General features: G+C 39.9%; 1 long non-coding RNA gene across 1 annotated transcript; it reads left to right on the top strand.

Moving 5' to 3' along the window:
• Nucleotides 1-24,953: 24,953 nt before the first annotated feature.
• Nucleotides 24,954-45,474, top strand: LOC125920798 (uncharacterized). Its single transcript, XR_007457200.1, has 3 exons — nucleotides 24,954-26,199; nucleotides 39,795-39,831; nucleotides 44,183-45,474. It is a non-coding gene; the product is annotated as an uncharacterized LOC125920798 (long non-coding RNA).
• The last annotated feature ends 26,615 nt before the right edge of the window (nucleotides 45,475-72,089 follow it).

The raw sequence follows: 72,089 nt of genomic DNA, 5'->3' as shown, positions 1-72,089 counted from the left end.
AGTCATATAAAATTCTTTCCTACGACCTACCTAACCTCTATTTTTGTCTACACAGAGATTCAGACAAACATATGCATGTGTGTGCCCACACACACACACACACACACACACGCACACACACACTGTCCTAGTCTCTCCTTTTTGGGATGTTCCTTCATCTACAAAGGCAGTGGAAATGCAAACTGGCGCAGCCACTCTGGAAAACAGTATGGAGGTTCCTCAAAAAGTTAAAAATAGAACTACCCTACGACCCAGCAATTGCACTACTAGGTATTTATCCAAGGGATACAGGTGTGCTGTTTCAAAGGGGCACATGCACCCCCATGTTTATAGCAGCACTATCAACAATAGCCAATAGTATGGAAAGAGCCCAAAGGTCCATCAATGGATGAATGGATAAAGAAGATGTGATGTGTGTGTGTGTGTGTGTGTGTGTGTGTGTGTATATATATGTATATATATATATATATACATATATACACACACATACAATGGAGTATTACTAGGCAATCAAAAAGAATGAAATCTTGCCATTTGCAGCTCCGTGGATGGAACTAGAGGGTATTATGCTAAGCGAAATTAGTCAGAGAAAGACAACTATCATACGACTTCACTCATATAAGGACTGTAAGATAAAACAGATGAACATAAGGGAAGGGAAGCAAAAATAATATAAAAACGGGAAGGGCACAAAACATAAGAGATTTTTTTTTAATTTTTTCCTTAACGTTTATTTATTATTGAGAGACAGAGAGAGACAGAGCACGAGCATGGGAGGGGCAGAGAGAGGAGGAGACACAGAATCCGAAGCAGGCTCCAGGCTCTGAGCTGTCAGCACAGAGCCTGATGCAGGGCTCAAACTCACAAACCGCAAGATCATGACCTGAGCCGAAGTCGAATGCTCAACCGACTGAGCCACCCAGGCACCCCAAGAGATTCTTAAATATGGAGAACAAACAGAGGGTTAGTGGAGTGGGTGTGGGAGGGGGGGATGGGCTAAATGGGTAAGGGGCATTAAGGAACCTATTCCCGAAATCATTGTTACACTATATGCTAACTAATTTGGATGTAAATTTCAAAAAAAAAAAATAAATTAAACAAAAATAAGTAAATAAAAAGGCAATGGAATTCCAGAAGTTACTAAATATATTCTGATATTTTTATGAAGCACAAAAGTAAAATAGTGCTTTTTTATATATAAAAGATAATATTTTTCAGAAAGAAGAGAGTAGGCCTTTTGGATTCTTATCTGGAATTTTCTAAAATCACTGAATACATGTTTGGAGTAGAGCCCTGTTCATTTTCATTTCTGCGAATCCCACACCAGGGCGTTCTAAAACAGCCCCAGCCCTACGTGCAGCTTCTGTTAGTGCCAACACCAGAGTGGCCCAAGGTCCCCCTCCCACAGGTGAAAATGTAACCTCGTGAATCCACAGCTCCACAGAGTACCTGACCCTTATATGCAGATGTCATTTCCCAGAGAGAAGAAGGGAGTGGAAATGCATTTGGTACCAGCAGCCTGTCAGTTCCTCCAGTAGCAAACAATAAATGCATCTGAGGAAGTTCTGGGGAACCAGTCAAAAGGGGGGCTTCATTTCTGAACTTGGCTGAGCCCACCCCACGCCTTGTAAATGTCAATGTGTGTACGTGTGAGCATCTGACATTGCTCAGCAGCACATACCAAAGGCCAAGAATTTGGCAGAGCTGGGGCTGATCAGAATGCCTAAAAATATCCCATTTTATCAAAATCCATTCTGATGCCTTTTAGCATTTAGGCAAAATGCTAGAGCAGAAGGTATGTAGGAAGCATAAATTCTGAGAGGCTTCCCAAAAATTCAAGAAGACACAACCTCATTGGGTAAGATGCAACCTTCCAACTTAAGTTCTTTGTCTATTTTTATCCCAACAGATTTTTTTTTTTTGTAAACCATGTAAGGCAATGTTCTCTCATTTATAAATGTTTACAAAATATAATCTAATTTAACTCAACAAGTAGTTATTGAGAACCTATTATACACAAGGCACTTTGTTGGGCCCCATGGGGAATATAAGGTCAAATAAGTAAATGTCCTTACTTCGACACTGCCCATAAAGACAGGAAGAGTTGAGAACTTTTCTGGGAATGAGCTGCTCTTGGGCCAAGCAAACCATGATCCGTGCTTTAGAAGAGGCATAAACCAATAGCTAGAGAAGAAGAGACAAGGAAGAGATTAATCTGTCTGGTGAGGATTGGCAAAGGCTTCTTGATGATAGTGCCATATTGATCTGGGTCTTTTGAGTAGATGGAGTTAGCCAACACAGAGACGGGGAAACACTATAGCCAGAAGGAGCAGCATGAATATGCAGAGATAGGAAGTGTAGGGCATTAGCAAAATTAGTGGGAGATCTTCATGTCCCTTCATTATCACAGGTGACAGGGTTTTCCAAAGTGAGAAGCCTAATGGCATCAGAATAAGAGCTCCCACAATCTCTACAATCAAATGTGCTACAATGGAGCAGATTCTAAATGAGAGAGGAACTATCATTTCTGCAAAATGGCCAAAGAGTGATGATTTACAATGAAGGTAAGCAAGGCTTAGCCTTATTTGGTGACAGGTGAAAGAGCTGTCCTTTGACTGTCACATCCATGTACATTTCACTGTAGCCACTTTGCCTCATCTTTCTTTCCTTATCAGCAACCCAACTCCCCTTGGGCCTGACTTTTAATTTAGGTATCTCCCATCCACAATAATAGACTTACAAAAAAAGCTGCAACTCATGGTTTCAAACATGTTTCCATAGAGTCTGGGGGAGTAAATCCAAGAAGCGTAATATCTTGGGTGGTAGGAGATTTTGAAGACTTGCTCAGGAACTACCTTTAATTTGACCCATAGGACTATAAAGAATTATCTAGCATTTATGAAGAGAATGGATTGCCAAGTTCTGATACTACCAGATAGAGCCCATCAGGTGCCTATGACACATTCATTCAAAAAGCAGTTACTCAGTACCCACCGTCTATACACCTAGGAGGTGATGAAAACTGCAGCCGGAACACAGTCAGTAAGACTGAAATAAGAGTATGCTCTTTCTTTATGAAGAAAGAATTGGTTCATCTATTAATGGATTGGATGAGTGGGAGACAAAAGGATAGGAAGAAAATAAAGGATATATTCCAGCACAAAAGGTATATTGAACCAAATATCAGACTAAATGTGTAAGCCCAATTCCCACACTTCTAAGAGGTGAACTGCAGCAACTGAAGTTAAGTGACCTCTGATCACTGGTGCAGTTTTCATGAGTGCAGACGCACGGCAAATTCAGGCATTTGATTCACTATCAATACTTACAGATGTACCTTGTTGTTCTGAGCAATGGATGGATTGTTCAACTGTGCATTCTCTGTGAGCTATGCACCTGACCACACTGAAGCCACGTACTCCCATGACTAAGTTGACCTCAACTAGCAGAACCACATGTTTTGGCTACACCATTACATGGTTTCCCTTCAAATCTCACTCACTGCACCTCCCAATGCAGGCCGATTATGCATATACCATGAGCGCAGGTTATTGTTTTAGTTCGAGGCAGGGGAAGTATAGCAGAGGGTTTTCTTCTCAGCAGTATGGAAGGGTTGGACATACAAACTAAATAACGTCGTCAAAGGATGGGAGGGTGATTAGACAAAAATGAATGAGCTAAGGAATTCAGCTGGCTGGTCACTTATTTCCTTACACTTCAGCAAATCCAAGGACGACAGAAGCCTGAACAGGTCAGGAAAACCACGGAGACAGGGAGGGCAGGAGCCACGATCAAGTATGAGCTGCACTGTGTAATCAGTTCAGAGGGACAGAGGGAGAAAGTTGTTCCTTAGATTCAAGGTCTGGAAATCAAGAGGAGAATCTGATCAGAGCAAAGAATAAAAGGAGAAATGAATGTGGAGAAGATTGATAGGAAGTTGGCAACAACACGTACTCTTCATCGTGGAGAACCAGAGGGACTGGCAAAAGAGCAGGGAAAGGAAGTCCTTGTGGCAGTGAGGGGCTGGGCACTGGCAGGAAAGAGGAACATGGAGGTGGAGGAAGGGAGTCAGGAAGGTGCAGTGAGAAGAGAAAAAGACTAAGAATAGAAATTCCTAATGGTCAGGCAACAAGAACACATCCAATCTGCCCTTGTTAACATGTATGTGTTGCATTGTATTAAATTCTCTGAAACATTTCCTGGGAAACTGAAGCCTCAGGCATGAAAATTACAAGTCCAACCTGACCACCATCGGTCACCTAAAAATAACAGCCAGGTACCGGGGAGAGCTGGTGCAGAGGCTGGAGCCACACGGCTGTGGATCCGAATACGCTCTGCAGATCCAGAAAGTGCGCAATGCAGTAACTCAGGCCAAGTCCGAGAAGCATGCGCTCCTGGTGGGGCCCTCTCCAGAGCTGCCAAAGTGGGCTGCCCTCCCGCTCTCCGGGTCATCAGCAGAGAAGCGTGGCGTAGCCAGTTTTCAACATGCGACTGTCATAATCTATGAAAAGGTGGCCTCTGATGTCTCTCTGAACTCCAAAGTCCGAGGCTCAGGGCCGGCCTCCTGGGCAGGCAGCCTGGGCATTTGCACCGGGCCCTGCACTCAGTTTAACCCTATGGTTGCCATCTTGAAATGCTTCACAGTTTCTTTTTTTGAAACAACGGCCAGCATTTTCATCTACGCTAGGCCTCACGAATTCTTGAGCTGGCCCTACCTGGGGTCTGTGTCTGTCCTTGTCAAACTAGACAAGGACGGATGTGTCATCACTTCTGGGATCACAGTGACAGCTTCTCTTCTGGACCTGGTTCCTCGGAGCACAAAGTATCACAGGGTCCAGATCTCACAATGCAACCACGGTCCAGGGAATCTCACTGCTCCTGTCTCGACCAAGGAGAACATGATGCCACAGCAGCCCCCTACCACCAGGGTGGGAATTTGTGATGGTTCACTGTATGTGTCAGCTTGACAGGGCTCCACAGTGCCAGGATATTTGTATTTGGTTAAACATTACTCAGGGTATGTCTGTAGCGGGGGGCAGGGAATGTTCTCTGGATGAGACTGACATTTGCATTAGTAGACTGAGCAAAACATCACCCTCCCCAGTGGTGGTGGGCCTTGCCCAATCCGGGGAAGGCCTGAAGAGAGCAAAAGGCTGAGTAAGAAAGAATTCTTTCTCTCTGCCTATCTTTGAGTTGGGACATTCAGTCTTCTCTTGCCCTCAGGGGCGCCAGGGTGTCTCAGTCGGTGAAGCTTCCAACTCTTGGTTTTGGCTCAGGTCGTGATCTCAGAGTTTGTGGGTTCAAGCCCTGCATGGAGCTTCACATGGGGCCCTGTAACGGGCCCTGCACTGGCAGTGCAAGGCCTGCTTGGGATTCTCTTTCTCGCTCCTTCTCTCTCCCTGTACCTCCCCCGTTCACTCTCTCATCTCTCTTCCTCTCTCTCTCTCTCAAAATAAATAAACTTAAAAAAAAAAAAAAACACCAAAATGATCTTTTGAAAAAAAGGTCATATCACATGAAGTGTGTTCTTTTGGTTACCTACGTCATATAACCCCAACCAAGTCTGTCAGTTCACTGGCACCTCAGCTTTCCTGTCTGCTCTACAAAGATTTTCTTCCATTTATTATCAGATGTTTAGGAGGAGCATAGAAAGCCTTAGAGGAAAACCATGTAGCCTGTCTTAGAGAGGTTTGCTTAGACAGTCTTCATTCTGTCCCCCTAGTTGCCACATGCACTGATCAGTTTTATAAAACTAAGCAGAGGGAAGGACCAGAGGGGGCTCGCAACAGGTTGAATAAAAGATGAGGAATCAAGACGTCGCAGAGGAGCAAGAACTTGGAAGGACAGATGTAGAACATAAAATGGGGCAGCAAGTTGGAAAGATGAACATGGGAATGAAAAGAGTTTGCGGCCAAACCACAGAGAATTCAACCCAATGAGATCACTCGATTGAGGTAGGAAAAGAAACATCATGACAGACTTCCAAATGTGTTTCCAGTCTCTGCTCATTAGAAATAAAATCTCCGCCATTGTGTATCCCTTACACTGCAGGTAATTTGATACTCACTCCGGGGCAACAGTGAGGATCTTAACTTGCCCTAAGAAAAGATGTTGCCCTCAGATTGCTGACAACCTGCAGGAACTCACGCAAGTAGAGGGGAGCACTGCTGTGTGTGGCTCCCGGAGATGTTATCTCCAGTACATTCTGTTTCACAACCTTTCCCGCTCGTGGCCCTAGTCAGTCACATCAGTAGCTATCGCTGTGACCCTTGTAAGTCTTTGCACAAGAAGACAAAGGACAAGAGCGCCTGGGTGGGTCAGCATCCCACTTCAACTCGGGTCATGATCTCACGGTTCATGGGTTTGAGCCCCACATTGGGCTCTGTGCTAACAGCTCGGAGCCTGGAGCCTGCTTTGGATTCTGTGTCTCCCTCTCTCTCTGACCCTCCCCACTCATGCTGTCTCTCTCTCTCTCTCTCTAAAATAAATAAACATTTAAAGAAGAAGAAGAAGAAGCAGACATAGAGGAAGAAGAAGTCGTCGTCCCTGAATATTTTGAAAAGGTCTACAATATTTTCTGCTTGACATAGAAAAGTTATCCAAATCATGCTCCATGTTAAACATAAATAAAGCTGAGCTTTTCCTTCATAACCAGCCCACTATGAAAGGCAAATCCTGGGGGCACCTGGGTGGCTCAGTCGGTTGAGCATCCAATACTTGATTTCGGCTCGGGTCATGATACCAGGGTCATGGGATTAAGCCCCACATGGGGCTCCGTACTGAGTGTGGAGTCAGCTTGGGATTCTCTCTCTCCCTCTGCCCCTCTCCCCAGCTCATGCTCTCTCTCTCACTCTTTCTCTCTCTGTTTAAAAATAGGTAGATAGATAGATAGATAGATAGATAGATAAACACAAATCCTTACCAAAAAAAGCAAACCCTCTGTCACCTGTCTCACATTGTTAGGGTACAAGGGATCCTCCAAAATTCACTGAATGAGAAAAACAAGCTGTAGAGAGCATACAGGCTTCATCTAAGTTTCTAGAACTAACTGGAATTGGTAACAGGAGAATTGTTAAACCATCTACATAACTATAGAGAGCTAGTGCACTAATTTCAGCTTAGGGGAAACAGGAAGTTCAGAAACAAAAAGCTCAGGGAGAAATCTACTGGAATGTGACCCTTAGGTCAGGTCAATGACTTTGTTGAAGTCAGAGCTTCTGCAAGCAAAGCAGCTTGGGCCCTTTTCCATCCCTGGGACCACCTGCTATGGACAGCCGTGGAAAGGTCTGTCACTAAGCAGCCCTGTGACACTGGGCAATTCACTTGAGCTTCCCAAGCCTCAGCTTCCTCACTAGAAAAATAGGGATAATCTAGTAAATTCAAGCCTACATGACCGTGGAGTGGTGATGTTTGACAGTCAGAGGTATTAAGAGGAGGAATTATGTTCACATAGAAGGAAGTGAGGGGCGCCTAGGTGGCTGAGCTGGTTAAGCGTCTGTCTTCAGCTCAGGTCATGATTTCAGTTTGTGGGTTGGAGCAGCGCATCGGGCTCTCTGCTGCCAGCCCAGACCCCACTTCAGATCCTCTGTCTCCCTCTCTCTGCCCCTCCCCTGCTCACACTTGTGCTCTCTCTCCCTCAAAAATAAACATTAAAAAAAAGAAAGAAATGAGGTAGTATGAGCATGTTCTTTTCAGAAGCCAAACTGAGGGCAGTTAAGCAGTTGTAATAGAATTTCCCCAGCCAATGGGTTTGAACTTCAAACACCAGCCACTCCCTCCCTGAGGGACTCTCTGGACACCACAGCCCATTTGGACCACATGCTGCAGGCCAAAAATGCCAGGGAGTTAATGCACCCCAGAGGGAGTCCCCAGCCAATGACTGAAAAATCCCAGTTCCCTCACTCTTGGGGGTGGGAGCAAGGCCGATAGCTCTGGAAGCAAGTTCTACAGTATCACCCAGCAAAACTAAACCCCTGCCACATGCAGCAGTGACATGCTTGACATCATGCCCTTTAATAGCTTCCTTTCCTTCGCTATCTCACCTCCCCACTCCCTGCTGCTGTTTCCTGGAATCGCCTCCCAAATAAACTACTTGTGTTCAAATCCTTGTCTTAGAATCTGCTGCTGAGGAGATGCAACCCAAGATAGCTAAGCAGGAACACCCAGCACGTAGTCCAAGATGCAAGCCTGGGATTTGCGTCAGAAGGACAAACTGTATTTGCAACATGTGCTATGCGTGTTTACTGTGTAGAAAAGAGCTTAGAGGGAGTTAGCTTTAAATATAAAAAAATTTTAAGTGAGGTCAAAACTGCTGAGAGCAAGAGAGGACTTGAGCAGGAAATACTTTTGCAGAGGCCCAACAGGCAGCAAAAAAATAGATAGATGATAGATAGATAGATAGATAGATAGATAGACAAAGAGATAATAACAGTAGAGCCCCTTGTAATAAATAAGAATATACAGGACATAGAAACTACAATGAAACCTATCTACCTCTAACACACCTGTATTCTATCAGGACATGCACACGTGACACACTAGTCCTTTATAAAATAAAGAAATGTGGGGGCGCCTGGGTGGCGCAGTCGGTTAAGCGTCCGACTTCAGCCAGGTCACGATCTCGCGGTCCGTGAGTTCGAGCCCCGCGTCAGGCTCTGGGCTGATGGCTCGGAGCCTGGAGCCTGTTTCCGATTCTGTGTCTCCCTCTCTCTCTGCCCCTCCCCCATTCATGCTCTGTCTCTCTCTGTCCCAAAAATAAATAAAAAATGTTGAAAAAAAAAATTTTAAAAAAAATAAAGAAAGAAAGAAAGAAAGAAATGTGTCCCTTTGACACTCCACCAATTGAACCCTGCATCCACCTGCCAGGGAAGAATGGAGAAGGCAGATGATTCTCTACTCAGTATCACCCCATCCTAGAAGTACCTGCAGATCCCAGAAGATACATCTCTCGTGCAACTTAAGACTGTAACCATCAGGGAAACAAGGGAGACAGTCACAGAGCTCCATGTTGGCCACTCCTGACTGGCTAGGGATCAGGTGATATGACCATTCTACCTTTTCTCCCATCTGCTTTAGCAAAGCAAGAGTGCGCAAAGATCACTACATTTATTTCTAATTCTGGCTATGAGTATTATTTGTTTTTGGGTGTTGCTAATTGGCAGATGACAGACTCTAAATTGATCCCATTATCTACTTGATAATAATACTATCTTCCTGGTATTCGATGCCCTGTGTGATCTCCTCCTGAGTGTGGATGGGATGTCTGAGTTGCTTCTAACCAACATAACATGACAAAGATTATGGCATATGTGTGATTACATTACATAAGATTATAACATGTATTTTGCAAGGAAACTCTTTTCCTTGCTTCTCCTGAGAAGCATATGGCTCCTGAGAAGCCTATGTTGGGAAGGTCTGTGTAGTAAAGAACTTAAGGGATTCTCTAGACGATGGCCAGAAAGAAACTTGAAGCCCTCAATTCAGTATGTCACAATGAACTGAGTTCTAGTAATAACCACATGCATTTGGAACTGAATTCTTCCCCATCAAGCCTCAGATTCTGCAGCCCAGCTGACATTTTTTAAGTTTATTTATTTTGAGAGGGAGGGGGGGGGCACAAGCAGGGGAGAGGCAAAGAGAGAGGGAGAGAGAGAATCCCAAGCAGGCTCCATACTGCCAGTGCAGAGCCCAACGCAGGGGCTTAAACTCACGAACCACCATGAGATCATGACCTGAGCTGAAATCAAGAGCCAGAAGCTTAATGGACTGAACCACCCAGGCACCCCCCAGCTGACAGTTTTATTGCAGACTTGTAAGCAGAGGATCAGAGGGCCTGGCTAAGCCATGCCACACTCCTGACCTACATAAATTACAAAATAAGTATATATTGTTTTGAGGTATTAATTAAGTTTGTGGTAATATTACTTCACAGCAAGAGATAACTAACGTGCTAACTATAATCTCGTATTGACTTATAATTGGCTCTTAGTATTAAGAACTGTGCTGTTTATCTTAAATAAGTTCTAACCAATAAACCATGTGATTTGCAAATTGCTGATTTTGCCATTGTCTTTCAAAAACCTGTGATAGTGAATATGGGGGCTACCAAACCAGCCAAAAGCATTTCCACCAACACACAACTTCTTCAATGAGTGATAAGAGAAATCCTGACAATGGCCAGATCGGACAGAGAACTGGAGTCCCACTGTTACTGCTGTGGGTTCAGAATCAACCTCTAAACAGAAGGGAATATTTAGTGCTCCAGGCTCCATTTTCCTCACACTTGAGCTTCAGGAAAAATTAGAGAAAGCCAGAAATGTGAATAATGACTAGCTAAAGAGCCATGATTTGAAAGAAAAAAAAAATTAAAAAGGCACATGACTAACAAAGGAGGAGGAGGAGGAGGAGGAGGAGGAGGAGAAGGAGAAGGAAGAGAAAGAGAAGGAGGAGGAGGAGGAGGGGGAGGAAGAGGAGGAGGAAAAGAAGGGGGAGGAGGAGGAAGAAGAATCATGTTCTTGAACAACTGGTGAGATTCCCATACAGTGAACAGAACTCAAGAGAACTCAGGACTTCAGCCTCCATACAAAACCTGTCTGGGTGCATAATTGTGTGGTTAAGGGTAATTGTGAAGGACCTGATAAGACCAACAGTGTAGTGCTAATTGGTATAATGCTTTTCTTAATGAAAGAAAGGAACTACAAAATTCATTATGACTTTATTGTAACCACACACAGAACCTAGAAGAACATATAAAATAGCCCTCTGTTACATATTCAAGTCATATCTTCCAATGCATACATGACTGGGGCACGTGCAGATGGGGGATATTTCAGGGGGCTCAGGAGGCTTCTTTCCTTTCTTGGATTTATCCTTCAGAACTCCTTGACATACATAGTTTCTTTGACATTGGCTCTTGAGATGTCCCCTTGTGGCCACCTGTCTTATGTCAGGACAGTTCTCCTCTCCCAGAACCCCTCAGTCCCTTTAGCTCCTCTCTGCACCCTCCCCAGTGTCATCCCTTCAATTCACCTCAGCCTCCAACATGGTCATCAGCTGTTCTGTTCCATATGCTTCCCTTATGAAGAGTAAACACTCAGGGTATCAGGAAAGTGTGGGAAAAGGAGAGATGAGAACCTCTTTCCTTGTATCTCTGAGATCCAGGCTTTTCATGCCTAGATGCCTATTTGCCTAGAAGTATTTTCATGCCTAGATGCCTATTTGCCTAGATGCCTCCTAGAGCCTATTTGCCATAAGGTATTCCTCTGAGGAAACAGCATGCACTTCTCTTAACCTGGGCTTTACTCTGTTACCCATGTACCAAGCTTCCATGGAAAACTGGGGAGTTTGGAGTCTGGAGGAAGCAAAAGGCCTCCAACCACACTCTTTACCTAAACCAACTTTTTGAGTCTGCTCAAAGGATAAGTGTCTCTTATTCCACACCACAGCCACAGAATACTGAAAAAGGTATGCATAGGCAGGCAGTAGGCAGCATCCAACCACAGGGACAGTGTCCACTCTGTTCACATCCACCTTATTTCATGTGTCAGCCAAAAGGGTAGAAGATTTCTGAGGGTCGCCTATACGGAAATACCACTACTTCTCTACTCAGAGCCCAACCATCCCACACCCAACTTCTTAGCTTAGGGGTACTTGGGACTTGCTCTCTCCTTTTCCAGCTTTCATCCAAGAAGTACCCTTCTCCTCATGTTCAGGCTACCACCCATTCCTAGATGGGGGGGGGGTATGGGAGGAGGTTGAGGAAAGATGCAGCCTCTCTTCGGTCCCATCTGGAGCACAACCAATGTATAGTGGTACATCTCACAGGCACCAAAGCTGGTGGGCCAGTTTCCTTCTCCACTAATTTCTTGATTGCTCTAGGATCCAGGTGCATTCTACACCCTGGCAAGGATCCCAACTGGTTCACTAGCAGATATAAGATGCCTCCAGAAGTCAATTATCTTGGGCCCATCTGGGATCCCCAGGTTCCAAAACAAGACCGAATCTTCTGGCATTGCTCCCTGGGTAATGTGTAAGTATTCAGAAAAAATTAGAAAGTTGCAAAAGATTTATTCTGGACTGTGGGCTAACATAACATTTGGACCTACATTTCAGCTCAGTAACATATTGAAGGTCTCCCAAAAAACGAAGGTCAAGATCTACTAGAACTTTCACAAAGCATAACAAAGCCAGAAGTTTGGCTACTAACAGCACCGTATGCATGCACTAGGACACCCATATTTGGATTCCATTGTCTTTTCTATTCCAGATGGAAATTTCCTAGGATATTATTGAAGTGAGGTTCCCTTGGAGATGATACAAAATAATTATAGATATTTTTTAATCCCTCCTAATTTAAATATTTCCCACTGGAACAGATCCTCATTCTCTCCTACTTGGTCATAATGATTCAAACAGGAGAACAGTGAACTGAAATTTTTCTCCACAAAATCCATGAGGTAAAGGCTTTCTTGTCCTATGTGGAAAAAGCTTTCACATACCAAAATTATTCTGCCCAACTTTTAACTGTCCAGTTCCAAGGATGAAAATTCAGAGCTTCATAACTATAAAGGTTCCCTATTCTGAATCATTTCTAAATCGGTCTCCTTTGTGAGCGATGGTTTTCACCGGATGAACTGCATACAAGCGTGACATTTTGAACTAAACATCCTCTGTTTCTGGGCTAATGGGTTGCATGATAATTAAATCTGGGGGCATCAAAGTCATCAGCCAGCACCCTGGGTACCGTGGGGCAATACTTATAAGGCAAAAGTAACTACTGAGTCCTGAATTTATCTTTAGAGTACGCTGTAAATGAGTGATTTTTACTTGCCAGCCCTGCCGCAAAGCATTCCTTCTTAAAGGCTTGTCCAGCTCACAGAAGATTTCACAAAAAGGTCCAGTTTGGGGTGGCTCCTCCACTCTTGTGCATTCCACAAACCTTCCCCCACCTCCTGACTCCTGGGTCACTAGGCTCAACATTCATAGAATTTTTCCTCTTCCCTATATCCCATGGCCACACCCAGTCTCCTTAAGCTCCTGTTTCCTTCCTGGTGGGCTCTTCTTGAGTTTTCCTCACCTATTCAGTTTTGTCTCCAGGTAAACGGAAGAGAGGCTTTCCAATGATGAGTCAAATGTCTACAAACACCGAGATCCTTCCAAGCACTCTTCCTGGGATACCTCCTGAGTAGTAGTACGTGACATGTCTGTCTCTTCCTCCACCTCAGCTCAGCACCAGTGCACCCCTCTTCTCTTACCCGAGCAGTGAGGTAAGATGGAGAAAGAAGTCTGTGTGCTTGTTTGTTTTAAAAAAAAAGACCCTCACTCTATACTCACGGGAATTTATAGAGCAGTTACCCTATGCCAGACACTGTGATAAGTACTTTAGAAACACAATACCAATTCATCCTCACAAATAATGCTATTATTCCCATTTCATAAATAAGGATATTGAGATAAAACGACCATATAACTAGAAAGTGGCAAACCAAGATTTGAATCCCGATCTGTGGTTGCCACTGTGCCCTGTGAACAGGAAGCACGCCAGGCAAGTGCTGGAATGTACTGGAACACATTGGGAAGTATGCTGGAGTTATGGTTCAGGGAGAGATGAGTTGGAAGTATAAAGTCAGATATTTTCTTGTTGGTCTAGGGTAGATGTTCTCAGTTGGAGGTCATTTGTCCCCCTCCCACCCCCGACTTGGAGACATTTGGTAATGTCCAGAGACACTTTAGGTTGTCAAAACCAGGGGCTGCTACTGGCACCTTGTGGGTAGAGGGCAGGAATGCTGCTAACATCCCTCAGTGCACAAGACAACCCCCCACAGCAAAGAATTACCCAGCCTCGGATGTCAACAGTGCTGAGGACCGCACCAGCACTCAGGGTTCGGTCTAGCTGGCATACTTCCCACACACTACCCCATTCTTTGTTGTGGATTTTTCTTGTTTTGTGTGCATTTTACTGGACTTATGTTAATCTTTTACTGGGAGGCACCGCAAGTCCTTTTAGGAAGCAGGGAGAGGGTGACTAAGGACAAACACACTGACTTTTGAAAACTCTTTTGGGGACATCACCTTGCTTGGAACAAAATGCTCTGAGGGCACTATTTTGGGAATGGTGACCCAGCAGTCTGTCTGTCTGTCATTTCCACACCCTTCACTGTCAGGACTGGTGCTTCCTGGAATCTTGTCCCAGGAAAATGTTTGGGGGTGGGGAGAGTGGTTGCCCTGGAACATGCTGTTGCAATGAAAAATCCTCTAAGAGGGAAGAAAATGTTTAATTAAAAAAAAAAAAAAAAAAAAAAAAAACCTGTAACCTAATGCTAGTCTTAAATACTCTCCACTAACCATAAATCAAGAGAAAGTGAAATAATTTCCATCACACTCAAATGGCATGTTCTCTGACATTTACAGAAATGGAAGAGACAACATGGAGAAAAATGTATTGTTCTGTGGTTCTGAAAGCAAAGCCCAATTAGTCAGAAGATAAATTCAAGAGGCTTCAGTAATAAAACATATGTCCCAACCATTCCTATATTAAGCAAGCCCTAAAAGTCAGGAAACGATAGACAATAAGGCAACATTAGTGGAAAACATCTTTGTTTACATTACAGTACTTAGACGTAAACTTTGAAAGCACGCTATGGACTGAAGAAAATATTTTAATTGGCCTTTGAAATATTCTTATGGGGCAAATTCAACTTGTTTAAAATGTTGCCTGACTGGTCTCTGGTTATGACAGCTCATTAGGCTGTCTTAACACCATAAGAACTATTAATCATTATGTCAGTTTTTTTAAAAGCATTCCAGATTGTATCCAATTCTGGGTAGAGGTTATTTATACCTTAGAATGTACTTAATTGCCTCACAGCAAAGGAAAAATCTGGAATATGTTATAATTATTACCTCATTTAATATCTTTTTAAATTATGATGTTTTGACAAATTTTGTTCATACAATTCTTTGAGCCTGGGGTATCCTTTTCTCTCCTTCCTTGCCACTCCTTATCACTCAAGCCTAAATCGGATACCACTTCCCCCATGGAATTGCCCCTGAATCCCCATCAACATAAAACCAAAGGCTCCTCTTTGCTCCCCAACTACGTTACTTCTGTCTTCATTAAGCATTTTAGGGCGCCTTGGTGGCTCAGTCGGTTAAGCGTCCGACTTCGGCTCAGGTCATGATCTCACGGTCCTCGAGCCCCGAGTTGGGCTCTGTGCTGACAGCTCAGAGCCTGGAGCCTGCTTCAGATTCTGTGTCTCCCTCTGTCTCTGACCCTCCCCCATTCATGCTCTGTCTCTCTCTGTCTCAAAAATAAATAAACATTAAAAAAAAAGCATTTTAATGATCATTTTGCTTTATGTTTCAGTTATTCGTCTGCATCTGTCTTCCTGAGTTAAAATACCTTCAGTGGAAGAGACAGCAAGCATCATACTCATTTTGCATCCCAGGAAACTGATGAGGAGCCTGGAATTAGCAAACACTCAATCATGGCTGATCAAATTACGTAAACAGGTTTGATCAGATCGAAATTCCTTTTTCAGCTTGTTCTCTTGGTTTGTTTGAAGTAGTTTGTTCATTTAAATAGTTATGAGACACGAACCTCAATCAGTTAAGACAAATAGTTTCAGTGCCTTCCCTCCCCTGGACTTAAGTTTGAGTGCCAGTAAGTGCCAGGAGATAAGCAAAACATTTTCTGATACATATGCTGTCTTGGATTGGGACCATACGAGATACCATGCTCCAAGTGGGTGAATAGCACACTGGATATTTGGCCTGATTCTAGGTGCTTGCAGGCAAGCTAGCTAATAAGTAATTAAGGTAAGCTCTTCTATAAATACTTTGTTTCAAGCTACCCCACTTATTCCCTCACTTAACCGCCTCATTTATTATCAACAAATGAGGTTTGAACAGCTAATATGTGGTAGGTATCTTCAGCAACTAGAAATACAGAGCTCAGTAAGGACATAGAGCTGAAACCCTATACAGAAATAAAATAAAATAGTAGGGTCTTTTAATATAAAAAAAAAAACTAAAAGATTATTTTAACAGAAAATATTTACCCACAATGTCCTGGGTGAGCAAGGGAGTTTGTTTTGCAGGAGACAGGAACTATCCTAATGACTGCATTTTAAATATATACAGTGTGCCACTGAAATCGTTTAATAATACAGAGCTAAGTCACTAGCTCCACTTGGCGACAGTCATTGCGAAAATAAATCCAGAGAAAAGGGACTATCTCTGGGGAAAGCCCAGCTCACATGCTGTACTGATCTCTCTCCACTGTCTCCGGGAAGGCTAAAGCCCTGCTAATCTGGTTTGATTTTGTTTTCCTATGACCTGAAACCTGATGTCCCCTAGCAGGAAAACTACTCCCAGGCTACAATTTGTGGCTGGGATTCTGCTTACAAATACCGCGGATGGTACAAATCTTTCACATGCTGTGACATTATTTTTGTAGAGAAAGAAATCAAGCACAATTGAAGAGTAGATTCCCACGGGTGCTTCATCATTTGCATTCTTTAATTTATGACTCTGGTTAGAAACCCAGAGACATGGTCCCGAGTGTCGGCCGGGTTTCGGCAAGTTACATAAGTGAGGGTAAATCACTTAACTTCACAGACCCAGTTTTCTTATCTTCAAAATAAAAGAGGTTGACAGGGTTATCTTCTGACTACATAAGATCTACTTGGTTTTTAAGTTCAGGCGGTCTCAAGTTCCTCCTGGAGCATTCTATCAAGATATCTGTAGATCAAGTTTACCTCCTAAAAATTATTAAGACACACAAACGTTCAGACTTCCTTGAAATTCTGTCAATTATTTATTCCTTCTCTGTAGTGATATGATGATCTCATATGGACATTATCAAGGTCACTAAAAGCAGAAATATTTTCCTACTTCAAGACTATTTTTTACGACCAAGCATTACTTCCTTTGTTCCTAAAATTATGTACTGCTGAGTGACGGAGCAATGATAAGCATCCTCACAATATTTGTTTTACTTCAATAAGAGTATTTCTCCCACTTATCTCAAGTTGCATCTAAATTTGGATCAAGACCCCGGGGCCGTTCAGACCTCAGCATGATTCCCTTTAGAGTCAAAATACAGCTTTTGCAGGAGCATCAGCTGACAGCTCTAGACACAACATCTAGTGAAGACGAGGGGAGATTCTTCCCATGTCTCCATTGTGTTTAGGAAGGAAATTTCCAGAAGCACCCCAGGTGACTTTTCCTCAGGGACTATTGGCTAGATTTAGTCACATACCCTTCCTGAAGTCAATATCTGCAAAGGGAATGAGTCCACCATGATTACCTTAGACTAGCCATAATTCACTCCCTGCATCCATAGAGGTTGTCACCTACTCTGTGCTTATGAGGTGACATGAAGACAAAATCAACCCTCTGCCCTGAAGGAAAAGGAGATGGGATGGCCTAGGATGGGCAAACAATGGTCACAACAGAATTAAAAAGTACATTTGGCAGGAGAAGGTGACTGGTCACAGATGAAGGACCTTTGCTATTAAAGTAGAAACTGGCCTTGACCTCCCAAAGATGAAAGATAGGGTTGCCAAACAGTGCTTGATTTCAAAGAGATTTTCAAAAGCCTCACTAGTGAATTCATTTATTTATTCAGCAAAGTTAATGAAGATTTTTGTATATATGAGATACCATTAAAATTCCAATGTAAATTTCCCAATTCTAAATAACATCTTTGCTTGAAGAAAGACCTCTGAAATCCCTTTAGAACCTTTATTTTAAAAAAATACATTTTGAAGTTTGAAAATGTTCTCAACAGTACAAAAGAATTGTCCTAAATTTCTAGGTTTCACATAATTTTCTTGGATATCAAATTTTCAAGAGGCAGAACAAATTTTTTCTGAAATCCGCATGCAAGATGTGATAAGCATGGTTTTCTCTTTGGACAAGCTTGTCTCAATATCTTTCCATCTTTTGTCTGCTGCTGCCTTTTCCTCCCCCTCAATGCTTTTTCTCATGTCTCTTGCCCATTCTTCTCCCTGTCTCTCCTTTCCCCCACACCTCACCACTTTTCATAATAATTTGGCACCATTTTCTCTCTTCTCTGACTTTCATTTCCCCATCTGCCTTTTCCCCTTTAGCCCTCTCCATTCTTCTTCAATCCCCATTTTCCCTTAACTGCTCCTCTTATGACAAATAATGAAAATGACCTTAAACGTAAAAGTCCTTTACTACCTAAAAAGACCATATATGTATATATATATATATACATATATATATATATGTGTGTGTATACATATATATATATGTATATATGTGTGTGTATATATATATATATATATATATATATATACTACCTAAAAAGACCATTTATATATATATATGATCTCATCTAATGTATCCCTTAAATTGCCTGTGTTATGGCTGGTCACATAGTATTCAATAAAAATTAATTTAATTGAAAAGTCTTCATCTTAACCTATAAATTATGCCTATTATATTTACATGTATAAATTATCAATTGTTGAGGCGCCTGGGTGGCTCAGTCGGTTAAGCGTCCGACTTCAGCTCAGGTCATGGTCTCAAGGTCTGTGAGTTCGAGCCCCACGTTGGGCTCTGTGCTGACAGCTCAGAGCTTGGAGCCTGCTTTGGATTATGTGTCTCCCTCCCTCTCTCTGCCCCACCCCTGCTCACTCTCTGTCTTTCTCAAAATTAAATAAAAATTAAAAGAAAACAAGTTTAAAAAGAAAGAGAAAGAAAAAAGAAGGAAGGAAAGAAAGAAAGAAAGAAAGAAAGAAAGAAAGAAAGAAAGAATCTATTGTTGCATAACCAACCACCCCAAATTTTACTGGCTTAAAATAATACTGATTTATTTCCCATGATTCCACATATTGACTGGGTGGTTCTTCTGCTTCTCTTACTTGGACCCACATGAGGCTTAATTCAGTTGGTGACTGAGCTGAGCTGAAAAGTCCAAGATGGTCTTACTCACATGTCTTCGCTTAAGCAAAGATGGAAGGCTGGAACCACCTTCTCTCCAACTGGTTTCCCAAAATTTAGTCTATCTTGACCCCCTTTCCATGTGACTTGTTACTAAAAGAGCAAAAAGGGAGCTTGCAAGGTCTTCTAAGTCCCTGAACCAGAAATCACACATCATGATTTCTGCCTTTCTATTGGCCATTGCTAGTCACAAGTCTGGACATGAAGCAAAGAGAAGAGAAGAGGAAACATGCTCCAGCTCTTGATGGAAGGAGTAGAAAAAGGGCATGTAAGACAGATCATTGGAGCCATTTTTGGAAATAATTTACCATAGGCGGTGATGTAATAAGTGAAATTTCAAAATATCTATTTATAAATCAGCCATCTTTCAGAAACAGCAAGTTCAAAATCTTCATGTTGTCCAGACATAAGACCAATTAAAATAAAATACAATATCTAGGAAAGGCATAAATATATAGGGAATTTAATTCATGAAAAAGCTGGAATCTCAAATCTACAGGAATAAAAAACTTTCTTAAATGAAATTTTTATTGAGATAATTATAAATTCACATGCAGTTATATAAAATAATACAGAGATTTTCCTTTTTTCACTTTGCCAGCTTTCCCTCAATGACAACATTCTGCAAAATAGAATAGTAAAATATGATCGACATTGACACAATCTACCTACCTTATTCAGATTTCCGCAGTTGTACTTGTACTTGCGCGTGTGTGTGTGTGTGTGTGTGTGTGTGTGTTCAGTATGATTTTATCACCTATGCAGGATTCCCCACTATCACAGTCAAGATACCAAACAGATCCCACAAGGATCTCTCATGTGGTCTTTATATAACCACACTCTCCACCTTCCCCTCCCCCCCAACTCATGTCTCCAGTCCTTGGCAACCACTAGGCTGTCCCCCATTTCTAAAATTTTGTCACTTCAAAATATTATGTAAGTAGAGTCACACAATACGCCATGTTTTTTAGGACTGGCTTTTTTTTCATTCAGCATAATCCCCTGGAGATTTGTCCAAGTTGTTGTGTGTATCAATAGTCTTTTCCTTTTTATTACTGAGTAGTATTCCAGGGTATGTATGCACCACAGTTTACCAATTGCTTGTTGAAGGGCAGACAGACTGATTCTAATTTTACGGTATCACAAATAAAGCTGTTATAAACACTGTGTGTGTTTTCATATGAATATTAGGTTTCATTTTTCTACAATAAATGCCCCAAAGTAGAATTGCTAAGTCATATGAAAATTGCAGTTTTTTTAATTTTTTTAAAGTTTATTTGGAAAGAGAGACAGATGGGGGGGGGGGCAGAGAGAAAGGGGGAGAGAGAGAATCCCAAGCAGGCTCCACACTGTCAGCATAGAGTTGGATGCAGGGCTCAAACTCATAAACCATGAGACCCTGACCTGAGCTGAAATCAAGAGTTGGCCACTTAATCAACTGAGCCACCCAGGTGCCCCTGCAGTTTTCTTTTATAAGAAACTGCCAAACTTCTCCAATACGGCTGTATAATTTCACATTCCCACCAGCAACATACGTGTAGTTCAGTTTCACTATATCCTCACTAGCATTTGCTCTTGTCACTATATACTATCCATTCTGATAGGTATGTAGTGCTATCTTACCATGGTTTTAATTTGCATTTCCTAATAGATAATAATGTCGAATACCTGTTCACATGCCTACTTGCTATCTGTATGCCTTCTTCACTAACATATCTGTTCATATCTTTTGCCATTTTGCACTTGGATTTTTTACATGAATTTGGTTGACTTTTGAAAAAATTTTTTGTATTCTAGATATAAGTTTTTGTGGAATGTAGTTCCCAAATATTTTCTCCCAGTCTATATATTATCTTTTCATCCTTTTCACATGGGTTTTCACAAAGCAAAAATGTTTAACTCTGATTAAATCTGATTTATCAACTTTCATTTTATGCATCATGTTTTGGGGTCAAGTCTAAGAATTCTTTGAAAAATGTTCTTTTTCATTCATGTGTTACCACTTCTCCAGGAATCTCTAGAAAAATATAAAGTCAAATCCATACCTCACACCATAACCAGAAAACCTCCAAATGAATAAAAAATATGTATATAAAAAAATAAAACAAAAATATTCCAGAATAATCTATAAATGAATTTACAGGTATAAATGAATACATAAGTGAATAAAATGGACAAAGGAAATAAGTAATTCACAGAATTAAAAAATTATAAATGGCACTTACACTTATGAAAAGATGCTCAGCCTCTCATAATACAATAAAAACAAGTTAAAACTTAGACTTAAATACCAGTCTCGCATATCAGCTTGTCAATTAAAGTTTAGCCACATATTCTGCTGGCATATGTTCCAGTCAAGGTCATTTAATGAAATACAGGGCACATTTAAATGGGGTGACTATGTACAAAAAGAATACTTACAGAGCTGCAGGTTAAGGGGACCCAGCAGGCAGAGAAATTAACAAAAGCTGAAAGTTACTACCACCTTGAGGCCTGAAGGAGCAAACACAGTAAGCAACTACCAGAACCCAGAGACAACAGAAGTAGGAGACAGAGCTGAGGTCTTTGGTAAAGGGAGTCAGTCAACCCACAGAAACCTATGAAAAGAAATGATAACAAGCTCCATGATCTCTCTCTCTTCCCTCTTTAGCCTCCTCATCTTCCATTCATTAGATGAACCCAACAAGATGCCGTAGGACAAGGTAGTCTCTTTTTAAAAAATTTTTTTTAATGTTTTTTAATTTATTTTTGAAGGAGAGAGACAGAGCATGAGTGGGGGAGGAGCAGAGAAAGAGGGAGACACAGAATTCAAAGCAGGCTCCAGGCTCTATGCCGTCAGCACAGAGCCTGAGACAAGGTAGTTTCTTAATGATGAACATTAAAATTAGCCTCTGATGGCCTAGATCAGTATGGAGAATGCTAAAGCATAGATCAGGAGAAGCTATCCAGCACCGCAAGGCTATGGGGAATCATGCCCTCTTCTCATTATTACTAAAAAAAGTTCAAGGGCACACAGCCCCTATAAGAGGGTAATTACCAAAATGCAACTAACTATAGGACACCTAGCCTTTGTCCCAGCAATCCCACTACTGGGAATTTATCTAACAGTTATACCTGCACTCATGGGAAATGTTGCATGTTCAAGGTTATTTACTGTAGCATGATACTTAATGTAAAAAGACTGAAAACATCTGGAGAAAAGTATGGAGGTTCCTCAAAAAACTAAAGCCTAAAAATAGAACTACTCTACAATTCAGCAATTGCACTATTAGGTATTTACCTAAAGGATACAAAAATACAGATTTGAAGGGGAACATGCACCCAATATTTATAGCAGCATTATCAACAACAGTCAAACTACGGAGAGAGCCCAAATGTCCATCGTCGGACAAATGGATAAAGAAGATGGGGTATACATATACAAAGGAATACTATGTAGCCATAAAAAATATGGCTACATATGGTATACATATACAAAGGAATACTATGTAGCCATAAAAAAGAATGAAATCTTGCCATTTGCAATGATATGGATGGAGCTAGAATGTATTATGCTAAGCAAGATAAGTCAATCAGAGAAATACAAATACCATATGATTTCACTCATATGTGGAATTTAAGAAACAAAACAGATGAACATATGGGAAGGAGTAGGGAAGAGGAGAGAGGGAAACAAACCACAAGAGATTCTTAATGATAGGGAACAAATTATGGGTTGATAGAGGGAGGGAGGTGGGAGATGGGCTAGATGGGTGATGGGTACTAAGGAGGGCACCTGTGATGAGCACTGAGTGTTACATGTAAGTGATGAATCACAGAATTCTACTCCTAAAACCAATATTGCACTATATGTTAACTAAGTATTAAAATTTTTAAAAAGACTGAAAACCCATGTGTCCATTTTTAAAATAAAATAAGCTATAGTGCATTTGCATAATGGTATATTATACAGCAGCCAAAAAGAATGAGGAAGACCTGTAGGCACTGACATGGAAAGATTTCCAAGATACATTAAATTAAAAGTAAGATGCAAAACAGCATAAAGAATGCTAACTTTTTGTTAAACAGAGAGAAAAATAGTCTATATATCTCCATAAAAACAACAGGGGGATATGTAGAAATTTAATAAAAAGCTACCCTCATAGGATGAACAGGAACCAGAATGTGAATGAGACTTCTCAATAAATATATTTTTATTAATTTTTTTACATACCCATTGATTTCTATAAGTTTTGTTGTTTGAATTTTACTGATTTATTTTTACTGATATGTATTATCTATAAAAATGTTTTTAATTATCATGTGCTATCTTTCTTAAAACCCTAAAAAAGAGTTATTAATGGGAAGGAAAATATCAGAGTTCACTTAAAGTCTCTCCTCCTTTCTCACAAATTCTACTATCCAAAAAAATCTATCAACACAAATGTCCATTAGCCTGCCAGCCTTCTGAGATCCTCCTTTTACTTTATTATCCAAATAAAATTGTTTAATACCCCCTCCCAAATGCCACAAAGGCCAGATTTTTTCCTTGAGATGCCTGAGGATTTCTACTCTAGCCCCACTCTCAGCTTGAGTCTTGGTATCCACTTACAATCTGGTGTTCTCTACGTGCTGTTTTCTTTGGTCTTGCTTTACCAACATTCATCCATATTCATCCCACTTTCATTTTTACAAAGCACCATTAAAATGTGGCTGCTATAACAGAGTTTTATGGGGGCACCTGGTGGCTCAGTTGGTTGAGCATCTGACTTCAGCTCAGGTCATGATCTCACCATCAGTGAGTTCAAGCCCCACATCAGGCTTTGTGCTGACAGCTCAGAGCCTGGAGCCTGCTTCCAATTCTGTGTCTCCCTCTCTCTCTGCTCCTCCTCTGCTCGTGCTCTGTCTCTCTGTCTCTCTCTGTCTCTGTGTCTCTCTCAAAAGTAAATAAACATTTAAAAATTGTTTAAAAAAACACAGAGTTTTATCGACAGCTGAAGGTTTCAAGGGGATGTCAGGACAAACTATCAAAGACTTGGAAACAGGGCACAGTAATTGCAAAAGTAATTGCTGGGTGCCCTTTCCCTGCAGTGCTGGCTCTGTCTACCAGAACCTCCAGGGGGTATGCACTGTCTTCCACTGACTAGGCTATCTTACAACTCTGAAGGAGTAAGCTATAGAAACTAAGAATGACATATTTGAATTTTATCTAGGAGAAATACAATTGACTTCCATCCTGTAAAAATGATGTTCTCAAGCCTTACGCTTTATTCCCCTGTAGGATATCACTCAATTTTGCATCTATTTGACATTCCTGCTTACCTAAATGTGTGTGTGTGTGTGTGTGTGCTCTTCAAATTATCCTTTAAACACATGATTTTAAGCTATGAATGAAATGAAATTCTTGTAACAGAATCATGATTTTAGGTTTTTGAAAATTATTCTTTGGTAAGGGACACAACACACCAGGAAGTAAAATAAGAACTTCAAACTGAATTCTCAGACACCCTATTCCTGAAATTCTTAGCCACTCCCCATGTATTTCTCATGGGTCCTATCTCTCCTTGGGCCATGGGCGCCTGCCATGTCTGCCCAGCGCTTCCTCTCCAGACCTTCCCCAACATCCCTCTCCTTCCAGTTCCCAACATCCCAAGCATGAGGGGACAATTTCAAGATGTCTATTTCTTTATAAGGTGGAGGAATTTTACTCCGCACACCTACCTGAGACTTAGCTCCTGGCCTCCTTTGGGTATGCAAGAGAGGCTTACTTAAATATTTTCTTCATAATTAAAAAAATGCATTTATTCCTGAAGTTAACGCTGCTGTTGCCTGAGAATTTCTCCTTTAGTTGGCACATACTTTCTCTTAGACACGTGACATGTGACACGCTCTGCCCACAAAGCATGTGTGACACTCTAAACAAACAAACAAAAGAAAAACCTCTAACTATAACTACCCATAGCAGGAAGAGCCTCAGTATCCAAGAAGAACTGGATTCTCATCAGATGCGCCATCACTCTGGATCAGGTACTGATGTGGCAAATGAGACCCCATCGGCTTCTGCTTGGGTGACTTTGGGAGACTGAGTTAGACAACTTTCAAACTTCCTTCTAACCTTAAGATTCAAAGAGATCACCATAATATTTAGTTAAAACTAAGGTTTTACTCACTACAGTGATCACACTCATTGTCTATGCAGCAAAGAAGTTGTTCAAATCCCTCAAGCCCCAAACCCCTGGAAGAATCCTGGGAGACTCAGGAATTGCTCTAAGTCACCATTACAGTTCTTCTGTGGCTGTGTTTGACATCTTCGTTGCCTGCTGGTCATCTTTACCTGCCTCTGCTTCTCTGACTCTTGAACCTTCCCTGGTATTGTTCCTGAGCTATGACTGTGACATCACCACTCAGTGACATCACTCATGCATCACCAGGGCCTCCAGGCAGGCTACACTTATGTGCAGTCAAGGCTTTTCACTGAGGCAGCAAGAGCTTTCTCATCATGTTTATAGATCTCCAGAGATTCCCAAAGGCATGGTCCTTCCTCTCTCTTGTTCCTAAATAACTTCTACTAAGGTGGCTTTTACTATTTTACTTTTCAGATTTTTTCCAAGGCCTGTCTCAAGGAACATGGGACATACTCACCCAGGAACAGGTCAGCAGATATTAACGAGGCACCTTATAACATCTAATTTAAAGCACACTTCCCTTGCATGACTCCTACCTACAGGTGAATTCCCTATCAACTCAGGGAACTCCCTTAAGATTAGAATGCAGTTTTGTATGCCTCCTGTTATATATGTTTAACTTTAGAGATGTGCAGCCTATTCACCAATCTCTAACATCATCATCAATTAAACAGGGCATGTGACCACCCGTGAACCCATGCTAGAGTTTTCCAGGTATGTTCCTGTGAGGTCTTCAGTGATTCACTGGAAGTACTCACAGATCTCAGAAAACCTGTCATGTTACAATTATAGTTTATTATATAGCAAGAGGATTCAGATTGAAGTCAGCAATGGAAAAAGATACATAGAGCAAACTCCAGCAGAAACCGAGTACATGCTTCTAGTTCTCTTGCAGTTCATGCATGTGACCAGCCTAATTCTCCCTGTTACAATGTGAGACGACACGCAGACAGTGTTGCCAACCAGGAAGGCTCACCTGAGCTTTGGTGTCCAGGCGAACTGCCCACGGGACTGACCTCCCGGTCTCCAGTTCCTCCAGAGGTCAAGCTGATACCACCACCAGGTAACAAAGACACTCTTATCGAGCAGGATATTCCAAGGGCTCAGAGGTTGCCTTCCAGGAGCGAGGCAAAGGTCCATCTTTCTTTGGAATGTGCAAGGTACAGACAAACTGCAAAGTTGATTTTTTACTGTACAGTTCTGTTAGACTATCTTGTTTTGTCTTAATACAAAAACTACTTCCTCCAAAATGAAAATGCTGCTCAAATATCAATGTCAGTGTTTATCACCTCTTAGCCATGTTCCCTTCTGACTTTTCAAAATTGAATAGTCCTAATCTTTGCAGCATGGTCTGCTGAGAGGCTCTTTATTCTTTTGGTCAATTTCTTATTTCAATAATTTTATTTGACATGAAGAACAGAACTGCACCTAATAATCCAGCATGTGCATTATACATAATTTATACATAACTTTAGGAAAATATGTGTTCAAAATATTTTCAAAATATCGTGTGTCCAAAATACTTGCTTTTGATGCTCAACATTTATAAGCATTTAGGCCAAAGAAATGGACCTTATGATGGTTAATTTTATGTGTCAACTTTTCTAGATGAAGGGATATGTAGATAACTCATTAAATATCATTTCAATATTATATGTCTATAAGGGTATTTCCAGAAAATATTACATCTGAATTGGTGAGCTGAGTGAAGCAGATGGCCGTCCCCGATAGGGGTGCACATCATCCAACCTGTTGAAAACCTGAACAGGAAAAAAAAAAAAAAAAAAAAAAGGTGGAGGAAAATTGAATTCTCTCTCTTTCTTGTATCTTGAGCTAGAATACAGATCTTTTTCTGCCCTCAGTAATCCTGGTTCTCAGGCCTTCAGAACCAGACCAGAATCTACACCATTGACTCTCTGGTTCTCAGGGCTTTGAACTACACCCCCAGCTCTTCTGGGTCTCCAGACAGAGATGGCAGATTGTGGGACTTCTCATAACTGGGTGAACCAATGCCTTCTTTTACATGTATAAATATAAATACACACACATATACATGTATACTATTGACTGTTTCTGTGGCGAACCCTGACTAACACAGATTTGTATCTTTGTGAAACAATCAAGACCTAGGTTCCCCTCCTAGTTAAAAGCAACAAATCCAGTTCATTCAATATATACACAAAGTTCAGGAAAGTTATCCATAAATGCATTATCTTGTGTTTTCACCAATCTACATCTAATTATACCTATTCAAACAGAAAATATGGATACTTAAATAAAAAATTAAAACTTCTACATATCACAAAAGGAGAAACAAATAGTTCCTAAAAACAGATAATAATTGTAATGTATGTGATGGAAAAAGTTTAGTATGCTTAATTTATAAACTCATAGAGAGAGAACTTTTGAATTTTTACAATTTATTTTAATTTTTTAATGTTTATTTATTTTTGAGAGAGAGAGACAGACAGAGAGAGACAGAGTACAAGCAGGGGAGGGGCAGAGAGGGAGGCACAGAGTCTGAAGCAGGTTCCAGGCTCTGAGCTGTCAGCACAGAACCTGACACAGGACTCGATCTCACAAACTGCAAGATCATGACCTGAGCCGAAGTCAGATGCTTAACCAACTGAGCTATCCAGGTGTTCCTGAATTTTTACAATTTTTAAATGTCCATGGGGATAAATGAAGAGTGATGGCTAATGAATATGGGATTTCTTTTAAGGGAATAAAAAATGTTCCAAAATTATGGTGATGGTTGCACAACTCTGGGAGTATACTAAAAGCCAATGAATTGTACACTTCAAATGAGTGAATTGGTGGGGCACCTGGGTGGCCCAGTCAGTTCAGCATCTGACTTCTGTTCATGTCATGATCTCACAGTTTGTGGGTTCAAGCCCCATGTTGGGCTCTGTGCTGACAGCTCAGAGCCTGGAGCCTGCTTCAGATTCTGTGCCTCCTTCTCTCTCTTTCTCTCTGCCCCTCCCCTGCTCATGCTTGGTCACTCTCTCTCTCTCAAAAATAAATAAACATTAAAAAATAATAATAAAAGTGGATGAATTATATGGTGTGTGAATTACACCTCAATAAAGCTGCCGTTGCCTTTAAAAAGTCCAACCTCTCTATAAATTAAATAAACTTAATGGTAGGTCAATATATAATATGCTATTTTTTTCATGTGCTGGTGAAAGTATAGAGTAATGGATACTTTCCTACAACCTCGATAATAACGTAAATTGGTACTTTTCAGGAAGACAACCAAACTTAAAAATTATGCAGGTTCTTTTTTTTTTTTATTTTTTTTTTAACGTTTATTTATTTTTGAGACAGAGAGACACAGAGCATGAACGGGGGAGGGGCAGAGAGAGAGAGAGGGAGACACAGAATCGGAAGCAGGCTCCAGGCTCAGAGCCGTCAGCCCAGAGCCCGACGCGGGGCTCGAACTCACGGACCGCGAGATCGTGACCTGAGCCAAAGTCGGACGTTTAACCGACTGAGCCACCCAGGCGCCCCATAAAATTATGCAGGTTCTTTAACACAGCAGTTTTACTTCTAGCATTTACCCCCAATAGATTCAAATGTGCCCCCAATTCTTCACCTCTCCCTACATCCACTGCATTTTCCACTTGAGTATATTCCCACTCTGACTCTTGCCTCAGCCATGTAACTTCTTGGGGCAATGAGATACTGACAATATTACACAACAAGGACAGAAAAAGTGCCTATTTCTGTTAATATTCTCACACTTCTGTCATCACCATGAGTACATGCCCAGGCTAGCCTGCTGTATGTAATAAGAGGCTTGTAGAACAAGTCAAAACATCCCAATTGCCCCAGCCAACAGCCAGCCATTTCCTAGACACGTAAGCAAGCCCAGAGGAGACCAAAAGAACCACCATCCCTAAACCCAGCCTAAATTACTGACCTAAGATTCACAGCCATCTCCCATATATATACCATGTCCCTTTACCCTTTGCATGTTTTAGTCCTTCTGTTTGAAATGTCTGTTCACAGGCACTCCATCAGGCAACACACATTCATGCCTTATTTAATCCAGGAATCCTCTGTAAATGCCGCTAACATGTAAGACATTTGCTTATACTTCTGCACACTTTCTTTGTAGTCATATATGCTTTCCATCCCTTTCTGTCTCTGTATGACGAAGTCCTCCTGATCAAGGACTTAACTCTGTCTTTGGTTCCCAGTGTTTAGTCAGTGATGAAATGCTCATTAGGTGTTTGGTATATAAACTACTGAATTGACACTAGATCAGAGCTCTGGTTCTAGATCCATCACTTGGACAAACCATGCCTCCACATTTCAGACTTCTCACCTGTGAAATGGGTACAATATCTTATCTCTCAACTTCACAACATTGTTAGAATGATCAAATTTAATTTTTTTATTCAAGTATAAACAACATATGGTGTTATATTAGTTTCATGTGTACAATATAATAATTCAACAATTCTATACATTTCTCAGTGCTCATTAAGGTAAGTGTACTATTAATCCCCTTTATCTATTTCATCCATCCATCCCCCCTCCTACCTCCCTTTTAGCAACCATCAGTTTGTTTTCTGTATTTAAGAATCTATTTATTATTTGTCTCTTTTTTCCTTCGTTCATTTGTTTTGTTGCTTAAATTCCACATATGAGTGAAATCATATGGTATTTGTCCTCTGGTAAGGGAAACAAAAGCAAAATTAAACTATTGTGACTACACCAAAATAAAAAGCTTTTGCACAGTCAAGGAAACCATCAACAAAACAAAAAGGCAATATATCGAATGGGAGAAGATATTTGCAAAATCATATATATAATAAGAGGTTAATATCCAAAATACATAAAGAAATTACATAGGTTAACACCAGAAAAAATAAAATAATCCAGTTAAAAAGTGGGCAGAGGACCTGATGGACATTCTTCCAAAGAAGACATAAGATGGCCAACAGACATATGAAAAGATGCTCAACATCACTAACCACCAGGAAAATGCAAATCAAAACCACAATGAGATGTCACTTCACAGAATGGCTAGTCAGAATGGCTAAAATGAAAAACACAAGAAATAACAAGTGTTGGCAAGGATGAAAAGGTACTCTCATGCACTGCTGATAGGAATGAAAGGTGCAGTAGCCACTGTGGAAAACAGTATGGAGGTTCCTCAAAAAATTAAAAATAGAATTATGATCCAACACCATATGATCCAAAAACTCCACTACTGAGTATTTACCCAAAGGATACAAAAACATTAATTCAAAAAGATATATATGTACCCCTATGTTTATTGCAGCACTATTTACAATAGCCACATGATGGAAGCAACCCAAGTGTCCCCCAATAGACCAATGGATAAAGAAGATGTGGTATGTAGATAGAAACATAGATAGATAGCTTAGACAGATAGATAATAGATAGATAGATATAGACATATATAGATATATATAGATATATATTCCATTATGTATATAGATATCTATATCTATAGATATAGGAGATGATGGGTGAAATAAGTGAAAGGGATTAAGGGTACACTCATTGTGATGAGCACTGAATAATGTACAGAATTGCTGAACCATTATATTGTACACCTGAAGCTCATATAACTGTATGTTAATTATACTTGAATTATAAAACATTTTAATAAATAACTAAATAAGATTAATCAAATCCAAATTGTCCCCTCCCCCCCAAAAAAACTGTCATGAGACAACTGAGAAGCACTGAGCAAGCATGGATATAGACTTACATAAACAAAGAAGAGAATTAACTGCTCCAAGAGCCATTAACTACAATCCTGTTATAAGAAGATGAAGTTTCTTTCTATTTTGCAACATGAAGCTGCCCTCAGTGAAAGGACGACAGTGACAAAAGCAAAAAATGACTCCATCTGAGACCACAGTCAATCTTAATGGAATTCCTGGAAGCCAATGTCATGACCCTAAACCTCTTTAAAGAGAAAAACGAATGCAACCACAAATGTGAAAGAAGGGAGGGAATGGTTCTTATAACTTTCCTTTAGAAAATAAAAAACTCAAGTAAATTCTATAAAAAGGGAAAAACAAAGCCTCTCCTGGAAAATAAACTATAACACTGGCAATGGCTTTTGATAACAGAACATATTGACCAAAACTTATTAGGAGAAAGAAAATTCAATCAAAGCAAACATACTGAAATAAGTAAACGAAACTTGCAAGCAACATCTTTGTTGTCACAAAGACAGACGTAAGTAACATTGCTGCTAGTCCTTTGTAAAAAGGCCCATAAAATAAAGGAAGCTTTTTTTTTTCTATAAAGCTCTTCATTTTCCTATTAATGAAATATAAGGAGAGATATGATCTGGAATTTTACTAGGGGGCCCAAAATTCAAACTTTCTCTGCTTAAATGGAATCAAATTAACAACCAGATGAATTGTCAGTGCCATTTTTTATCAAAGCAATCAAAAAGAAATTTCAAAGTGCAGCCTGCTTAAGAATTGAGGAGCACCTATGTAATTAGATGATAGGAGATACAGGCAAAAATCGGAGCAGCCATCATTGTCTTTGGGATTGCAGAGGTCTAAATAACACAGATGAGACCCACAAATAAAATATGTCAGAATCACTCAAGACCAAGATCCCTACAAGGAATATATGATAGTGGAAAGGATGAAGAAATGGGGTAAAATCATAGGGTATAGGTTACAAGCTGGTCATTATAACATCAGTGCAATAATGATCACTAACCAGTTCAGATGGAAGGAAAAAAATAATTTTAAAAAGAAGGAAATGTGTTCTTGGAACCATCAGCAAGAAGGAGGTCTGTCCTGGTTTTCAGGAAGACATATCATTCTCTGAAGTGGAAAGAGAACGGGAGAGAGTTTTTCTCTTACTGGACAAATGCATGGCCGGACAAAAAGCCTGGCTTCTCCACATGCCCCCTTACCTGATCCTCACAATTCCAGCAGTAGACATTACTGATCGCATTTTACAAATGTGAGTAACAATTTAATGAGTGCTTCTCGTGTGCAAGGAACTACACTAAAGACTTCTCGTGGATCATCTCATTTAAGCCTCATGACAACTACTGAGTGCCAATGCTATCCCATTTTACAGAAGTGGAAACTGGGGCTCAGAATGTTTAAGTCACTTGTGTATGGTCATGCATGCATTAACCGTGGAGCTGGGAATTTTAAGAGGCCTGGACTCCCCTTATATCACATGCTCTTCCCATCACACTAAATAAAAAATTTTATATGAGAATGAGCCACAGAAAGCATGTTGATGAAGAAACTGACCCATGTAAGACCAGGCCATCAGTGGCAAAATGTGTCTGGGTTTGACCCTCAGTCTACCTCTCCTTCTAGGACCCAGCAAGACCAGAATGAAATCTACCAAATCAGCTAACTCTCTGTCTGAAGGTTTCTCATCCTAGAAAGAAGAGGTACCTAAAAAGAAGTCATTTTAAAAAATGAAGTCTGTAATGGGAAGTCACTTAAAAACTCCCTTAAGAACTTACTTTCATAATAATATAATCAGATGGCCAGCTGGTTTATGGTGTAATTCCAAAAATCACTTTAGCTAGCATGTGCCAAGCTGCCTAGACCTGAGCCAGCCCAGGACAGGGACAACCGGTGTTAAACCCATTCATTCCCAGAGTCTATGGCTTAGGCAGATAATCATGAATGTTAGTTCTGATACCTTGTGCTGATTCCTTTCTCTGTGTGGACACAGGCAGAAATCACTGAATGACCCCATTTGAACAATAAGAAGTAAATGTCAATCTTCCTTGAGAATCATCAAGAGAGATGCTCACTGATGGCTAGCATATCCATCTCACAGACCTGAGCTTTGAGTTCCCAAACGTGTCAAAGAGAATAGAAACTCTGGAGTAAAGAGCAAAGGCATCACAATTAATTCCACAGCCATAATGCAGTCATGCTGTGTTAGATTGTGTCTGCCCTCACAGAGGTTACAACCTAGCAGGGGAGGGAGACACTGAATAAATAATAAGAATGAAAAATGGCATGCATGAAAAGAGATAGGGAGCCTGGGGACCTGACATAATGTGCAGCCAGGAGGGGGTGGGGGGTACTGCATCCATAAAGGCTTCCCTGAGCTTGTGTGTGTATGTGTGGGTGTGTGTGCATGTGCAAGATAGATAGAGAGACGGGGCTCAATGAGTGATGTTGAAAACAGAGATCAATATCCTCAGAAGAGGAACAACATACAAGCACACTGACGAGAAATAAAGAGCATGACAGAACATTCAGGAACTGAAAGAAAAGTGTGACCGGAGCAGAAGGCACAGTGGAGAAGAGGCCTGGGGACACAGCTGGAGACGTAGACAGAGATATTCTGATTTCATTCCTTGGCCTCGTGAGCTTATTTAACAAGTCTGCTCACGAGAGAGGGATCTGCTCTCAGTGTTCTGCCAAAATCCAGCGTAAGAGCCTACGAGACAGAAGGCCAGACCACACGATACATCTACCAAGGCAACAACGCCGTCCTATCAACCTCATGAGAAACAGCCCACCAGCCCTCTACCCCAGAGTCAGTAGTACAGTTCTGCCATTTGGCTAGGAAAGTATGTTTTGATTTTCTTTTATGATTAATCATAGCTCATCAGCATAGAGACAGAGGGATCCCTTGTGCTGTGAAAGACAATTTATTGATTCCCTGTGGTAAGAACCTAAATATCTACTGGTTGCTGAATTTTACACATGGGCCAAATATCCACCTCCGTAAGCCAAAACTGACTTTCTAACTGATCAATATAAAAGTTTCTTCGATTCTAAAACCCAGTCAGTAGGATCCCAGAAATTCAGGGCCTACCTATCCTACAATTTCTGTGCCTCTTAATCAGCACCGTAAAGAACAGTAATTGATAACATAATTTAACTTAGTAATTCTGAATATGTTTATGTTAATTAATCCCTCATGAGAATTTCACAGAATTATCAGTAAATGAGATCCGCCCCAAAAGCCCTCTTTCACAAGAAAAGTTTACGAAAAACGTGCACTCAAGCTTTCTCTTGCTGCTCTGCCAAGTGTTTGAACACAAGTCTGAAAAATAAGTAGCCGTGTCTAATGATTACACTTTCCATTTCCACGCTCAGTTCCAGGAGCAGATGCGGGCGGCCCCATAACATATGTTTAAAATGTTTCTACATTCTAGCAAATATCCAACGGGAAACTGGAAAAGTGAGTTAAAAATCGATACCTAATATCCAGATCTTGAAAAACCCCAGGTTTTCTAACTGAATTTTTCAATTAATAGCGTATCATTGGAGGTATTCAAACATATGCCGGAAGTCAGAAGGACGCAGTCCAGAGAAGAGGAAAACAAGGCTCACTGGTCTGAGCAGCTTTGCAGTAGGAAGCTTCAGTCCCTGTGGCATGTTTTCACTTCTTGAAGGAGCCCGGTCAGGCTAGGCATTGACAGTTTTCACCAGAGTTTGACGAAGAGCAAAAAAGATAGAAAACTGTGACTCGTGTACTAAACATGAGACTATTAAAAAGCAAAACCTCAGCTCAGGGCAAATGTTTATGATAATCATCAGCTTTCAACTCCAGAATAATATTGAATGGTAGGAGATCAGAAAGATTTCCAAAGGGGAGAGTTAGGATTGCCAGGTAAAACACAAAACGTCCAGTTAAATTTGAATTTCAGACAAACACTGAGTAAATGTTTCGTTTAAGTATGCCCCGTGCAACACGGATGGTATTTTTATTTGCTAAATCTGGCAAGCGTAGCAATAGGAAACTATTTTTTATTTTTATTTTTATTTTTAATGCCCTCCTGCTTTATCAGGATTTGAGTATGCAAGCTTGGCAGGGAGGTGCCGATACTAAATTGATCTTCATGCAAAAGGGAGAGATATGGATGCCCAGGCAAAAGCTGGGAAGACTAGCACCAGCATGGAAAGGGTGAAAAGACACTTGGCAGAGGTCTGAAGGGCACAGGAGAAGGGGCGCAAGGAAGGAACGGTGAAGATATTTTATGCCATTTTCCTGAGGTGTAAAATCATCCTCCTCATCCTCTACAAATACATCAGGAAAATCTACGTTGCTCACTAAGGCACTGGGGTAAGGGTAAATTCTAGAGTAAATTCTTTCTTGCCACTAAAAGGTGCCGAGCCCTACTTAAAGTCTGGCGCAAAACAGCCAACATATGGATTGCATGAATAATTGGAGAGAGGCTTCAAGGAAGAGCAAATCCACATATATTTGTTTCAGCCTCTATACCAGGAGCTCTACAAACCCACCCTGAATAATCGTGAACCAAAATAGAAAAGGTTCTGCTTAGGGCCAGTGGATGGCATCTCCTGAGCAAATATAAAAGAGTTTGCTACCAAACCAGACTAAAACCACTAAACCTACCCATACAAAGATTTTTTCATTATTGTTGTTAAACATTGGCCTAATGCTATAAAGGTTAAACACTGACACAGCATTGTTAACGCAATGCCCTGTGAATTAACTTTAACTAACTTAGTTACCTAAATTAACTAAAATTTTAGCTTCTTGTTTCCTTTTTTAACAATAAGGTTGGCTGTCTTACAAACACTTTGCAGCTACTTTATACCATAATACATTTATAGAAATGAAATAAATTTCAGTAGCTTGAAGCAATGAACTACACCATAAAACATCTCTGAAATCTTTTTGAATGCCAGCTTTCAAAGCCAAAACTTGGAAATGTGATTCCATTTTGATGACAAACACCTGCAATAAACTAAGAACATGTTTCCAAACCACTCTCCCAGTTCCACTGAACATCAAAGTGCTATTCGGTTAAGTTTGAGGGGAGAGGGTTATTGTTAAAAATGTTTTGTAGCATTCAGAGAGAACTTAAATCAGTGAACCCACACGTGTCACTGCCACAGGGCGTGCCAAAGTTCAGGTGTCTCGCTGATTCTTTTTTTTTTTTTTTTTGGACACTGTATGTCTTGTCTGAATACAGCGGTTTCCATCTGTAGAAGACAGAGGACGAGATTACTCCATGGCTGGTGTGAAAAATCACAACATGAGTATCTGATAAACAGTGTGCCAGGCATGTAGGGGTGATTGATAAACACTCACTGAATCATTAAGTATTTCTTTACCTTTCCCCTAACGTTACAAAGAAACTTGAATGAAGGGAAAATGAACTCTAAATGTATTTTGTAAATAATATAAATGATTCTATATACATACACATTCTAAGTGCATTTTCTCTTTTCTAAAGGATATTTTGGAAATAAAGTAAAAAAAAAAAAAAAAAAAAAAAAAAAAAAAAAAAGCCTCTACATAACATTCCTACTGTGACCTGGTGGCTGGACATAAAAAATGATGACTGTTACTGTGTGAATTAGGAACAGCGCACAGACCAAGGATTCTCAATCTTCGCTACACATTAATATCACCTCAATTGCTCTTTTAACACCTGGATTTCCAGGCTATATGCACACCCACTTAACCAAAACCTGTGTAGGTAGAACCCAGGCATCAGTATTTTTAAAAAAGGGATTTAATTATGTAATCAAGGTTGAGAGTGGCTGATACAGACTCTTCTTCTACTCTTGGCCCCCTAAAATTGTGCATATAACTCTATTCTACACAAAGAATAGTTTAAAAACTCATCCTCCATTCGTGAGACATTGAGGTATTGTCCCTCCCTGGCTGAGAAGCATTCATCTTCCTTTTCATTATGTTCCCAGACAGCGGTCACAAAAATGTTACACAGCTGACCCTTGAATAACATGGGAGTTAGGGGCACCAACCCCTATGGAGTCAAGAATCCACATATAAACTTTTGAATCTCCCAAAATTCAACTACTAATAACCTACTGTTAACAGGAAGCCCTACCAGTTAAAACATGAACAGTCAATTAACACATATTTTGTGTATTATATGTATGTATACTGTATTCTAACAATAAACTAGAGAAAAGAAAATGTTATTAAGAAAATCACAAAGAAGAGTGTAAGTGGACCCACACAGTTCAAACCCATGTTGTTCAAAGGACAACTGTAATTAAAAAAAAAAAAATGGGGGGTGTTGAATGTTCTATGTTCCTCTTCCAGTAAGGTTCCTCTTATGGTGCTCTAACTGAATAAACTTATAAACATTAATGTTTAAAAGAAATGCACAAGTTCTTTTAAGAAATGGCTAATAGAAACAGAATTTGGGGTCAGGCAGGGTCAAGTTGGGAACTACTGCTCTAGTTTTGGATGTATTGGTGCCTGAGTTGCCCATGAGTCAGTCACCAGGTGGCTTTAAGCAGCAGGAGGAGGACTAGCCAAATCCACTGCGCTCAAGTCCCAAGTCCCCACAGGTATGAAGGATGAGACAAGGAAACACTCAAGAGAGTCCACATCCTCTCGGGTAGAAGGTCCCCTGTGCCCTGCTCTTGGGATTACAAGAAACAGAGTCCCACAGGCCGCCTCGAGTCATGAGGACTTAGTAGGTGGCTACTTGCGGGCAGTAAGAGGAATGTGAATTCCAAACCTCGAAATGGTCCCACTCAACAACAGCTGTCTATTGAACCTCTGCCAAAAGGAGATACGGCATTGCTCCCTGTATCTTCTACCTTCTCAGCCTTCCTCCCCTCATACTGCATGGCTCTCTGCCAACCTACTGTTTGTTTACTGAAGCAAACAGCTGCCTATGCCTTCCCAGGAACATTGTTGCTTTTGTCTCTCTCCGGAACTTTTCAGCTTTCTCTCCCAAGGCCCAGGCATATCAGAAGCTCCCATGTGGCATTCAGGCATCAGTGTCTTGTAAAGCTCTCCAGAGGAGTCCAATGTGCAACCACAGTAGAGAACCACTGCACCTTGTTCTTACAAGGAATATGTGCAAGGCAAAGTAGACCTACACGTGCAGATTTAGCCCAAAACAAAGAAAATTTGAAGATGACATCTCAAAATCCCTGGAAATTCTGTTCTCCTTGCATTTCAAGTTTAACTCAGTGTTTCATTTCTCTTTCTATAAGTATAAATCTATTTACATGTATTTTAGTATTTTAACTGTGTTGTTTTTAAAGGCAAGCAAATACTGCCTTAGGAAGTTATGGTCTCCGGGCAATCACTTCCTGGAGAAACCAGTAAGTAGTCAAGAGATTGAGGCTCTCTAATGAGTCAAGACTGACATCTAGTGGTGACTACCTCTGAACTGCAAATACAAATCTCAACTTTTAACAAAGCTCTTGGGCAAGTTGGCTGTCAATTCCAACAATTTATCTGCCTGAAACAAAATGCACCTATTAGTAAAAGGAGCTTTGCCATTTTCAAGTTATGTGTGAAAATATGTCCAGGATAAATCACTGATATTGAACTGAACTTATAAAGGAAAAGCAACTTCTTGATTCTGTCAAATAAGTCTGTTTTGGTGAATTTCAAAGGTTATATGACTGATATGATGAGAATTCAGAGGTTCTGTGACGGATAGGATGAAAGTAAGTGGCCGTTACAAAATAGTTTATATACACCCAAAATGAAATGGGTAGTGATAAAATCTTAGCTTTTGGTGTGGGTTGAATGGTGACCCCTGAAAAGAGCAGTCCACATCCTAACCCCCAGAACCTGTGAATGTGATCTTATTTCGATAAACAGTCTCTGAAGATATATAAATTAGGAATCCCAGATGAAATCGTGCTGGATTATCCAGATGAGCCCTAAATCCAATGACAAATGTCCTCATAAGGGACACAGAAAAGAGGGGAAGACACAGGGAGAAGGAGTCAAATGCGAAGATGAAGGCAAAGATCGGACTTAATGCAGCCACAAGCCAGGAAACACCTGAAGCACCAGAAGCTAGAAGAGGCAACGAAAGAATCTCCATTAGACATTTCAGAGGGATTGTGGCTCTGCTGACACCTTGACTTCAGACTCCTAGCTTCCAAAAGGGTGAAAGAATAAATTTTTGTTGTATTAAGACACTCATTTTGTGGTCATTTGTGACAGCAGCCACAGAATACTAAAGATGTGATAGATAGATGAGATAGATAGATAGATAGATGATAGATAGATGACAGATAGATAGATAGATAGATAGATAATAGATGATAGATAGATTAGATAGATAGATAGATAGATAGATAATAGATGATAGATAGATAGATAGATAGATAATGGAATATTAGTAATCAAAATGAATGAAATCTTGCCACTTGCAACAACACGGATGGAATTACAGTGTATTATGCTAAGCAAAATAAGTCAGTCAAAAGAAAGACAAACACCATGTGATTTCACTCATGTGGAATTTGAGAAACACAACAGATAAACATAGGAGAAGGTAAGGAAAAATAAGATTAAAAACTGAGAGGGAGGCAAACCATAAGAGAGTCTAAAATACAGAGAGCAAACTCAGGGTTGCTGGAGGGTTTGGGTGCGGGGGAATGGGCTAAATGGGTGATGGGCATTAAGGGGGGGCACTAGTAGTGATGACCACTGGGTGTTATATGTAAGAGATGAATCACTAAATTCTACTCCTAAAACCATTATTACACTACACGTTAACTAACTTGGATTTAAATAAAATTTTTAAAAAAGAAAACGAATGTAGTTTATTATTCCTTCCTCTGCAGCATACTCCTTCAGGAAATAAAAATAGCATGTTTAGGAATTAACTAGGTATCTAAAGTTTTTTGTTGTTGTTTGCTTGTTTTGTTTCATTTTGTTTTGTTTACACAGGAGAGAGAATCAGCTTGACTTGAGGATGCCTCTCAAGGTAAAGTACTTCATTTTTGGCCAATACCAAATAAAATTAGGAGGTGCTTAATGATTTGGTCCAACAGAAATCAAGGGGAAAAAAGTAAAGCAGCCAGTAAACCTTTCGGGAACATTTGCTCAATTGGCATGAAGAGCTTATACCCAAGCCTGAGACTGACTGCTAGAAATAGATGCCTAAAGGTTTTTTTTAATAGGATGCATGTAAATTCATTAGTCTACAATACTACAGAATGCTACTCAATAAATATTTCACTGCCTAACCATTATTTCCAAAAGTATTTTGGTTATCAAAATGTTTGTTTCAGAAGGTTGTCACTAAAAATGCTAAAGCTGAAAGACCAGTCAACTAAAAATCTCCTAAGAAAGTGAAGCAACAAGAATTTTGCCTAAATATGCATACGTGAAACCAGAATGACTCAAACGTCAGGTCCAGTTAGGACCCTGTTGTAAATTCAACAGGAATTCAATTCACAAATTTCCCATCATGTGAGGTATCTGGAAGATATGTGAACACTGAAAACAACGTCAGTACAATTGAATGCAGACATTAATAAACCTGTCATTTGGATCAGCAGATAATCTTGTAACCGAATATTTGGATATTTGGGGGAAGGAAATGTACAAATCATCAAAGGCGGCAAATTCCCTTCAGGAATTGTGGTATCCGCACATTGTATCACAGGTTTGGTTTGCCTGAATAATGCATGAAGATGTCTGTTTTAAATTATTCACTGACTACAGAGTTGACAAGTAACCACTGAAGAACCAGGAGATTAGCCACCAGGAGCCTCCATTTGATGTCTGACTCAGTGAAGGCTGTTTTTTCTCTAGAGAATGAGAGGTTCTGTGTAATATGAGACTAAGGAAGTAAGGTAGAGTCTGTGGTATGCTCACAAGATGTTGCTTTAAATGTGCTGATAGAATTCTGGAGCCCACGAGTCTACAAATGAGTGCCATTGAAATCTGGGTCTATAGCACTTTGATATGTCAAAGGGGTAGGTTCTGCCATTTTTCTTACTAAGTATATTGAAACATAACACTACATAAAATTTAAAATTACTCTGTAGGGTCAAATGAGCATTTTTTTAGAGAATGAACAATGTCCCTAGGAGAAGAGGGTGCTGTCTTTGTTGAATTGACTCCATTATTTTTCATGCATGTTGTTTTCAAAAATTTTTAGAGACACTTTAAAAGAAGGAAGGGAGCTTCTCAAATAATGATGGCTGTCATTTAATTAATCCATGATAAATAACATTGATAAAATAGATAAAAAATCAAAAGCTCAGAATGGTTGAAGAACTTTCTCCAACGTCACAGAAGTAAGGTTCTTCTCTCCCAAAGCCTGTGCTACTTCCTGGTTGATGGCAATATGCTGCCTAATAGGACCTTAAAAAGTCTTTCTCATCAGCTGACCACGGGCCAAGAGCCTCTCTTCCCTAGTTCAAATGGACTCTGCTGGAACTCTATAAAGGACCGTGTCTCTGCATCTTTACATATGCAACATCTATCATGGTGATCATTTATTTTAATAAATTGGGTTTTCCTTTTCTTCTTTTTTTAAAGTTTATTTATTTATTTTGACAAAGAGAGCAAGTTGGGGAGAAACAGAGAGAGAGAGAGAGAGAGAGAGAGAGAGAGAGAGGATCCCTAGCAGGCTCCACACTGTCAGCACAGAGCCCAATGTGGGTCTCAAACCCACAAACTGTGAGATCATGACCTAAGCCGAAATGAAGAGTCAGATACAACCTACTGAGCCACCCAGGTGCCCCTCACAGTGATCATTTAAACTCATTAAGTACTCAATAAGTGTTTACTGAATGAACAGATAAAAGGTACAGAAAAAAGGAGGCGCATTTAAGAGAAAATATTTCAGGTGAATTTTCCACTTCCATACATGAGTGTCAGTCATATATAAACAACCCAATAATGTTGATCCATAAAACACATCTAAGTAGCTCAATGTTCAATAAATGCAAACTATGGCAGTGTGAATCTGGATCACAATTTGGGAAACTTAGAGGTCGACGAAGAAGGAAATTTGATAACAGGCTTTTATAATGTTCAAGTGTATGACCCAAATAAATTATCCTAAAGTGATGTCCAAGGTTTGGCTCAAATGTGATGAAAATATAACAAATCTGAGTTAGAAAGTAATTAGCAGTTTGATTATTTAAAATCACTGAATTTTCCTCCTCTGGTTTCTGGCTGGAGTACCATGAACCCTGCCTCCTCTCAGGCTTAGTTTCTGCCAACAGCCAATCTAAAGGATCACTCACCAAAGAAAATCACCCTGTGCTGCCCGAAGCCATTGAGGACTCCAAACCCCTCCTTCTGCTCCCCCTGCTTAAGGTTGCCTCTCCTTTGCCCATGTAGCAACAGGTGCCTAATGGCAGTGCTTCTGAGTATGTGAATCTCAGTATGGGGTTCAGGTTGGGTATTTAAAACCACTACTCAGAGTGCCTGAGTGGCTTAGTAGGTTGAGCGTCCAATTCTTCATTTTGGCTCAGGTCATGATCCCAACATCGTGGGGTTAAGCCCCATATCAGGCTCTGCGCTGAGCACAGAGCCTACTTAAGATTTTCTCTCTCTCTCTCTTTCTCTCTACCCCTCTCCTCAGCTTGCATTTGTGCTCTCTCTCTCTCTCAAAAATAAAAATAAAACAAAATAAAATAAAATAAAATAAAATAAAATAAAATAAAATAAAATAAAACAAAACCACTACTCAGTGCCTCTTGTCCCTTTCTGGATGAAATCCCAAAACAATTATATATCAACAGAATAGTTAGTCCTACTTTTATTTCACTCCGCAGCTCTGTGACCATTGACCTCTCTGGGCCTCACTTTCCTCATCTGTAGAGATAATAAAAGTACCTACCCACAGTGTTGCTGTGAGAATGAAATGAGGTGCTGTATATTTAGCAGTTAGTTTATAGCTAGGCACTATGCTACTAACTGGATAAATGAGATTAACTATTATTTATTTTTGTTATTCTATTTCTTAGCATGAGATTAGCCACCAGGAGCCTCCATTTGATGTCTGACTCAGTGAAGGCTGTTTTCTCTCTAGAGAATGAGAGGTTCTATGTAATATGAGACTCAAGGAAGAAAGCTGCAGTCTGTAGTATGCTCACAAGATGTTGCTTTAAATGTGCTGATAGAATTCTGAGTCATTGGGTTTTTTGGGTTTTTTTTCCTTTTGATCCTCACTTTTTGCTTTTTGGGGGCAGAAAAAAAATGGCAGTGGCAGATCACAGACCAACAGAAACTAACAGCAGCAGTAGCAGCAAACACAGTAGGACTCATACATCATTTTCGGTAGCAGGTGCAGTTAATAGTTGATATTTTGTGGATAGCTTTGTGCCAGGGACCATACTAAGGACACAAATCTCAATTACACCTCTCATTGCCACTACTTTTACAATGAAAGATGTGCACGGTGCCTGGGTGACTCAGTCAGTTAAGCATCCAACTTCAGCTCAGGTCATGATTTCTTGGTTTGTGGGTTCGAGCCTTGCGTCGCGCTCTGTGCTGACAGCTCAGAGCCTGGAGCCTGCTTTGGATTCTGTGTCTCCCTCTCTCTCTGTTCCTCCCTCACTCATGCTCTCTCTTTCTCTCTCAAAAATAAAGATTTAAAAAAAAAATTTAGTGAGAGACGTGCTGGTCCTGGAGCAGTCAGACCTCTTCTGGCAAAAGGCTGCCTTGTCTCTGACCCAGTAAGTTGAGACATGTGTGCTTTCCTGAGGATCCTTCTAGATGCTCTGTCCACCTACTGGGACCCTAATTTGAGTGCTGTCCTAAGACTCTAAACAAAAAGCAAACTGGCGTTTTTTAAGCTGCATTATGCACAGCACTAAGAGTTCCAAATTCCACAGCACCTCCCTAGAAATGGCAGGGCAGGTGGCATGGCCAAGAACCTGAGTTCCAGGGCTCAGATCCCCCTTCACTCAGAGTAATTCTGTTTTGATCTGTTTTCTGCATTGACCACCCCCACCCCCTGACCTCATTCATAAAACATTTTAGACCAAAGGCTCACAGTTTTCAACAAACTGAAAGCCACTGCACTAAACTTGGTTTCTTTATGTGTAATGACAGTTCTACACTCTCTGCAGTGTTTTCATAACCAAACCAGTGTTTAATTCCTGAAGGTCTGCAAAGTCCTATGAAATTTCCAAAAATGTTTCTTATGTGAATAGAAAACTTCATTTTTTATTTATCTTCTCATTCCTAGGTCTGTATTTTATTTAGACTTAAACTATCTTCATAGCTTGATTTTGATCAGGTATTAAGTTTGGCATATCCAAATTCGGAATAGTCTCTCATGATGTTCCTTTTTTGTGTGTGTGGTTCAGGGAGAAGACTCCGCTTCAATCAAACAGAGAGATATTCATTTTTCACTTCTCTGGATATTGGTTTTCTAAGAGCATTTGAGTTTAGCAGTATACCCTCTAAGACATTATAGCTCTGCAAATCCCGTTCCAAGCATATGACGTTACAGTTTACGCACCATCGAGGTCTCCAAGCAGAGAAATTCCCAATGGTTGCCTTCATTGGTCCAGACTTACACATGGTTGGGAAATCAAAACACCGTCACTACACATGAGTTATCTGCCTCTTGCTTCCAAGCAGACCCCTTTGTTTTAAAGCAGTGGCACTTATATAAACATCAGACTTATTCATCTTATGCTTACGCATGTGTGAAATTCTCAAATTATACAATCTTGGGTTGTTTAATGTTGTGACAGAAAAACCAGCCCAACCGCTAAAAAGTCCAGTTAAAACAAAACTATAATCTTTTTCTTTTAAAATTTGGTGGGAGCAGGGAGACAAAGTGGAAGCTGTGTGTTCAGGACCTGTCTAGACCTCGCCTTATGTGTCTTTTCATTGGGCTAGTCCCCACTGTACCTTTTATAGCCAAACTGTATCAAAAGTGTGTGCATATGTGTGTATATGTGTTATAAAATATATATGTATTTACAAATAAATACATGTATTTGTAGTAAAGGATTGGGAGACCTCTAAAGACTGGAAAAGTACTAAATAATCTGTATTTTTTTTTTAAAAAGGTTTTTTCAAAATATAGAGGGATAATGTCAATTCCTGCAAAAATACTCTTTTAGAAAAGGCCAATTTTCAATGATTTCAAGAGTTTATGCTATTCTGTCACAATGTCAGTTTTCAAAAGTAGCCAAAAGAAAAACAGAATAAATTATCTCCTAAACAAGATCTGCAGGCCCTTCACTGACTAAAAAATATTTCCATTCGTTGCATTCAGCCCCCCTCCCCAATAAAAACAAAGCAACCTAGTGAGAGTGGTAGAGAGAAAGGGTATATAGACAGATGTCTGTGGGGCAGGACAAGGGCAACAGTCTGGGGAGAGCTACCAGTGTTCTGAGCACATGGGTGCACTGAAAACATGCATTAATCAACTGCACATAGGGGCGTGGCAATGGTAGGAAATATTAGATGTCCTTAAAAAATCTGGGGGTGCCTGGTGGCTCAGTCTGTTAAGCATCTGGCTTCAGCCCAGGTCATGATCTCATGGCTAGTGAGTTTGAGCCCCGCATCGAGAACCCCACTCTCTGTACTGACAGCAGAGAGCCCACTTCAGATCCTCTATCCCCTTCCCTCTCTGCCCCTTCCCCACTCACACTCACTCTCTCTCTCTCTCTCAAAAATAATCAAAAAAAATTTTTTATTCTGATTACAGTTTTCACCTAATGTGTCAATCAAGATTCTCCAGATATACAGAATAAATAAGAGATACACAGAGAGAGGTCTGGTTTATAGAACTGGCTCATGTGATTGTAGGGGTTACAAAGTCTGAAATATATAGAGCAAGCTAGCAGGCTGGAAATTCATTTAAGAGTAGATGTTGCAGTCTTGAGTCCAAAATCCACAGAGAAAGCCAGATAGGCTGGAAACTCAGGCATGATTTCTATGTTGGAGTCTTGCGGTAAAATTCCTTGTTCTCCAAGAAACCTCAGTCTTTGCTCTTTAGGCCTTCAACTGATTAGAAGAGGCCCAGACACATTATGTAGAGTCATCTGCTCCACTCAAAGTCTACCAACTATAAATGTTGATCACATCGAAAAAACACATTCACAGCAACATCTTGGCTGATGTTTGACCAGACATCTGGAAACCATGCCTAGCCAAGTTGACACATAGCATTAACAATCAGTCATTATTCTCTTTTCTACTTTTTATTGCTATAAGTCAGCTTCTACCAGAAAAATCTTAGACACAAATCTGCTTACAGAGTACTTGTATGTCCCTGACTAAAAATATCAGTAAGTTAAGCCAAAAAATTGTCCTTATTAGCCCAGGTTTTTCTCTCTTGCTAGATGTTGTTATGGGTCATGGGGTTGACAATAATTAAAGATGTAAGGTACTAGCACATGAAGAGAAACAAAGAGAAACACCCATAGAAGAGACAGAAAGTCTCAAATTCAAATGTTTATAGGGATTTAGCATATGATGAAGGTGGCATATCAAACCAGTTTGAAGAAGTCTATTCAATAAATGTGTTGGGGGGCACCTGACTGGCACATCAGTTAAATGTCTGACTCTTGGTTTTAGCTGAGGTCATGATCTCAGGTTTGTGAGATCGAGCCCCGAGTCAGGCTCTGCACTGACAGTGAGAAGCATGCTTGCGATTCTCTCTCTCTCCCTCTCTCTATTTCTGCCCCTCCCCCACTTGCATGCACACTCTTTCTCAAAATAAATAAATAAATAAAACTTAAAAAATACATATTTAAACTTGTTGGAACAACTAAATAACCAACTAGAAGGAATAAAATAAAACAAAATTGGATCCATACCTCACATCTGATGCCAGGATGAATTATGAATGGATCAAAGATTTCTAAAGTAAAAAGTAAAACTATAAATGTCCTTTTTTAAAAAAAGACCTTGCAGTTATATAGAAATTCCTTTATAATTTTGGACTGCGAACAACCTTTCTAACTATAATTCAAAATCAATAAACTTGATATAAAAGGAAAAGGATGATAATTTGATGACATAAAACCGCATGGATAGAAATATCAAAAGCAAGTCAAAAGGCAATTTTGGTGAAAAAAATATTTGAAACATGTCATAGAAGGCTAATCTCTCAGATACATAAAGATCACCTGGAAATCAATAAAGACCCAACACAACAGAAAAACAGGCAAAGGAAATGAGCAGACAGTTCAGAAAAAATTAGTATAAAATTAGTTTAAATCATATGAAATTGTAGTTTCTGTATTTCAAAATTGCATGGAAACTGACAATTTCATATAGTACAAACTAACAGCTATTAAAACATATGAAAGAATGTTCAAACCAACTAGTAAAAAGAAGTGCAAATTTAAACATCATTATTGGATTGGCAACAAAAAAATTCAAAAGTTTGGAAACTCACCCTGTTAGTGAGGCTGTACGGAAATATGCACTCACATGTCATTGGTATTATCTTTAAATATATTTAAATATATCCTTGGAGACCAATTTGGCATATCTACTGAAATTACACTGCCTAAGGAATTCTACATTGGAGAATTTATCCTATGGCTATACTTATTCATGAGTAAACTGATGAGTGCACAATGTTATTCTTTTGAGCCTTGATTATAATAACAAAAGAGTGGGAATAAACCAAATTTCAAGCAATAGGGACCAGTTAAATAAACAATGGGTCACTGATACAGTGACATTCTACGTACCTTGTGAAAAAGAAAGAGGAATTCCCTATATACAGATATGGTTAAGATCTCCAAAAAATATTCGGTTGAAAACAGTTGATTAAAAAAATACAGTGGGAAAAACACGATGCAAAACAGTGCAGACTGTGTGTCACCTCTTAAGTAAAACAAAAGGAATAAACATAAAACTCTTAATTAATATTTCTTTTATGCATAAAGAAACTCTGGAAGGATACTACATTAGAAATCAATAACACCATTTATGTAGAAAGGGGTTGGAACTACGTAGATTGGAGACTGAGATGAAATACATTTCCTTGTCAATCTTTGAATAATTTTGAACCAGGTGAATGCATTACGTGTTCAAAAAATGTAAAAGCAACCAACCAACCAATAAGTCTTGTGGCTGATTAATAAAGAATCTAGAGTAGATGTCCATTTATATTGAGTTATATACCAGTTCATCTACATAGTTTGTGAGGCCTAATGAAAAATGAAACAGTGGGGCCACTTGTTAAAAAATTCTTAAGAATTTCAAGATGTCAGCAACAGAGCATTAACCAAGTGGGTGACCCTCCTAAACACAGGGCGTGTGAGACTACAAGTCACACAAGAAGTTGGCCCTTGTTGTATACATGACCATACTTGCCAGCAGAAAGAACTCAAGATACTGTTGTAGTTCCCAAAGGAAAACAACTTGTTTCTCTAAAGTCCCAGGCAGCAGAAGTCTTAGAAAGTTTATTGTTAGGGTCAGGCGTAAGGCAGGGTAAAGATAGGAGTCAGAGGCTAAAAAATTTTAGCAGTCAAAGGCTTTATTTGGGAACTAAGGCCTCGGGCGGTTCCAGGGTTTAGGTCCGGGTGGGCCTTTTTCGCGTCAGGTCGTGCTGTCGCTCGGTGATTGGTTGACCTCCAATTCGTTCTGGCATGCTACTAGGGGCTTTTCGTTGGGTTGCGCTGGCAAGATGGCCGACCCCTCTACTGTGGTTCCAAGGACATCCTAACATTTATTTCCCCTGATTTCTCACATACTTTATGTCCTCATGGTTCCCAAGCAATTAACCCGAATATGCACTGATTTTAATCTAATGGGATTACAGTACACATTTTGGATTATAAATCTCTTCTCATCCAAAATGACAGAATCGGGGCGCCTGGGTGGCGCAGTCGGTTAAGCGTCCGACTTCAGCCAGGTCACGATCTCGAGGTCTGTGAGTTCGAGCCCCGCGTCGGGCTCCGGGCTGATGGCTCGGAGCCTGGAGCCTGTTTCCGATTCTGTGTCTCCCTCTCTCTCTGCCCCTCCCCTGTTCATGCTCTGTCTCTCTCTGTCCCAAAAATAAATAAAAAACGTTGAAAAAAAAATTAAAAAAAAAAACAAAATGACAGAATCTTCATAAATGGTATTGTAGACAAGGTCAGGGTTTTTTCTGAAATAATCAAAGTTTTCATTTTACTGCACTCAGTTAAGTTGTTGAAACTAAATAAACCCCAGAGCCTAACGTGGTCCGAGCTCAGCCTAGTGTTGCAATCAAAGAACTGTAGTTTGGCAGCCAAAAAGTAATGAAAAAAACTTCGAAGGATTTGGGGGTTTCTTTTTTTCAGCCTTCTAAGGAAATGCCAAAGAAGGAAATACATTCTTAATACCCAGACAGACATCTTTAAAGTCCCCTCCATTACTGCCTCTGCCTCCAAGCATCTGGGATAACTTCGCGAAAGTCTCTCCCTGCCCACTACTCTCCATCCCACACCCACATAGGATTTTTCTTCTCTACTTCATTTCTTTCTACCATCTTCTTCTCGCATGTTCAAGTGTACATCATCCATGTCCATTTCTTGAGCACCCCATTACAGACATCTGAATAATTAAGGGCCAGACTGGGGTAGCAGGAACTTCCAGCAATGCCAGAATTTTTTTGCAGTGGCAAGAGAAGGGAACAAAGTGGTGCACACTCACAATTTTTGTCCCTGTTACAGTTATCAACACTGCTGTTAACAGAAGTTCTCACAAAATAAGCCCAGCATATTCCTGAGGAAAAGTCACAGCTGAAAATTGTTTGGGAATGGAGTAATGAAGAACACGTGTTCTAACAAGGTCTAAAAAAAATGAAGTCAACATTCTAAATGAAATGTCTATGAACCAGATTTTTTTTTCCTCTAGAGCCTCTATAATCAGAGGCTCTGATAAATTTACTTGGTCTTCTGTGCAATCCAAACGAGCCCATGGACTGCCCGTATGGCACTCTGGTACCACTGAAGTTTAGATAAAGGTACTGCATTTTTTTTAAAGTGCAAAAAACAAAAACAAAAACCCTTAAACATTTTGTAATTCAAAATAAAGATGACAGCCAGATTTTTTTTTAACAACAAAATAATTCCAGTAACCAACTTGAATATGTGACATAATTTAAAATGTTGAAATCATTTTTGAATGTTGAAAATATTTGTAAATATTAAATCACTTTACATTTTTTTAAGTTTATTTATTTATTTTGAGAGTGACAGAGACTGCACAAGTGGGAGGAGGCAGAGAGAGAAGGAGAGAGAGAGAATCCTAAGCAGGCTCTACACTGTCAGCACAGGGCCCAATGTGGGGCTTGAACCCATGAACAGTGAGTTCATGACCAGAGCCAAAACCAAGAGTCAGACCCTTAACTGACTGAGCCAGCCAGGCGCCCCTAAATCATTTTAAAATGTATGTTCCAACAATGATAAACTCTGTGGTAAAGAGATCATGGTACTTGGTAGGCTAATGGATCATAAACCAATAATCCTGTTCAAAAGTCTTAGCACTCAGAACCCTTCATAATTTTAAGCTAGAGAGGCACAGAAAGAATGATTCTGCTACCAGGCTCAACTATGACCACACCACCTGAACACACTGCCCTTATCCCTGCATACTTACTAAGGGAAGGTGTGGGGAGAAAACTACCGTTTGTCAGGTGCCACATGCCCAATTCTAGACACTTTACATACCATATGTAATTCATGTTTCTCAAAATACCCTGAGGGTTAAGTATACAGAAACCAGGGTTGTCATTTAATATACAGATTCCCAGGCATTGCCCCCTGGAAATTCTGATTCAGATGTGCCGGGTTGGGGCCCAAGAATCTGTGCTTTTAACAAAACCTACTCTTGACTGCAATGCTGTGAAATGATGGTCATTATTCCCGTCTTACAAAAGCAAGAAAATTGAAGTACTGAGAAATTAATTTTCTAGGACACCCAAGTGCACAAGGTGTGCGTTCGGTCTCAGGGAAGTGGGTTGCGAAGCCAACTTTATCACTACAGCATGCCACAGGCAAATAAAACTCCATCTGCACACTGTGCCTGCAAGAGTAGCCCCAGTGTATGTCTACAGCAGCTCTAGCTCCCTGTGGCCTTTTTTCCCTTCCCATCACCTGCTCCCGATACCCAGCATTACAGGCTCTTGCATTATACTCCTCGTTCTTAAATAGTAGAATTTTGCCTAGTAGCTTGAACAAAAAGACAAACTAATGAGTACCATATGATATTTCCTAATTGTCTCTAACTATACCTCTATAAAGGAAAAAAAAAAAAAAACAGTTGGTTAAAACCAAAACGTTTGGAAATTATAACTAGCAGTTTCTAATAGACAAAACTTGTTAGGAATCTGGAGGCTTCCCTTAGCTGAGTTGTTTCTCAGACAAAATACAGTCTCAAGTCCCTGGACCCTTCAGCTGCATAATATCTCCATAGATTCATCTGCATGACTTTACATTGTTTTATTTAAAAGTTCTGCTTCCTTATCTTGGAAGCTAGTGTATTTTTAGGTGCTACATGCCTTAAAAGTGTATAACTATGAAAAATAACGTGACGCTGAAACAAGCAAAACCTTTGTCACAAAGTTGAAACTGAAGTTGCCCAAGAACTCAGCCAGTAGTACATAGTGTTTCTGCCCATTCTGAATCCACAGCAGTTTTGTGAGCTCTTATCCCTCATTTGTTTTTGAGTACACATATCAGTATGTACTGTGGCGCAGTGTCTGTTTTCCAAAAATCCAGAAACATGAGTCAGCTGTTCGACTATTATCTACAAATTTGGTAAAGTACTGTATTCATGGAATCCGAGTGTGTTTTCCAGGAATTACATCTCCATGCCTCCACACTGACTGTCCTCATTGGCATGTGAGGCTTCTGAAGTGTTCGTTTCTTTTCTAAGGGAAGTTGACAGGATAGTTAATTATGGGCTCTCATTTATTCAGAATGGTTGTACAATGCAAGGATTTAATACATTCAATACTCTGGTTAATGTAAAATGTCATATACCATGTGTAACATAACTGTAACTTAAGAATATCCTTTTAACTCTGTAAACTTGGTAAAAAAAAATCATTGTAGGAGCCTCTTATGGGATGAATTGTGTCCCCTCAAGAAAGATATGTGAAGAAAAATAAAAGCCAGGAGGTGGTTCAAGATGACATCATAGGAAAATCCTAAACTCACTTCCTCCCACCAACAAAAGACAACTACGGTCACATATAGAACAGTTTCCTCTGAAAAGAATCTGAGCTCCTGAACATCCACAACAAAAGATATAAAAAGGCCACATCAAGGCAGGTAGGTGAGGCAGAGATGTGGTCTTACCAAAAAAACCCACCCTCGCATGGGAATCCACAAGCAGGGGAGATCTCACAAATATGGAACCTCTCCATGAAGAGTAAGGGCTTTGTGCCCTGCATCAGGCACCCAGCCCTGGGAACCTGCACTGGAGAGACAAGCTCCCAAAACGTCTGGCTTCGAAAACCAAAAGGGCTTGCTTCCAGGAGAACCACAGGGCTGCAGAGAAAGAAGATTCCGCTCCGAAAAAAAAGTCTCACATGCAGACTCACTGGCCCCAGAACCCAGAGCAAAAGCAGTAGTTTGAAAAGAACCAACACAATATGCAATGGAAATTTATTTGCTAGTTTTAAAGCTTCTGCCAGAGGGGCAAAGTCTGCCGGGAATCTCTCCAAGAATGAAGACATTGGAAGGCACCATTTTTAGACTGTCCCTCTACCTTGCGGCACCAGGGCTGGTAGATGCCATTCTTGCACTCTCTACCCTGCTTGCACCCTCCCCCTGCCCCCGCCATATCGCTGCTGCAGCACTACCGTAAGCCATGGATGAGCACCCTGTCCCCCACCCTGTGCTGCTGTTGTGGCCCCATCTCCCAGGTCACTCTCATCCACAATACAAAGAAACAAGAAAAATCTCAGGGTGCATGGGTGGTTTAGTTGATTACATGTTCAACTCTGGATTTCAGCTGAGGTCATGATCTCATGGTTACTGAGATAGCACAGAGCCTGCTTGGGATTCTCCCTCTCCCTCTCTCTCTGCCCCTCTCCAAACTGCACTCTCTAAATAAATAAATAAATAAATAAATAAATAAATAATCTCAAATAAACAATCTAACTTTATAACTAAAGAAACTAAATAAAAAAGAAAAGAAAAACCCATATCCTTCTCAGAAACTCTTCCAAAAAATTGAAGAAAAAGAAACTCTCCCAAACTCATCTTATGAGGCCAGCATACCCTAATACCAAAGCAGATAATGATCACACACACACACACACACACACACACACACACACAATACATGCCAATATCCCTAATGAACACAGTTGTAAAAATCCCCAACAAACTATTAGCAAACCAAGTTCAACAATATAGTAAAAGGATCATATACCACAATCAAGTGGGATTTATTACAGGAATGCAAGGATGATTCAATATCCACTATTCAATCCATGTGATATATTACATGAAAGATAAATATCGTATGATCATCTCAACAGATGCAGAAAAAGCATCTGACAAAATCTAACATCCATTTATGATAAAAACTCTCAAAAAATGGGTATAGACAAAACATACCTCAACATAATAGAAACCATATATGACAACCCCACAGTTAACATCAAACTCACTGGCAAAAAGCTGAAAGCTTTCCCTTAAGATCAGGAACATGACAAAGATGCCCACTCTCACCACTTTTATTCAACATACTATTAGAAGTCTTAGCCAGAGCACTTAGGCAGGAAAAATAAGTAAAAGGTATTCAAATTGGAAAGAAAAAAGTAAAACTATCACTATTTGTGGATGACATGATTTCACTTATAGAAAACCCTAAAGACTCCACCAAAACAAAATATTAGAACTAATAAATGAAGTCAGTAAAGTTTCAGGGTAAATCAATATACAAAAATCTGTTGTATTTTTATATGCTAACAATGAACTATCAGAGACAGAAATTAAGACTACAATCCCTTTTATACTTGCATCAGAAAAAAATAAATAAAATATCTAGGAATAAATTTAACAAAGGTGGTAAAAGACCTAAATTCTGAGAACTATAAGACTGATGAAAGAAACTGAAGACAATACAAATAAATGGAAAGATATTCCATGCTCACAGATCAAAATAATAAATATTTTTAAATGTTCATATTACCCAAAGCAATCTATAGTTTCAATGCAATCCCTATCAAAAGTCCAATGACATTTTTCACAGAAATAGAACAATCCTAAAATTTGTATAGAACTATAAAAGACCCCAAATAACTAAAGCAATTTTCATAAAGAAAAACGAAGCTGGAGGTATCATGCTCCATGCTTTCATGCTACACTACAAAGCTATAGTAATCAAAACAGTATAGTATTGGCATAAAAACAGACATACAGTTCAATGGAATTGAATAGAAAGCCCAGAAATAAAATCAAGCATATATGGTCAGTTCATTTCCAACCAAGAGGTGAAAATATATAATGGGGAAAGGATAGTCTCTTCAGTAAATGACGTTGGGAAAACTGGATAGCCACACACAAAAGAATGAAACCAGACCACTATCTTACACCATCCACAAAAATTAACTCAAAATGGGGTAAAGACTTGAATGTAAGACCAGAAACCAGAAACCTCCTACAAAAATACATAGACATTAAGCTTCTTGACTTGGCTCTTGGCAATATTTATTTGGATTTGACTTTAAAGGCAAAGGCAACAAACTAAAATAAACAAATGTTGGGACATCTGGATAGCTCAGTAGGTTGAGCGTCCAACTCTTAATTTTGGCTCCGGTCATGATCCCCCATGAGATAAAGTTCTTCATTGGGCTCCACACTGAGCATGGAGCCTGCTTGAGATTCTCTCTCTCTTTCCCCCTCTGCCCCTCTCTCCTACTCAGATACTTTCTATATATATTAATTAAACAAATGAATCTACATCAAACTAAAAATCTTCTGCACAGTGAAGGAAAACACAAATAAAGAACAATCACCTTCTGAATGAGAGAAGACATTTGCAAATCATGTATCCAATAAGGGATTAATATCCAAAATATATAAAGAACTCCTACAACTCAATAATGAAAAAAAATTAATTAAAAATGAGTAGAGGCTCTAAATAGACATTTTTCCAAAAAAGACATACACAGATACCAACAAGCACATAAAAAAGATGCTCAGCATCACTAATCACCAGGGAAATCCAGATCAAAACCACAATGAGATATCATCTCATACCAGTCAGAATGGATAATATCAAAAAGACAAAAATCACAAGTGTTGGCAAGTATACGGAGAAAAGAGAACCCTCGTGCATTGTTGGTAGGAACATAAATTGGTGCAGACACTGTGGAAAACAGTATCAAGTTTCCTCAAAAAATTAAAAATAGAACTACTATATAATCCAGCAATTCCACTTTTGCATACTTACTCAAAGAAAGAAAAAAACACGAATTCAAAAAGATATATGTAGTCCTATGTTCACGGCAGAAGTATTTACAATAGCCAAGATATGGAAACATGTGTCCATCAGTAGATGAATGAACAAAGAAGATGTGTATTACACTAAGTGAATAAGTCAGAGAAGGACAAATACCATAAGATTGTACTGATCCATGGAATCTATAAAACAAAACAAATTAACAAATCAAACTCATAGATGTAGAGAATAGATTGTTGGCTGCCAGAGGGGAGCAGGGTTGGTGGATGGGTGAAGGGTATTAGGAGGTATAAAATTCCAGTTGTAAAATAACTAAGTCATATAGTCAATAATATTGTATTACAAGTTTGAAAGTTGTTAAGAAAGTAAATCTTAAAACTTCTCATCACAAGACAAAAAAATCTGTAATTGTGTATGGGGATAGATGGTAACTAGACTTATTATGGTGACCTTTTTGCAATGTATACAAATGTATGTTGCACACCCAAAACTAATATAATGTTGTATGTTGATTATATCTCAATTTTTTAAAAAAGAGAAACACACTACACACACACACACACACACACACACACACACACACACACTAAAGGCCTGATGCCCAGTAACTCAGAATGAATACAACTTTACTTAGAAACAAGGTCACTGAAGATGTAATTAGTTAAAACGAGGTCACACTGGAGTAGTTGGAACTTTACTCCAGTATAACTGGTGTCCTTACAAAAAGGATAAACTTGGGACACAGAAACAGACATGTACAGAGGGAAGATTATGTAGAGAGACACACAGGGAGAAGAAAAATCATGGGAAGATGAAAACAGAGATTAAAGTTACCCTGCCACAAGCCAAAGAATGCCTACGGCCACTGGAAGTTAGAGACAAGGAAGATCCTCTCCCAGATGGTTCAGAGGGGGGCATGGCCCCTTACAGCTGTATTTGGAATTTCTAGCTCCAGAACTGTAAGACAATAAATTTCTATTGTTCCAAGACACCCTGTTCCAAGATACATTTGCTCATATTTTTGCATCTGTGACTGCTGGAAAACGTCAGAGGGAGCCAGAACTGAACTGAGATCCGTTTTTAAGTAAACTTATCCAGCTCAAGGGTTTAATGCCATTTATATCATATGACTTCCAAAGGTATTATCCATACTCATGACCTCTCCCAGAGCTCAAGAATCAAATCTCCCTGGTTAGCTCCTCTTGACTGTCTACTGACATCTCAAAATTAGCATGACCAAAGCAGGATTTTGAATTCAATACCCACCCAACCTTCCCGTAGTCTACTCCAGCTAAGTAAATGACATCACCGTCTACTAGGTTTTTCAAGCTAAAACACTGGAGTCATCTACCTTCCCTATTACCATATGCAATTCATTTGTGTGTCCTCTTAAGTTCTACCTCCAAAATAAGTCGTCAGTTCCCTGAGAAACTCACTGTGAGATGGAGATTTATAATAAAATATTTCAGTAAAAAACATTGGGAATTTGATAGGGATTGCATTGAAGGTATACACTGCTTTGGAATAATATGGACCTCTTAATCAAATTAGGTCTACCAGTGAGCACAGGATGTTTATCCATTTATTTGTGTTTTCTTTAATTTTTTTCAGCAATGTTTTATAGTTTCCAGTGTACAAGTTTTTCATCTCCTTAGCTAGGTTTATTCCTAAGTGCTTTATTATTTTGATACTGTTATAAATGATGCTATTTTTCTAATTATTTTTTTGGATTGTCCACTGTTAGTATATAAACACAAAACTAATTTTTGTATGCTGATTTCATATCCTATAACTTCAATGAATTCTTTTATTGGTTATGACAGAACCAATTTTTTTATTGCTTATGGTTCTTTTTATTGGTTATCCCTCCCTTTGGAGGGATTCCTTAAGGTTTTCTACATCTAAGATGGTTGAATTGAAGAAGTGAAAGCACTCATCCTTCCCTTGTTCCTGATCTTGAAGGAAAAGCTTTCAGTCTTTCACCATTGAGTATGATGTTTACTGTGGGTTTTTAATATATGGCTTTTATCATACTAAGGTAGTTTCTCTGTTTGCCCATTTCGTTGAATGTTATCATGAAGGGGTGCTGAATTTTGTCAAAACTTTTTTTGCTTCAATTGAGATTATGGGTTTTGTTTTTTTTTTTTTGGTTCATTCTGTTAATGAAGTGTATTACATTGATCGGTTCTCCGATGTTGAATAGCCAAATTATGGAAAGGCCCAAACTCAAAATTATTTGGAGCCCAAACATCCATTGACTGATGAATGGATAAAGAAGACGTGGTATTTGCACATTTGTGCCATTTGCAACATGGATGGAGCTAGAGAGTATTATGCTAAGCAAAATAAGCCAGTCAGAGAAAGACAATTACCATATGATTTCACTCATCTGTGGAACTTAAAAAACAAAACAGATGAAGATAAGGGAAGGGGGGGGGGTAAAGAGAGGGAGATAAACCATAAGAGACTCTTAACTACAGAGAACAAACTAAGGGTTGATGGAGAGAGGTAGGCAGGGGGATGGGCTAAATGGGTGATGGGTATTAAGGACTGCACTTGTGATGAGCACAGGGTATTATATGTAAGTGATGAATCATTAAATTCTACTCCTGAAACTAATATTACACTAGATGTTAACTAACTAGAATTTTAAAAAATCTTGAAACTAAAAAAAAAAAAAAAATCTATGTTGAACCATCTTTGCAGCATTTGAGGAATAAATCCCACTGGTCATCACATGTGATCCTTGTAATGTGATGTTAAATTTGGTTTGCTAGTATTTGGTTGAGGATTTTTGCATCAATGTTCATGAGGGATACTGCTTTGTAGTTTTCTTATAGTGCCTTTTTCTGGCTTTGTGATCAGAGTAATGCTGGCTTCACAGAATGAGTTAGGAAGTGTTCCCTCCTCTTCAATTCTTTGGAAGAGTTCGAGACGGACTGACATTAATTCTTCAAATGTTTAATAGAATTCACCAGTGAACTCATAAGATCCAGGACTTTCCTTTGTTAGAAGATTTTTGATTACTGTTTCAACCTCCTTACAAGTTATAGATCTATTCATATTTTCTATTTCTTCATAATTCACTTTTAGTACATTTGGTGTTTCTAGGGATTTGTCCATTTCATCTAGTTATCCAATTTGTTGGCATGCAGTTAGTTGTTCAATGTGTTATACTTTTTGATATTATTATAACCAGAATTGTTTTTATTTCATTTTCCAATTTTTTACTGCTATTATATGAGACACAACTGATTTTTTAACATTAACCTTATACCCTACGAACTTGTTAAATTGATTTATGTATTCTAATGGGCACTTTATAGATTCCTGAAGATTATCTATGTAAACCATCCTATCATCTACAAATAGAAACAGTTCCACTTCTTTCTTCTGATTTTTGTCTTTTACTTAAATGCATTTTTACCAATTCAATTTAAAGGTTTTAAGTAAGAGAATGATATTTTAAATTTTCACCAAAATGTCATTTTTAAAGCTCTCAAAGGCTAAAGATTAAAACTGTCATTGAATTCAGCAAATGTTTATGTACTCTATTCCTACTGTGGCAATAAAGCAGAATAAGATTCTGTTCTAGATGAACTGTCCTAAAGGAATTCACAACTCACTACAGAAGTGATATGGAAGTTGTAACTTCAAAAGCTGGGAGGGATTGCTAGTCAGTCACGTAAAGCAAAGAAATGTTTTCGGAGAACAAGACATCTGATTTAGCCTTTGAAAAAGGAGTGGCATTCAGATTAATAGTAGGAAAGATTCAGAAACAGAGTAAACAAAAGTACAGATGGAGAGATACGCAAAATATGTTCCAAAGGTAGAGACAGACACCAAATCAAATTGTTATAAGGAATACTGGCAACTGCCGGCAGAAGGTCTCACATGACTAGCTACTCGGTTTGAATTTCCTGTTCTACTTACTTAAAGGTTATCAAGCAGGAAAGCAGGACAAGAGGCAATCTCCCAACTAGACCACAGTCCAGGAAAGCCAGAACTTTGAGAGGAGATCATAGATATAAATATCATTACCACTGGCAGTCCACATAAGGGTTGAACAGTTTTTCTGTGCCGGTGTTTACGCAAAGCCAAATAAGTAATGTTCCTGATGACATCCTGATAACTCCATTTAAAATAACATAGCTGGAAGTGCCCATATCAGATTCTATGTTGTAAAAATGACTTAATGTAAGGCTAACATACATTTGACATTCCGAAAAGAGCATCCGACTTTGGCTCAGGTCATGGTCTCACGGCTTGTGAGTTTGAGCCCCGCGTCGGGCTCTGTGCTGACAGCTCAGAGCCTGGAGCCACTTCAGGTTCTGTGTCTTTCTCTCTCTCTCGCTCTCTCTCTCTCTCGCTCTCTCTCACTCTCTCTCTCTCTCTCTCTCTCGCTCTCTCTGCCCCTCCCCGCTCACACTCTGTTTCCCTCTGTCTTTCAAAACTAAATAAACATTAAAAAAAAATTTAATATTCCAAAAAGAGGAAGCACTTCTGCCATGTGGATGAAATTGTTCAGGAAAAAAAGTCTTTCATTCTAAAGGTTTTCTTAAAATGCTTTGATATAGTGTGCTGAAAACTCATTCTAAAGCTACTAATTACAGAGAGAATTTATAAGGAGTTCGATCTTTTTTTTTTTAATTTTTTTTAATGTTTATTTATTTTTGAGAGAGAGAAAGAAACAGAGCACGAGTTGGGGAGGGGCAGAGAGAGGGAGACACAGAATCCGAAGCAGGCTCCAGGCTCCGAGCTGTCAGCACAGAGCCTGACACAGGGTTCAAACTCACAAGTCATGAGATCATGACCTGAGCTGAAGTCAGACGTTTAACCGACTGAGCCATCCAGGCACCCCAAGTGTTAGATCTATCTTAAGTGCCACCCAAAAAGAATTTCATCTTTGAAATTAAAAAAAAAAAAAAAAAAAGTCTGAGAGACTCAGAAAAATGCTTTAAGTAGTTTTATCAGTATCTGGGTATAAATCTTCTTACATTCTCTCATTGCCTTGATCTCCCACATAGTCTCATGGTCTACAAGACTACTGAAATGGTACATTACAAAATCCAACAAATCTGAATGCCTGGAGCCACCGTGGCCATGGTGCAAAAAGAGATTCCCTCAGTCCAGTGCCAGTGCTCTGCCCTGCCCTGCCAGAAATGCACTCCTCTCTACCTACTAGCATCCATGCCTCTGGTTCTTGGGAAGACCATTTTTGGAAAGAGCCCTAAATTAGGCTCCCCAACAGCACACACACCTTTTGTGCCAGCTCAAGCAGCAGTAATTTCCCTTCGGTCAATCAGGGTTCAGCCAGGAAAACAGAAGCCACTCTAAGTATCTCAGCCAAGAAATTATTTTAATAAAGGGATTCCGAAACTTGAAAAACTGTTTAAAGGACTAAGGGAACAACAGTCATGGAAGCCTCTATCTACATTCAGTAAATCAGGAGAGGCAGAAATCCCAAGAAATTTCCACCAGCATCAGAGTGAGTAAATCTCAGAACACCCACTAGCCATTTGCAAAATCTCACTTCTGTCATCTGCTGCTGCTCAGTCACCTGCAGCCAAAGACCAGTGACCCTTCCTTCTCTTCTGCTTTCCCAAACTCACACACATGCCTCACACGGAAGGAATATAAGCTGGAACCTGCTGACAAGGTAAACTGGGAAATGTAATTTTTAGCATTCCCTACAATGCAGTGAGAGGCTTCGAAAGGCAAGGACATTGCCGAACACCAATATCCAGCACACCTTTATTCTCTTCACAATCCACAGCTAAAAGCATTCCCAGGAAATCCAGACTCATTCCTTCATGGTATTCTCATCGTGATGATTTCCCTCCAGAGATTCAGTTCAGTGATCCTCCTTCCCTATGCTGGGTTCTTCTGGTCCTACTTGTAACCATATCTGCTTCCCCCTGGAAACCGTGCCTCATCTTCCAAAGAGCTACTTTTCCAGGGTTCAAATAATGGTGTGTGGGCTATTGTGGGTGAAGAGGTAGGGGAGAAATAGTGTGGAGAAGCTTTCACTAAACTCAAGATGAAACACCTAACATGAAAATAATAGGTTGTGCAAAATATACTGAACGGTGCTCCAGTTAGCCAGCCTAGTACATACAAACAATCAAGAAGTGTGTACGTTACTTTAGTTCAGAATATTCCAACTCAGAAAGAATCCACAGAGTAGGTAGAGATTTGCTGTGTCTGATCCCCATTATTCCACTCATCCTCCACACCCATTGCACACATATCTTTTATAGTAATTCAATATGTGTCTGACTCTCTTATGTGTCTGACTTTCTCACTGTATTGTGAGCTACATGAGTGCAAGTATCATGGTTGGCTAATCTTTGTATCTCTGCTGCATAATGTGATACCAACTATATAGCAAGATTTCCATGAATAAATTGAATAGGAAGATGGAGCTTAAAAAGTGTTCTACCATATCTCCAACTGGCTGTTCAATGTTCCTGTGTGTATATCACTTCATCACTTCAAATATAATATATCCAAAATAAAATTCATTTATTTCTTTAAATCTTTTCCTCTCAATAAGTAAATAGTGATTTTTTTTTAAATGGATAAATTCTCAGACTAAGATGTTTTATGGATCCTTTTAAGAAGAGATGTGGGAGGGGCACCTGGGTGGCTCAGTCGGTTAAGCGTCTGACTTCGGCCCAGGTCATGATCTCACAGTTGGTGAGTTCTAGCCCTGCGTCAGACTCTGTACTGACAGTTCAGAGCCTGGAGGCTGCTTCAGACTCCGTGTCTCCCTCTCGCTCTGCCCCTCCCGTGCTCACACTCTGTCTCTCTCTCTCAAAAAATAAATAAAAGCATTTAAAAATTCAAAAAAAAAGAAGAAGGAGGAGGAGGGGAAGGAGGAGAGATGTGGGGGGAAAATGGAATGAGAAAAGATTTTCCATGAAGATAGAAATGAAGATTATTGTGCACTAGGCAACAACTAATGGTGATATAGCCAGAGGAATTGATGGCATCTTTAAAGTATTTTAATACTTATTGCATATACTGAATAATGGTATTTCCAGGTTTATTTCATAATGATACAAAATTTTAGGAGCAATTTTAAGTATTACCACTTCAACCCCAAATTTCATGAAAAGCCCCAAAAGAGACATAAATGAGGATACATTACCACCATCATGTTAGAAAAAAAGAAAGTGTACCATCTGAAGACATTTTGAGGACTCTCTGAAAGGTGATCAGCCGAGAGAATCCTATCTCTAGAGTCACAAAACTGAAAAGAGCCTCAATAGAAAACACATATAGAAGAAGGCTACATGCAGCTCAGAAAGTTCTGGAGTCAACAGATAAAATAATAGGGAAGGGTCTGAAGGCAGCTTTGAAGATTCAAAGCTGGCTAGTCACTCCCACATCCTGCTGAACAGCTGCCAGGAGAGATACTGGCAACTGGGCTAAAACACTGACATTAGGGCCCAAGACCAAGGTGGTTTCCAGGAAGAAACTAACCCAAGGAAGAGCCCAGAACCTCCCTACATAGCACCTATCAGCCAACTGTGCACTCCATCTCTCCCACATGATCACTAAAGATGAGCGAGCTACAGTTACCACAATCAGCATTCTCACACACATGACAAGGACAAAGATGGGAAAACAACTAAAAATTACCAAACATTTGAGTAAAAGCAACACCATCAAAGAATGGCACCAAATCCAACCAACCAAGTAACTAACAGCTGAGAAAATAATAGAATAATCGCAAGGGAAAGGAATTTCAGTAAAATTTATATATAATTTTTACGGACTGAATTGTGTCCCTTTATTTTTCCCCTTTTTAAAGTTTATTTATTTGAGAGAGAGAGAGAGAGAGAGAGAAGAAGCAGGGGAGGGGCAGAGAGAGAAGGAGACAGAGGATATGAAGCAGGCTCCTCACTGACAGCAGAGAGCCCAATGTGGGACTTGAACTCACAAACCACGAGATCATGACCTGGGCTGAAGTTGATGCTTAACCAGCTGAGGCACCCATGTGCCCCTGTGTGTCCCTTTAAAATTGGTATCTTGAAGCCCTAAATCCCAATATCATAATATGTGATTGTATTTGGAGACAGGACTTTTAAAGAAGTAATTAAGTTAAGTGATGTAATCAGGATGGGCCCTAATCCGATCTGACTGGTGTCCTTACATAAGAAGAGGAGCTTGGGACACAAATGGAACACCAGATATGCCCAGGCACAGAAGGAAGACCGTAGCAAGAGGCAGCCATCTGCAAGCCTAGGAGAGAGACCTCAGAGGAAGCCAGCCTCCCGAACTGTGAGAAAATAAATTTCTGTTGTTGAAGCCACCAAGTCTATTCTATGGTTTTGTTATGGCAGCCCTCACAAGCTAACTCAACAATGGTGTTTTCAGAGAGAAATCAGGGAATATTGCCAAAAAATCCCCCCAAAATACTCCAAAAACTAAAGAGTTCAGAAATTTAAAATGTTATTGTTGAATTTTTTTTTAAGTTACCTAAATAGAATACACACAGCTGAAGAATGAACTGGTGAGCTGGAAGAGGAAAAAGGAAACTAAGCAATTCTCTCAAAATGTTGCACAAAAGAAAAATGAGATAGAACACACAAAGGAAGAACTCAAAGACACAGAGAACATATCCAGGACTTTCAACAGCTATCTGACAGGTATCCCAGGGTGAAAACAGAGATAACAGAAAAGAGGAGATAGCATCGAAGTTATTGCAGAAACTTCCCCAGAGCTTAAGAAATACATGAGACTTTTCATTCAAATGCCCCACGAAGTGCTCATCAGAATGAATAAAAGAACCACAGTAAGTCACATCTACCATGACACTTCAAAAATCCAATTATAAAAAGAAAATCCTAAATACTTCTGGAGACAGGGGAAAGATTATCAACTGAGGAATGGGAATTAGATTACCACCTATCATTTCAACAACAACACTGAATGTGAGAAGATGTTGGATTGCCATATTCAAAATTCTACAAATAAGCAACAGTGAACCTTGAATCCTATGCCAACCAAATTTCAAATGGAAACGCAAAAGAAAGACATGATCAGATACAGAAGAACTCAGAAAACTTAAGTTTCTGAAGTAATTTCTCAAGGGATGCACTCCAAAAAGAATTAAAAGCTAAATATAAGAAAGAAAAAGATGTGAAATACAATAAAATGTGGAAAGCAAGGGGCACCCAGGTGGCTCAGTCAGTTGAGCATCGGACATCAGCTCAGGTCACAATCTCAAGGTTGGTGAGTTCGAGCCCCACATCGGGCTCTTTGCTGTCAGCTCAGAGCCTGCTTCAGATTTTCTGTCCCCCTCTCTTTGCCCCTCTCTGGCTTGCCCTCTCTCAAAAATAAATTAAAAGAAAAAGAAGGGAAATGAGGGATCTTATTGAGATTAGTAATTATACCAAATAGCTACGAATAGATGTCTGATGGAGTAAAGAACAGGTTTATGTCAGGAACAGAGAGCAATGAACTTCCTCAGCTGCCCCTTCCATCAATGGCCATTTGTGCCGGGAAAAAAAACACAACAGTGATCAACAGTATAGACTGAGGCTAAAGTCCCAGCTCCCCATTTACTGGCTGTGTGACCTTCTTCATCATACTTCCCTTCTTGGATTTGTGGTTTGTTCATTGTTTAAGTGGAATTAAACACCTTGCAAAATTGCTATGCCGTTAAATAAAATAAGGTAAGCCTCCCTTGATGACCCATCATCTGCACTTCTGGACAGATATATAGAGTGATATTGATATCACTGGGACCTTCCCCCTCCTTCTGCTTTTCTCTTCCTCTTCTTTACTTATACTGTCCTTAGAAATTTTTGGTGAATCCAAACTTTGGAACAGTTGTAGAGATAAGTTGTCATGGTGAGCTTGCCACAGCCAGGCCCCAATTGTGTCTTTCCCAGAACCTCATAGGACCTTCACCACAGCCCAGGGGGCTTGGTGTGAAACCCTGGCGACATCAACTTGCTTCACCACTGATCACCACCATCTTTAGATTAAGAATTATTGTTTTTACACCCTCCACAAATCATGTTGGGTTGCTCCCAGAAAAGAAGGGGATAGGACCACAGAGAAGGGCATCAGTACTCATTTCTTAATGCCAAAAGTAACAGAATTACAGAGGCCTGTTGTTGCTGATTTAAAAGTTGTTGTTTATGTTAAATCATCACCTGTATTTGTTGTGTTAAGTGTTTCTCCTTATCTGTCACTTCCTTACCACTTCTAAGCCTTAGAACTGTGAGCTATCTGTAATCAGTCATTAATGTTTTAGTTGCCTTCAGTCAGTGAATACTTGAAGAAACTGGGAATTCTTGAAGATCTGGTAGTTACTCAAGAAAAAGCCAACAAATAATAGGGTACAGAAAAACCTCAAATAAAACTAGACAGGTATTGTCGGATATGCATGGTACAAGGATACACAAAGTCTTCTGTCTTGCAGAGTCAAAATGTGCCCTCTAAGTCGAATAACAACCATATAGTTTATTAACTTCAAAAAATCATAAGCATTTAAATTTATGCCATTTATGTATTTTTAAGTATTTTTATTTACTTTATATGTGATGACATTTATTAACGTTTTAATTTAATCATAAGTAAAAGTCAATAATTAAAAAACAAATACATGAGAATATCTGTGCAGTTTTTTGGCTTATTGAATTCCTAGTTAGTGGAGGATTTACCCCCATCGTCCTTGAGCTTTCCACCTTTATTTTCCAATGATTTATTTAAAAAATCATCCCAGGTCCTTGACTCAATAGGTACATCATGCTTAAGGAGGACAACTATTTTTACCAATAACTTCTTATTTTAAAATGGCTCAGATGAGGGGCACCTGGGTGGCTCAGTCAGTAAAGCAACTGACTCTTGGTTTCAGCTCAGCTCATGATCTCATGGTTCATGGGATCAAGCCTCATGTCGAGCTCTGCACTGACAATGTGGAGCCTGCTTGGGATTCTCTCTCTCTCTCCCTCCCCCGCTGGTACTCTTTCTCTGTCTCAAAAAAAACAAAAAAAAAATAAGCATTAAAAAAAAAAAATGCCTCATATGGGACAGAGCCCACCCTCCACAAAGACTTGATGGAGGCCATTTCTAAAGACAACCTCCTTGACTTCAGGAGGAGAAGGCATGGAGCAGGGTGGCCTGAATCTCTGCACTCCCTGCATCCCCACATTGGGGGGAAAGCTTCAACCAAGTTCTCCAGGAGACCTCCATCCTGCAGGTGGCAATGGCGGTGACTTCCATAGACTGGTCTTCTAATGTGGACCCTGGCCCGGTCTCCTCCCACCTGTTGGGGAGCCGCTTCAGGGAGGTCTTGACCTCTCCCTTCTCGAACGGGGTAGGGATGGAAGCAGAGGTGCTCTGCTAGGTGGGGTCCGAGGGAGGCCATGGAGGCAGGTCCAGTCCTGAGGACAGGCCATTCCAAGGGCAGGAAAGGTGGAGAGGAAGCTGCTGGGACACGGGTCCTCAGCCTGAAGGGTATGCACAGACTCAGATACAGAGGTGAGACCCAAGCTCCTTCCAACGGGGCCTCAGGCCCGGACACTGGGATCAGCCCCGTTCAGATTTTACACCCAAGTGTCCTGGTCAACTTGAAGCAGCTTAGATGGACACTCTCTGGGTCTTGTCCTCACATCCCCCTGGCCGGCCACCTGACAGGGCTGAACGTCACAGCTCTAGCGTCTGCCATCGAGCAGCATTCCTCTTCTAGCTCCTTTCAGACAATCTTATTTCTCTACAGTATTAAAAGAAGAGCAGGATCTGGGGACTGTGTGTCACACCTGTGGCCACCTTCTTGGTCCGCTGAGGGGGTTTCAGAGGCACCTTATGTGGTTGCCAGCATACTGGGTACTTTTTTGAGAGGAGTGCACGTGGGAAGCAGCCTGGCCTGGGATCAGAGACTGTCTCCCACCACACCAAGCAGCAAAGCATAGAGGGGAGGACAGTCCCTCCCCTCACAGTGGGAGACTCTTAATCCCCAAACCCCCATCTCCCCTAGCCTGCCTCAGTGCCTGAGATGCCACCATTTGCATCCTCTTTCTGGTTAAGCTAGAGAATCCTTATTTCACTGCAAATATGCTTGTGTTTCTCATGAAGCCATTGTCCATCCTGAGGAAAGCTGGCTGGCTCAGATCCGATTGGCATCACAGCAGTGGTCTAGAGGCTGGTGGGGTGGTTTGATGAGGAACAGATATTGACCTCATTGCTCCCTGGCACTGCTGTGCCCTTCTAAATGGAGAGAGGAGGGACACCTGGGTGGCTCAGTTAAGTGTCCGACTTTGGCTCAGGGCACGATCTCAGGGTTCATGGGTCCGAGCTCCACATTGGACTCTGTGCTGACAGCTCGGAGCCTGGAGCCTGCTTCAGATTCTGTGTCTCCCTCTCTCTCTGCCTCTCACGATCTCAATCTCTCTCTCTCTCTCTCTCTCTCTCTCTCTCTCTCAGAAATAAACATTAAATAAATAAATAAATAAATAAGAAGAGACAAGACTCAAGGTCTCAAACAGGAATAAAAATAGGCTCTCTGAAAAAAAAAAATGCCTCAGAAATGTCCTTCTGGTTTTCAGTTTATTGTAAATTGTATGAATCTAGGCATAGAATATGGAAAGTTAGACTGACAGCATGTCCATCGTAAGTGGTGACATATGTATACTCTTAAAAATCCAGAAAAATTTGTGTTGGCACTTTACCTCCTTTTCATAAAAATGTTAAGTGTACAAAAAGTACTAGATTTCATCATGATGTCCAAATGCTTTAAAGCATGTAGGGTTGATTGTATTCTTAGCACTTATTTTTTTTAATGTTTATGATAATGGATTTTCTTTATCTAATAAAAATGTGGGGAACGTAAAATACAGGGAATCCAAAGCAATCCTGTATGCTTTTGTTTGGCCTCCCACACAAAATACCCAAGTAAAGAGGCTTGTCCTCATATACCTACATCAGAGAATAAATTTACAAATGTAGCCCACTGACTTAACACTTCCCACCCACAATAAGTGTGTTTTTCCTTTGCAGGTTTCCTCAAACCAAATGTTTTCATTCCTTATATTTAAAAGGTTGTAACTCTTTTTTTTTTTAAGATTTTATTTTGATGTAATGTCCACACCCAAGTGTGAGGCGCAAACTCACCACTTCAAGATCAAGAGTTGCATGGCCTATGGACTGAGACAGCCGGGTGCCCCCAAAGGCCGTAACTCTTAAGATACTGGCAGAGTAAAGCTTCAGATATGGAATGCCGGCAATGTAGCTTTAATGTGACTTGGGACTCATTCAGTTGTTCTCTTTTCCTTACGGATCCTCACCCTGCCTCTATCCAAAGCCTATTCAAACACCTAGCATCACAGTGTACCACAGTGGAATCAGCAAACTCAGTTTGAATTTCTGCCGCCTCTAGTGCTAATGTGTTATCATGCGAGATCTTACATTCTCTGAGCCTCCATTTTCCTATCTGTAAAAATAGAGATAATAGTACAAGGCCATCTTCAAACAAATAAATGACCTATGTGAAAGAAAATGGACCATAATAGATGCTTGATAAACTCTAGTTTCTCTTCCCTAGTTTAAGGAATGTAGAAGCAAGAACGACAACGTTTGTGTCTATAAATTCGTATCACTTGACTTCCACAAATCTTTATCTTCACAATCTATATGCAAATTCAAGGGCAGAGTACCAAAGAAAAAAGGCTAAAATGTGTGTCTAAAAAAAAAGCACTAAAATCCTCTGCCTGGTGTCCACAGTCTCAGACAACCCAAAATACTCTTAGCAAGAATTTCCACTGCCCCTCCTCTTAATTGTTAATGATAAGACCAACAGAACAGAGCTGACAGTTATTTACCATTAGAATACAGTGATGACTCAACTGTCAATAAAATTTTAATATAACCAAATGTATTCAAATTAAAGTATAATGTAGTATTTTGTATACAAGTCAGAAAGTATTTCAGGACTTTGTCCTATCTCTATTTGCTGATGGGAACACTTAGTAATTTTTTCCAGTTATTTTCACCGTCTGCTTCTTGAGCTAGATATTAGAAGCTTGCTCTAGTAATACATCCTAGAAGACCAAAAAGTGACATAAACACAAATATCGGGGTAACTGAATAAGGGAATTTGGGCAAACAACTGCAAAGAAGAGAGCTATTCTATCTTGTGGAGTATCACATTCTCTGTTCCCTTTTTATGGACATTTTGTCCTTCAGAATTCCAGTCAATAGTTTAGCCACACTCTGAAAAGTCATTTTCCCACTCAAAATTATAGTGGAGCCAATGGGTTTAGAAGCCCTTGGGGAGATATCTTATATACCATCTGGGACAAAGAAAATAAAGTATTTTTTCATTTCCTTGGCAGTTACAAATTTACCTAATGGTATCAGTCCAAATTAAGCAGAAACTAAAGTAAAATTATTTAAAATATTTGGCAATTTGTGTTTTAAGTCCTATTGACAATATCAACACACTCACAATGTAAATCACGAATCATATGAAATAGTAATTTTCTTTAAAAATGTTCAATTTCTTGGCCCATGTTCTAAAAGAACACTATAAACGGACTGATTGTAGCAAGAATTTTATAGAACATTTGTGGAATAAAATATGTGAGGAATTTCTCTAGTTTATTTCCTTAAAATGAGCCACACCATAAAAGTGGTTATAACACACTTTTATGTATGTATAAATGTCCCTGGGCCCTCTTAATTGTTGGATTGTTAGAGGAACTTTGCTATGAGAGAGCTGAAGAACTCCAGCTGGAGTCTTTCCTTTCCCCAATTGTTACTGAAGGTTTGCTTTAATTATCTAGCTGAGCTGCTGTAATTAGCATCAACAAAGCTGTGTCCCATGATGACTCAAACTACACCACTCGGAAGGCTATTACAGTTTGGACAGACCTTCTGAAATATAGCATTCCACCTGGCAGCTAATCCCAGAAATTAATGTCCATTCAATTTCCATGCCCTCTCCTCCCCCCCAATGTGTTTGTGAACTGCTCACTGACAACTGTAATATGTTTGTAGTACAAACAGTACTTTGAAAGCACGGTTTAAATCTGTTCAGGCTTTCTCATGTGGCTGGAATGTTGGCATAGCTCAGAAAACAAAAGTCAACTTTAAAAAAAAAAAAAAAGTTGGTTCATCCAAGAAGAGCGAGATCACTATCGAGCTTCCCAAAGGCAATGTAATGTGAACAGGGCAGTGGGGTTAATTCTGTTAAGTGACTGCCACAGGCCTTTGCTTGTCTTGGAGTTTTAGCCTTTGCCGCATACAGGGTGGGCCTTGTTAAACTGCCAAGTCGACAATTTTATATCCAAAGGCACTTTTGACAATTTTATATCTGAAGGCTTTGCTTTTCTATTGTGATTTTTCAGCAGGAAAGTTAAAAGTGCCTGGGGAGGGGACTTTTTCATTTCTGAGGCCATCATAACACTTAGCAAACTCAATAGATCCTTGTTTGCTGAATCCAAGCTTAGAAATTAGGTTCTAAGAGAAAAAAAAAAAACAACGGAATAAAATCATTAATTTGGATATCACGGTGCACTCCGCTCATTTCTTTTGGCTGGTCCTTTTTAAAAATGGGCATCAGATCTCTGTTTCCGCTGAACCATCTCAAAAACGGAATCACAAGGCTGAGTTACAAACTAATGCACAGTGTGGGGTTATCTTTCTACTGTTGGGACGTTTTCCAGCTGGGTAAGGCTCTCACACTATGGAGATATATACTGAGCTCTTATATTACCTCATCTGTGTCAAGCTTAACTGAGGCACAGGTAATTTTAAAAGTAGCCCCCAGGTCCTAAAGCCTGGTGCTCTACAATCCAAGAGCTGAAATCACTGTCGCTCAGTGGACACAAACCAGCAAGCCTCATTCAGTACACATTTATTAGATACCCGCCCCATGTCAGACACCCTCCCAACCATGTGCTATATACTAGACAAAAAATAAAAAATACATGTCAAGAGTTGAAGATTTCTGCAAGTTACCAGATCTCCAACCAGCACCAGCAGAACTAAGCAGATTCCTGAATCCCACCCTAGATCTACTTAACCAAGTTGATGGATGGAATAATTCTGTATTTCTAACATGCTCCTTAGTGATTCTCATGACTAATATTTGAGAACTATTCTAAATCCGTGACTTTCAAACCTGGTTACACATTTGAATCACCTGTGAACTTAAAGACACAGACAACCTTGTACTGTAGCAGATCAATTCACACATACCCTGTGGAGGGAGAGGGACCTTAGCATTTTTTCAGTTTCTAAGAGATCCCCAAGTGATTCTGAAGCACAGTCAAGGTTGAGAACCAGCCTGGACTGTAAGTCCTCCAGGAATTCACGATAGAGAGAAATAATTCCCATCTGGGGAGGTCAGATGCTACCTTTAGCTCTTCTCATATCTTGCAAAAGACATTATGTTCTCTTTGGACAGTGTCTGTAAATGGGCTTATTGTTGCTAACAAAATGACATATTTATACAGCATCCATCCAAGAAACAATATTTTTATAGACACCACTTAATCTCATGTATCCTTAATTCATCCCCTCTAACGTAATTAGTAGAAAAATTTATTGCTGCATCAATTACAGATAAAGCAGACAATGACTTTGCCTGAGATAAGTTCATGCTAAAAATCTAACTCTGCTGCTTTCACTTTCCAGAAAAGGAAAAAAGAAAAAAAGACTTTTTAAATAGTCCTGGTTAAAATGTAACCTATTCGATTGTGAAAATTATCCCAATATACAATTAGTACACTCATACCCTGTAATAGACTGTCTTCCTTTTGGCTATTCATTCTTTTGGTTGTAAATGAGGGGATATCCTGAAGGGAGTAATAACCCTCCTTCTATTTCCCT

The sequence above is a fragment of the Panthera uncia genome, chromosome C2 (genome assembly GCF_023721935.1).
Source record: "Panthera uncia isolate 11264 chromosome C2, Puncia_PCG_1.0, whole genome shotgun sequence".
Taxonomy (NCBI): domain Eukaryota; kingdom Metazoa; phylum Chordata; class Mammalia; order Carnivora; family Felidae; genus Panthera; species Panthera uncia.
The sequence above is the reverse complement of the archived record's forward strand: the minus strand, read 5'-3'. Positions and strand labels throughout refer to the sequence as shown.